The 69,893-nt window shown below is 34.5% G+C and overlaps 1 protein-coding gene across 1 annotated transcript; it reads left to right on the top strand.

Annotated features, from left to right (window-relative positions):
* The first annotated feature begins 18,995 nt into the window (after window positions 1-18,995).
* Window positions 18,996-69,348, top strand: LOC138323363 (prolactin-releasing peptide receptor-like). The gene is made up of 3 exons (XM_069267943.1): window positions 18,996-20,314; window positions 65,102-65,317; window positions 66,069-69,348. Exons 1-3 carry the CDS (start codon window positions 19,439-19,441, stop codon window positions 66,408-66,410), a joined length of 1,434 nt encoding a protein of 477 aa, XP_069124044.1. The 5' UTR covers window positions 18,996-19,438; the 3' UTR covers window positions 66,411-69,348.
* Window positions 69,349-69,893: the final 545 nt, after the last annotated feature.

Here is a 69,893-nt window from a genome sequence, read left to right as displayed (position 1 = left end):
CCAAGTCCCTAGTGAAGAACTACAGACCAACGGTTAATGGCTGGCGATTATATCCCTATAGCAGACCTTGAACGTTTAACCTAAAACAAAGTCTAACTGCAAAATGTCGGAAACCTTTAGCACTTGATCCTCGCAACCTCTACCTACACAAAGCTGAAATCCCAAGTACAGAGAAATTATGTTGATTCAACAAAAAGAGCGTCCCAATGAGTTTTTAATCTGCAGTATTAATTGCAAACAAGTGTTCGTACATGAGTCTCTGAATGAAACAATAATGACCAGTGGAAACGAAGTCAGTTATGTAATTTATACGGAATTTACAGCAAAACCACATTATAGAACAATAGATTCTACGACCACCCTGCCGGCGTACTTCTATCGGGAGAAAGGCATACCGCTGTGTGTATATCAATTATATCGTTTTACCTTGCTTTTTTACCTTCATTAGTTTTCCTCAGTTGTTTCCGGTAATTAATTATTGAAGTAATTTACCTATGTCAGTGTACCCCTTTCGTCATAACTGGCAATTTTACAAAACATTAACCTTGAATTACTTCAGAGACAAGAACGTCGTATCTTTGACCTTGATATAACAAACCTTTATCAGGATAAAATAAGAAGGAGGTTTCTTCTACGCTTCTAATTCTGTTTTGATGTCTATATCAGCCGCAGTCGAATTACGTGTACAGGGTTTGGGGAGTTGTGTATCTGATTTTAGATAACAGATATAAGTAAGAGAATCTAACTATTATAAAATAAACTACTTTCTTATATTTATTTATCATAGATTGGTTTACAAGTTAAATTATTACATTTTGTGAAATTTATTATTGTATTACTTAGTCTGTGTTATTTCAATTCCCGCTTTGTTAATTGGCGGTTCCGTTATAAAGCACTTTGTTTGAAACGATGAATAATGTTATTTTGCAATTATCTAGATTGTATTATTTTTCCAAGTTGATTTATGTACAATATTTACAATACATAAAACACAATTAATAATATACTCGCCTCACTTGTTTTAAATTTGGTAAATTGAATTACAGAAATTTTTTATATTACTGGCGTTTTAAATAATCCCTACACTAATACAAACTAGTTTAAGATTAAACCATTTGTACGTATTTAAATGTAAATATATTACAATCAGGAACAAAGAGGAGGTTAACAGTGATAAAATACTTATTGACAGATTATTTTATTGTCAATATCTCATATATCATGGGATTATATGATAATTATTTTCTTGATTTGTGGTCCAATTCTTACCACGACCATACTGCAGCCTCCAAAAATATACATACATTCACACATTCCATACAGGGAAGGCCGTCAAAAAATGGCTATAGCTATTATTAGGACGTAAATAAACCAACTAATCAATACTTAGGGTACCATAGTGACTTGAATTGATTATGTTTCTACACATACATGTATGTGTACAATCATATGGTTATGACATATGCAGCTGACATCACAGATCAACTGTCTTATCAGGTTGTTTAAAATACCGGGCGTTCACCGTGAACACCTGACACCATTTTACAGTGTAAAAGGTCTCCGTCATAAAACTTTCTTCTGACAAATGCTAATTGTGGTTTTATTGATCTCGATTTGGAACTAAAGTTTACATTTTGTGCATTCGACAGTTTTAGTATTTCCATGTTACTAAATAAAGTTGTCATTTCAAAGTTGCAACGTGTACCTGTTAAATATGTATATAGTGTACTTCTGTATCGTTGACAACAAGCCAATGCAATTACTTCTTAACCATGGAAAGGTAACTTGAATATCATAAGGTTTTACAAAGTTGCATGTTTCTCACAAATCAATTAAAAAACTGTCAAAACACCCTACCGAATCCCTGATCTCACAACTATTTCGGTATTCTTTAATGTCCCATTCAATTTGAAGAAAAAAAGTTGAACTGATATCGATATGACAGTAACGTACCAGGGACACCGCACATTTGTAACGCACAATGCAAACGCACGCGTGACCCGATATGGTGATTAACCTGGAGTATTTTGTACGTACTTTACGTTAGACGTGTACTGATCGTTAAAACAACTAGAGCAAACAGTCAGTACAAGATAGTTTGTCAAATCATTGACGCTCCAAGACTTCACTTACATTCCTACAGATCACACGAGATGCGTGTAATGATGTCTGACACATTTGTTACGTATCCAAGCCTCTCAATAAGTCACTCTTACTGTGAATGAAGTTTTTCAAACGTTTTTCCTGTAGATCTCGTAACTTTCTTTCTGTGAAACATTTGAAATAGAGCAAGAACTAAGCGGCGTTTCTTCAAAAAAAGTAATAAGCAATTTGTATTTGGTTTAAGTGTGGTTAAAGTACAAAATAACGACTGCATCTGTTTGATAATAAATTCTCTTTACTTTCTTTTCACTAAAATGAATACTTCACATCTGAAAAGTTTGTTCTGCAATATGTTATGAGGACTTTTTAGAGTTCCGTTACAGAGATAATTGAAACATATTTTACTTTTGCAGAAATGAATAGCGTAATGCTAAACAGATAATTCAAATAATTAGACCAGTTGTTGTGATTCCGTATAGAAAATAAAGTTTCAAAGTTTTACCTATTGTAGAACTAGAAAGTTTTGAAAAGTAAATAGGAACGTTCTTATAATCCATGATCTGATTGTGAAATTGACTTCAAGAAGGAGGAAAATTTCAGGCAATCTATATGAATATAAAAGAAGATATCTCAGTCTTCACGTAGTTTTAATAGCAGTGGACGTGGTTCTTGTAAGTGTATGATAATCTCTGTTTAGTTTAATGGTAAAGAAGAGCATGTGAAAAGTTTTATAATTGAAAGTCGTTTTAAAAAAACCATTTCAAGCTATTACTATTATTCATAAGCGTATGTGTAATTAAAGAAGGTTTTACGTTAGTGGAAAGTGATTAAATGTTTTCTTCAGCGATTCAAATTATCACCAGAAAATATGTTAATAATCTTATTAGCTGATTTAGCTCAATGCTAGATAACTCTGCATACTTATTTTCATTACTTTCGGCATTTGTTGATAGTCTTTTCTGTTTACAGGTTTATTTCGCTAAAATCAATGACAACATCGAACAACTTGATCAATTGTTTCAATATATCCCTCTCAAAGTATGTCATTAACGTTAACGCTATAATGTTATTTGTACCCATGGTATGGTGACCCAAAAGCAGATTACAAATCGAGCATATGAATGTTTACTTAGGCCTTATCTATTGTCTACAATAGCGTAACATACAAACATACATTTGGATGGTAATGACATGGGTATTGTGTTGATATCGATAGTAACAAACACAATCCCAATAGTGTACTAAGAGATAAGTTGCGGTGATATGAAATAATGTAGCGTTAGTTATACAAATGGTTCTGCAGTACTGGGTTGGGTATTAATATTTCCAAGTGAACAGGTCGGTGCAGAGGTGTATATTTACATGTTCATTTATTCGTACTTTTAACATGAGAATATGACACTAAACCGACAGAGCAATTATCAGGAACGTTTCCTTGTCAGTAACATGATTCCTATGTATCACAATAAACAGTGTATAGTCAGCTGTCAAAAACTTCACGTTAACCCCTTAGAGTAAAACTTAGTGCATAGTAACATCACAAACAATCAAGCGAAAGTAATGCTTCGACTAAAGACATTGGTATATTCTCATTTTACATTGTGATATTATTTCTGATGCTATTTGCATTATAAAAACGTAATTGAATGGTTATTAGATTGAGGTGGCTGTATACTCTGCCATTAATATTACTAGTAACGCAATTTGAAAGTACTTAAACTATACATATAGCTTAAAAAAGAGGTTGGCGTTAATTCTAGGTTAAAACAAATGGCAAACAGTTTCTGGATTTTTTTGATAAGGTAAAAATGGTATCTGATATTGATAGTTGGTGCAAAGAGTTTAGGAAATTATTACTTCAAAGGCTATCGGAGATCATGTAAGTTCATTACACTAGTAACCACTAAGGTAAAAGAGGTACCACACTTAAAACCTAGTGAAAACAGGACTGTAGATTTTGATAATGTGTACATTTCTAGTATTGGTGATACCTCCTGGAAGTAAATCGCTTCTCTTTGAGAGGTCTAGCTAAAATTACGGAAGCATGCAATTGTCTGAAATTAACGAATTCCTTTACTATTCCTATAGTATAACTAATAGATTTGATAATGTCACTTCAACTGACGCAATTGCGGGTTTGCGACCACCATTTTTCAATATTGCTGTTACATGGACATACAAAAAGAATATATCACAAAAGATATTGTTGGCTAATGATTGAAAATGAAGGAATTTGTACTGGTGTATACATGATATTATTAGATATCATATGATTTGTACTGGAGTATATATGATATTATAAGATATTATACATATGATTTCATACTGGAGTATACATGATATTAGATATAACATGATTATATTTTCCTGTAATTACACAGGATTTATATATATAATGCATGGTCACGTGGAAGTCTAGTCACATTTCCAAAACATTGAGTTCCACCGGATGGTGTATCAAATATATAATAAAGTTATTGGTATTTTAGTCAACTTCAAAAACCAATATACATTGTAAAAATTATGTACATTTAATTCGGTCAATATGGTGTTTTATCACCCTAGTTTGTCGGTCTATTACGTTACTTACGTTATGTGGTTTATACGACGGAGGTCACGATGAGATATTTATTGCCTTAATTTTGAGAATTGTCTGCCATGTTGCGTGTCTCTATATAGGGCTTTTTTATAAAACAATGAACTTTGAATTTTTTCTTTGTAATGTAATGGAAAAAACAATAGAACAGCCTACATTTCGTGAATATAATCAAACATAGTTATCTTTGTCATAGGCCTCACACACCACATCAGCCATTCCTGGATGTAAGTATTTTATCTCAGACATCTGCAAGGTCAAGTCGCGTGACATGAGTTTCTTTGGTTTAAAATTCTTGGTATGATTGATCTTAGCAAGCTACAATTAGATTGGAAAAGAGCCTAGGTAGCACTCATACATATATCTTCTACATAATAATCTCGTATACCGATATATCTTTACTCAATGCAATCTCCATTTACCACAGACGTACACATTAACCTTGATAGATGTAATTTGATAATTTTTCATTCTTCAGATTGAGCAGACGAATTGCTTCTTGAAGGCAGTTTAATACAATTTGCGTGCACAGTCAAAGGATAAACATTTTTATTGATGTACTACGATTTTATTATTTCTACAAATACGCTGGTAACGGAATGTGTGTGGATCCTTTTGTGGATTAGACATCTAATACTCTATGTTATACTGACTTTAAAAAGTACAACCTTTTTTCTTTGGAAAACATATTTCACCATTTACACGGTTTTTAATTCCACACGGTTTATACAATTACGAACCTCCAGTCAAACATATCATAGATGATTCAAATGCTCTCTGTGGAGTTGTGAAAGCAAAATAACAACGACTGGAAATCAGAAATGGACTATGATTAAGAAAATATCCGAGGCAATGAGCTAAATATAAAACTTCAAATTATTGATAAGACTGATAAGGGGATGATATCATAGTTAATGGGGGATACTGATCAGAATGTCTTACATCTGTAATCACCTGAGGGACGGATACAGTGTGTTGGTACAAACGATTTATTTTAATATACACTGTTCATGGGAAGCAAGCGTTTAAATGCATACATTGTATCTGTTAATGCTGTCTAAAATTATGTCAACATGTCTCTAAATATAGGAGACTACAATTACGTAAATCAAAATTCTATAACCACAATTTATTACTTCAAAAACTATACCTAATAGTTGACATAGAACAAAATATGATCTGCCATTAACCTAAATAGTATTTGCAGAACGGGTTGGAAGCGAAACATTATTAAGAAAACTTTTATATACAGGTACAGTTAATCATAATTTATTTATAGTTAGGTACATTAAATCAATATACAAGGGAGAAATTGGAATAATGTGTATTGGAGCATCGAAAGATTGCATAAAACAGACGGACTGATAGGAATGCTTAAGTTCCGTTGCGGTATCCAAGCCGTTGTCTCCCATCAGATACAAGAGAGTTTGCAAGACATCTGCAATGTGAACAATGGCATAACTTGGCTTCATCAGGCAATTTATCATACTAGTTTCGGAGTTGTAATGTTGAAGAACGAAGAGTACTGAAAATGTTGAACTATATCTTACTGGGGAATGTTTTACCATGATTAACTTGGTTTCTGGTTTGATAGATTATGTTAGAAAATTAGGAATGTGTACGCTTACGTTCACTTCGTAACCTAATTCCAGTATGATGTGTGTTTGAGTGTCGATAGAAACAATAAGATATCGTATTGCAAAGAGAAGTTTTCTCTCCATGCGTCTGCTTTACTGTAAATAAAAATTTAAAAAATATAAAAGACTCCATAGAATATCCTGAAATCCAAATATGGGTAGGGTGAACTTTAAGAAATAGTGTTTTAGAAATTGTAAATAACAGTGACAAAACAAAGCTAAATATATGTATATACGTCTGATGTTGTCGGCTAATTAGAAATAACTATAATTTTTTCAGATACAACAAAGCTATAACTCTTTAGTGATTTGTTCTGTTATAGCACGTGCTCAATAATATTATTTACTCAAAATCTACTTATAAAATTTATTATAATGCATGATCATGTCTGTGTTTACATATATGCCTCACAAAGATGCGTATTCGGTTTGATGATTAAACCGAAGGTTAATATCATTAATACAATTGTATGCATTGCTTTCAAATATTGTTATGTTATTAACATCTGACTCCTATTTGAATGGGACATGTAATATGTGTCATTATTAAAAACCGATCGCTTACTAGTGCGGAAGAAATAAAATAAATAATGACCTCGGACAGCGGTCAACACCAAAATATTGTTTACCCCAACAAAGGTTCATAATTGTTGAATAATAGACTGACAATTCCATTTGAATGGGATCATTTTTATTGTGTTATTCTAACGTCTAATAAGTCAATTGAGAGAGTATATATCAAACTAGAAATTATTAAATCGTAGCTCCGTTATTTCCCCGTAAATGTAAACTAAGACCGGAAATACATAGGTATCATTACGCGTTCTTTCATATCAATAAACGGTAATATGACTATATAGTATAATCCTGGTAATCGTTATACAAAGTTGTAGTCCAATCATATCTCCTTGTTCTTCCTTGAATTTGCACCTACAGTGAGTTTATAGACGATGGAGATGGTAGGGCAATGGTATATCACAGCTAGATGACAGCTACATCTAAGTGACGGTCACGAGTTCACTATTTATACAACATGCGCGTGAGATGTATTAATTGTCCTTGTGTCTAGATATGCAATTTATCTTTCACATAAAATCACCATTAGAGGAATCAGGTCACTAAGTTTTGATAAGGAGACGCCGGGATTCTATCTCGGGTTTCAAAGTTATTACTTATTGACAGACGAACCCGTCCCTTCATTTCCTTTTTATAATACTATATCATCATTAATCAGTATTGTTTACTTAGGAAGTTGTAATACAAATATATCAGAAATTCTATTTTCCGTATATTTTCCTTGAGACGTACATTAATTAGATTAAGCACAGGTATTGGATTGACAAATCAGTATGAACAAGAATACACTAGAACAAGTGCAATAGATCTACGGGTCATTCAGGGTCAGCAAAAACGGTTCTGTTTTTCATTCCATTGCTGTACGATATTCAACAGCGGTCAACAAGCGGTGAATTCCAGGCTTTTCTACACAAAGAGAATGTCGCAAGAATATTAATAAGAACGATTTTGTACCCATCAAACGACCACGTAAAGTGATTCAGTGCTTCTGTACCGGTGCCTATCATTGTCCATGATATTTGTATTGTAAATAGGTCTTAAACTACTGGGAGAACATCCGCCTTCAGGCCATGGCATGTCTGTTCTCCGTGGCAGGTGTCTGACTTATGTGGCATGCACAGTCTGTAATTGTTGTGTAATTAGTTAAATTAGCTCTAGTCTCCAGATGTGAACAATATACAATAGATAAAGGCACTGTGCAACGTTTTGCGATTCCATGTACCAAATGTACATAAGCGTGGGTTATAGATAAGGTATACTGAAACTGTACAACTATTACTGCGCTTCAATAATAGAAAACAATATTGCTGTCAATGTCAAGGGAGCTATTGGAATAAATATAATTCAATGATCAACATTTTTGTTGTGTTTGTATGATTTGATTGTTTGTTTGTTTTGGTTTTTGTTTGCTTGATTTGTTATCTTTTTCTTAATATTTTCCAGATGCATGGTTAAAAGCACAGGGACTTGTAACGTAGGTTGTGAGAAAGTATGTTGTGTAAACAAGTGTACCATATACTATATTAAAGGACAAGGGAACCAACGGCTCGCTCGGAAGAGGTACACCTGCCTCTACAAAAGTCGCCCGTATTCCGTCAAACATGGATAAAAATGTACATATTTAATACCAATATATTCTTAAATAAATTTTCGACATGGAAAACACAACTTCAAACACGAAATAATTTATTAACATACCTTTATTCCACTGTGAACGTGGAAAATGCAGTCAGATATCATCGCTGTCGTTTTCCTTGTCCACTGAAATCTAGGTTAAACACGTTTGAGTGGATACTGTGTACCCCATACCCGGACCTGGACTGGAAACCCCATATACCCAGTGCTTGTATACTACATGTAAAAGCTACAATATTAATATGGTAACGGTCAAGTAAAACGTTAGAGTCTCCAATTAAGTTAGATTCTTCAATTAATGACACATGTATCTCAAATAAAGGTACTTCTAAGAACCTCAACCGTGAAACTTAATTTATACAGAGTCTGGGTACAGAATTTCAGTGCAGTATCGGGTAAGGGCCTGTACACCAAAAAGGTACCCATCATCAATTACAATATGGCGGATTATATGAACAACAGTCGAGTGCTGGATAAAAAGTGTGATTCCTCGCTTAGTAGTTGGATTGGATTAATGAAACAGTTATCTGAGATAGCCTATTTGTTTTTGCAATGAGAAAATATCACCAGAAAATGAAATGAATGCATGCAAAATTTGTTACAAGGGAATATCAGTGCTTATGACCTAGATTTCACTGGACAGGCAAAACGATAGCGAGGGAATCTGACTGCATTTTCTACGTTCATAATGATAACAAAAAGCCCAAAGGGCCTTAACGGTCATCTGACTACCTTGGCAATAGTAAAATTAATTTTAAATGGTGTCACTTTGTCAGGACCATGTCAGGATCATTTTCAATTTCCTTCAACAAATTTTATTTCAAACAAGAGGCCCAAGGGCCTTAACATGTAGGAAATTAATTAGATATAGTGTCATGATAGCCTTCTTCGATTTGGGATCAACCAGAGATGTAACAATACTTTGTTGGGACCATGTCAGGATCATTTTATGCAAGTTTCAGCCAAATCACATAGGTAGAACTTGGGAAGAAGTTCAAAATGTGTTTTCAAGATGGCGGCTGTGATGGCCATCTTGGATTTCGGATCGACCCGAAAAATAACAACACTTTGTCGGGACCATGTCAGGATCATTTCATGCAAGTTTCAGCCAAATCGCACCGGTAGAACTTGAGAAGAAGTTCAAAATGTGTTTTCAAGATGGCGGCTGTGATGGCCATCTTGGATTTCGGATCGACCCGAAAAATAACAACACTTTGTCGGGACCATGTCAGGATCATTTCATGCAAGTTTCAGCCAAATCGCACCGGTAGAACTTGAGAAGAAGTTCAAAATGTGTTATCAAGATGGCGGCTGTGGCGGCCATCTTGGATTTCGAATCGCCCCAAAAAATAACAACACTTTGTCGGAACCATGTCAGGATCATTTCATGCAAGTTTCAGCCAAATCGCACCGGTAGAACTTGAGAAGAAGTTCAAAATGTGTTTTCAAGATGGCGGCTGTGGCGGCCATCTTGGATTTCGGATCGACTCGAAAAATAACAATGCTTTGTCGGAACCATGTCAGGATCATTTCATGCAAGTTTAAGCCAAATCGCACCGGTAGAACTTGAGAAGAAGTTCAAAATGTGAAAAGTTAACGCACGGCGGACGGCGGACGACGACGGACGAAACATGACGAATATAGGTCATCCTGACCCTTCGGGTCAGATGACCTAAAAAGGTATGTTAATATATTATTTTGTGTTTGAAGTTGTGTTTTCCATGTCGAAAGTTTATTTGAGAATATATTGATATTAAATATGTACATATTTATCCATGTTTGACGGAATACGGGCGACTTTTGTAGAGGCAGGTATACCTCTCCAAAGCGAGCCGTTGGTTCCCTTGTCCAATTATGTAGGTATATAGTACACATGTATACACAGCAGACTTTCTCACAACTTACGTTACAAGTCCCTGTGGTTAAAAGCGCAGTGACATGGAAATTTGATCCTGAGTTTTGCGATATGAAACACCAAAACATTTATTATAAAACACATGATAATAATAATAGTAAATCTACGAGTTAGATCTCCTTTTTCATGTTTGACCACGCCGTCGAAGTCGATAATTTTCTTGGAATGTAATATGTCCGACACGTTCAAGGCTCACTACGAAAATGAACACGTCTTATATGATGACTAGATATCTTTTTTTTAATATTTCAGTGATAATGCCAGAATTTGGAAATTAAAATGTGAAAATGTCAAATGAAACCCCTAACACTGAAGAATCACAGTAAGTAGCGAAATGTATCAAAATGTATCTGACTAATTTACACTGATGTCGCTTATTTCAAAACGACACGTGCACATCGCGGAGGTTGTGATCGTGTTTCAAATTATCAGAACAGGCTTCAGCACAATTATTCATGTTGTTGCCGTCTGTTCTATGTCGCTATTCATTACAGTGTCCGAGTGATGGTAATGAGCTGTCGTAGGGACGGTTATATAACGGGCCAGCTTACGAATACCAAGTAGTGTATCATATTATCAATATTGGATTAAGTAAAAAGGGTTACTTTTCTTTACTCTTATGTTGTTCGTTTAGGATGTTCTTAGTATTTGTCAACTTTCATGAGGCTCCGTTAATGAAGCACTCTGTGATTTCTCTTATCTATTGCATAAATAACAAAAAAGAGGCTTGTCTTTTGTCAGAATAGAAATTGAAAACAATGATTAATATATGCATGGATCCACCAAGATCAATTCAATATTGTTTCTGAAAAGCAAATGTTTCTTGCTTCACTGTTTAATTTAGGACAAATGCAACACAAATAAGTCAATTTTGAGATTCATTTAACAAACCGTTTTTCAATCTAAAAAAGTGTTCTTTTTGGGACTTTTCGCATAAGTTATTACTACTTTATTACAATCAGTAAGTATGTGATTTTCAAGTATATTACAAACAAATTGTTTAAATAAAAATATTAAGTATCAAAAGCTAAAATAAATCAAAAATTGATACAACATATCAACAATTTGAAACCAAATCATTACAAATGATTTCACCCAAAGTCAACCAACAGGCAACAGGTCACATTTTAAATGTGTCCAATTTATCATGGTAAGAATCAACGAAAGCACAGAGATAGCCTTTAGATGTTGAGCATCACTATCCTTTTATTGTGACTTCCTGTGTAAATTTAAAGCTCGTACAAATCAATTATGGCTATTGTTGCTGAAGAAGGTGAGATGGAAATGGCATTTATGGATCCATGCATCGAACAATATCACGTTGTCAGTGACGTCCGCGTCACCGGAAGACTTTACAGTTAGGTGGAAATAGCAACATCCTACTCAAAGAGATTTTCTTTTAAGACTTCAATGAAATGCTTAAATCATAATAGCTAATAGTGTTTGTTCATAATATGCGTAATAGTGTGTATTGTGTTTTTCTACTCACTAGAACCAATGTGTTCGTCATAAGGTGGCCTTACTTATAAAAATATGGAAAAGGTGAACATTGAGGATGCATTCGTATCGATTCATCATCGACAATCCCTTTCTATAAGCATTCGATTTCATCAGAAAAATAGAAGTACGTAATTATTTGTTTCGTATCTTTGTATTTGCCCGGTCATGCCATATAAGAATATCATCACTTAATGACGTGGAAGGTTCTTTGTGATTACAGACGACCTTCTATACAGTTCCTACAAACAGCTCTGGCCATTTAAGGACAACCTCTTCTGTTTGTAATGTGTTATGTGTGTGGATGTTTTGGGAGGCTGCGTTATAGTCATGTTATATCAACTTTTATCAGCAGAACTCTCTTTTACAGTGCTTTCTCACTGAAGCATGTCATAGTAAACATTCCACCGGTCACAGCATACTGACGACGGGCACACTATTCGTCAAAACTCCATTCATACTGAGCGCTAAGAAGAATTAGTAACTACCAGTTATATAGACTTTGTGAAACAGACATATAAGAAAACACTATGACTGTTTTATTGTAACACCCTCACACGGGTTAAAGACTCGATTCTCAAATGTAAAAGAACACCAGCTAAATATCTTACAATTTCGAATAAATCTATCTGGGTATAGAATTTTTAAGGATAACTTGAGCAAAGTCTTAGTCACATATTTATGTTTGATTTTCATAGTTGAACAGTAACCTTCTCTGTGATTTTTTTATCATGCATGTAGTTTTTTTATATCTACCGACATACTTCAACTGTATGAACACAAATTCGAACATTTTATCGAGTTGATATTTAAATATATATTGCGTAAATTCACAATACGTACGTACTAATACGAAGACCAGCGATTTGAGCAAGAATATACTAATCCAGAGAGAAAAACTCATGTTCATTCAGTAACCAAAAAATTGTCTAAACTTTGCACAACAAGAACGGATATCGGCCTGTAGAATGTCAAACATTATCTTGTGTTTAATGCGGATAACGTTTACTTATGTTTGCTCATTATAACACGTTTATGTGACCATTGAATATACCAACGCGGGATATAATGTAATCTGTGAGGTATTAGAGAATGCAGAATATATAATGTATTATGTTATATCAAACACTTAAGTATTTATTTTCTAACATGTAACTTACATTTCTTTATTTCTTTAAATGAAACCAAAAATATCAAAAGACTCGTTTTAATATTATTTGAAGTAATTATCACATTCAATGAATCAGATGTTTATTTTAATTATAACATAGTTCAACTTCATCAAGATGGTATCAGTTGGGAATTCTACAGATACGTACAAACCGAATCAATCCAGTCACCTGGTATAATACATACGTCAAGGCGAATGATGCTTGTCTCATCTTTAAAAAAATATGTGAATCACTACGGTCATTCTGGTCATGTAGCTATGAAACCTTACATTTTATCGAGTTGACATTTACGTATGTGTTACGTAACTCCAAGTCATGTACGTAATCATACTTAGACAAGAGGTAGAATCAGGGCCACACCAATTCGCAGATGGTTCTGCCGAAAATGAAACCATTTGAAGCCCGCAAAATTGTCACTGATTGATCACAGATATGGACGTCCGCCGAAACTCGAGTTTGAGGATGTGAGACCCTAGCACGGGAACCAGTTATTGCCTTTCCCAGACTAAGATGACAGCTCAGGGACACACATCCATCTTAACGTCCATTAAAACTTCACGGTTAAAATCAAGAACAGCTCATATTTGGGAGGTTACACACAAATTTCTTTGCTAATTTTGCTATCTTGAAGCGATCCGTAGACATTTTTGGTTTTTGTCTGAGACTATATATCATTGTCTGTTATACAAATACATCTAAAGCAAACAGTCACATCTATTACATCACAGATATTACAAACGTCAAAGCCGCCTACTTATTCACGACTTCTACCATTGATTACACACGAGAGGAAGAGTTCCGTTTACCGGAAACCGTCAATGCAAATCACCATCATACACTCGCATTCGACAAAGAGAATAACATATGGTTTTGGCATTAGCACACCATTCAAATAGGCAGCATATCTAAATAAAAATTATAAATGTGAATTAAGTCTGTTTACCAATAACGATTTCTTTGTATTTCAAGCAAAGCTACGTATGTTAGAATATGATTCTTTTGTATCTTCTAAACAAATTCTTCCTGCAAAAGAACAAACGAATAATTTCAATCAAAAAGGCTTATTAATCGAAGCATTTACATATTCACAATGCCTTTAACAAAAAGTAGGTATATTTCGATATTCAGTTTAGTCGGTGTGTTTGAAGTGTACTTACTATCATGATGGAGTATATTCTGTAGATTTTTTTTTCTGAAGAAAAATAACGAAAACAATAGTCGGTAAAACTAGAAAACATATTAGATAAACATACGCCATCATATCGTTCTGTTTAACATCTTAATGAATGTAGAGAGAATTAATGGATATACAAAATCAGGAGTCTTACTATTCGTTTTTATATAAATGATTTTGAAAGACTAAGGTATAACTCACTGTAAATGTAAGTGATGATTCTGTCCCTCTTTGTACAAACAACGATGGAGCATTCAGCACAAACAGTTATCTGTTGATGCTTAGTGTCGACTTTGAGTAAAACTTCTAGTCATACGGTCGGCGTTTGTGAGAAAATTATATTAAGCTACAACGTTTAAAGTCATATTTCGCTATAGTGGTAGTAATGAATTGACAGATTTGCATTATGAAGAAAGACTGATTCAATTATACAAGTGGTTTTAAGATATATCTGTCCTCGGCGATGAGATCAACGTCTCTAGTGTTTATAAGAACAGTGAGAAAGTTGGCACCAATTGCAATATCCTCGCCGTACGAGTTAGGCTATCACCGTCAAAATGTAGTAAAGATTTTAAACAATATTAGTAAACTATTAAAGGAGCGTTCTACAAATGACACTTTGAATAATTGCACGACAGGTTATTTTTGTTTTATATTCATGTAACAGTTTACACCGGGTAAAAATGATATTTTCTGGATCGTACAAATATAAATATCTTTTTAAATGCCTGATAAAAGATTGAAATAATAATTACGTTCTATAGGAAAATCCCGATAGTCGATTTAACATGCAAGTTTCGATCTTTTTTTTCAAAAGCTGTTTAGATGCACTGCATCTTTTAACAGATAAAACACTTAACTCATTTAGCACCCTGGGGTGTATTCACCTTCTTTTTACAGTTTCTGTGTTAGCATCAATACATCTCTAGCGGTAGATAGGCATCACCGTTTACAGCGCTATTGCTCACGACTATTTAAACAAAATCAAAGGAGAGGATCCGTGCATCACGCCAAGAAGACACGTGCTAACCAACAGATACATATATTACGAGGATACCTGTCCCTAACGATCATTATCAATACCGACAACCACGAATAATGGAAAATCTGTCAATACCGAAAACCACGGATTATGGAAAATCTTTCAATACCGACAACCACGAATAATGGGGAGATCTGTCAAAACCGACAACCTCAGATAATGGGAAGATCTGTCAATATCGACAACCTCGGATAATGGGGACACCTGTCAATACCGACAAACATGGATAATGAGGAGACCTGTCAATACCGACAACCACAGATAATGGGGAGATCTGTCAATACCGACAACCACGGATAATGGGAAGACCTGTAAAATACCGACAACCACGGATAATGGGGAGATCTGTCAATACCGACAACCACGGATGATCGGGAGATCTGTCAATACCGACAACCACGAATAATGGGGAGACCTGTCAATACCGACAACCACGAATATTTGGGAGATCTGTCAATACCGACAACCAGGGATAATGGAGTGATCTGTCGATACCGACAACCACGAATAATGGGGAGATCTGTCAATACCGACAACGACGAATAATGGGAAGACCTGTCAATACCGACCACCACGGATAATGGGGAGACCTGTCAATACCGACAACCACGGATAATGGAAAGACCTGTCAATACCGACAACCAAAGATAATTATGGCAGCATGTCGATACTGACAGCTACAAATCAATTTGACAATATAATAAAATATATCTTCCTTAATCAATTTGACACCTCTCGGTATCGATAGTTATAGGGAACGCAATGCAATCTCTTAGTTTGCAGGGGACATGGCTGTAGCATCATGACTTATTAACAGCTATGGTCATTTAAGACCTTTCCCCATGTAGGTATGCTACGTGCTGATGGGTTTTAATTGGGAGACCGCGGAATGTTGGTGTTGTTTCTGATTAGTTACCTGAAACATTCTGCCAAAGACATTGAATTATGGGGCATAGAATTATGGTCTTGATGGCAAAGTAATCTAAACGAAAGCTCACATTTTATTGAGATTTTAGAACACTGACCAGCTTGAAAAATAAACATATGAGATCGCTAAGGCAGAATTAACTGTGAATCGAAATGAACTTCCAATTTCAATATAAAACAGAATATCGAATCCTTTGTTACAACATTTATTAACACTAGTGTTAAAATATCCATCTATATGAAAGGCAGCATTTGGAAAACAAAAACAATATTCTATCGATATCAATAAAATCTATCTCTGAAATAAAAAGACACATATCTTTGCAAAATAAAAACAAGCTAGTATCAAAAGAAATTTTGCATTGCATTAAACATAAAATACTTAATTATATATGTATTAAAACGTGCTAAAGTAAAGCAATTACTATCATTGTAATACAAAAACAAGTTTCAAGCCCTCTCGATGATCCTATATCTCCGACACATACCTGGCAATTCATCAACTATGGACTCGCATAAAAGATAAAAGTAGTTACTTTTAAGCACTACCAATTTTTTGAGATGTCACGTTTCTTCCAAAGCATCGCTCTAACGATATTTTGAAACAAATCAGCTAGTCTTATGGCCCATATGTTTTCACTTCTCCAAGAAGCTGGATCTTCCACCACAATTGTAACATGGTCAACCTAATTTCATAGTAGGCTTTATGTTTGAATTTCGTCAGAACAAATGTCATATGGTTAGTCTAACTATTAAACTTCGGTCTCTGTACATTACAACTTTGGTCATCACCCGATAATGCTTGTTAAGTACCGATAAGGGTCTTATGTTGTATCTAAGTCGCCATTAGTCGTGATCAATATCTCCCAAAACTCATTATTAATTAATAATGTGTTTTGTTTACATTAAGTTAGTAAAGATCGGTAAATGATGCTCCGTGCTATGATAAAAAAAGGACAGACGGATATTTTATTATGGCCTATACTTGTCAACTAACTCATTTGAATATCGAATTCTAAATCCTGAGAGAAAGCGTAGCAAAGGTAATACTTATGAAATGGTAAATGATTTCTATGTCTTTGGGTGCAACTGCAATTCAGAATGTGGCATGTTTTAAAGGCACAATGTTAGACCTTAGCGTAGTCAATGGTATGATCAATGATTTAAAACCATACTATCTGATGCGGCACGACATAAATATCAGAATACTTTGCATCATTGTATAATATACTGTTGTTATGTTGACTAATATCACGGACTCCACTATGTTTCCATCGAATTATCGCCCTGCAGGTAGTGCGTTAGAATAGTACCTGCTGCCCCCATTACATGATCGTAAAAGGTGACTTCATTTAGGATATAATCTTTGCTCTTCGTCCTAATATCTCCCTTGACACCACCTTACTTTGGGCCTTCTGTTGAGCACTAGCCCTTGTGAGGTAAGTTCTGGACTCTGCCCCCCGGCTGAGACTCACCAACGTCTATAAAAGTGGTGGTTTCTGCTCCTGTTTGGCGCTCAGTACACAGGAAATGATTTGGCTGGTATCTTCGGCGGCATGTTTCACTATAAAAGGACACTATACAAGAAGAGGCGACACGAACATACCACAGTCTCCCAAAACATGGACCTCACACGCTACACACCGCATGCATAGGAGGCCCGTTTTACATAACCCTAGTTGTAGATAGGACGTTAATCAATCAAATATCTTTCCATTAACGGACGCGAATGAATTTTATTTGTTTCCTGCAAAAGACTTTTACCTGCATGACCTATCCGCTTAATCAAATTAATTTAGTTTTTATGTGTTGCGATGAAGAACAAACTTAGTTGTGAAATATATAAAAATACCGTAAATTGTAAAAAAAAAGACCGCCTACAATATCTGTCGAATGATGAAAATTAGATAACAAAGACGTGGAATCATCTGTTGTTGTGATTAGGATAGTAAACATTACTTACAATGTTTACAAACGTTCCGTTTGAACTATAACACACTTACACACGTTATAGACCAGCTAGTAGGTTACCAAAGGAATGCGGGGGAATTAAGACCTATTAATGTGTGTATATACGAATGTAATCCATCTGGTTACAACACTTTCACATGTAAAACACAAATTGAACCCATCTCGGCATGAAGTATCTACTTTAAGTGGTGCTATGGGATATCCGATAATGAAAAAACTGTTCATTATTTCCTACACAGGTATATAAAATGTAGGTGGTATGTCTATTTGCTATAATACCTGTAATTCAAAAACCAAAAATTGTCAGAAACCTAATTAGTGTCAGGGTAACGCAATCGAGGTCTCGCTAGGCCGGTAAGCTTATCAAGGGCGGGCAAACATACGGATCACTGTAGCATGTGCCTCCAGAGTCAAACATACGGATCACTGTAGCACGTGGCTCCAGAGTAGAAGAGATATAATGGGACCTATCGACATTAGTATAATGAATATTACAGCTCATTCCTAACGCCAGGTACAAAAACACTTGTATACACTACCGTGATACATGCTGTATGAATGGTTCTCAGCCACTCATCCGAAAGGTAAACCATAGGTAATGGAGAAGATCATTTAGTTGCCACTCAATCATGTACAAATTGACAACATATTGTCTGCGGTTCTGACAGGATCTAAAACCATTAAAATGGCATGACATGGTTTCATGCTTCGTGTCTTCTGCGGATGTTTACGACAAGGATGTTGTTGCTACCTATGAAATAGGTATACGGTTTGGAAACACGTGGTGTGTTTGGTTTTCAACTTGATTGAAACTATTGATATACTCAATGGATGTGTGTGCTGTATGTCCAACGATACCTACCGCTATTGAGATAACAGGTCTTTATTGATAGAGCTAGCATATATAACGCATCTTGCCACAGATGGGTGAGTTTCTCCCCTAATTAACGGAGATGTGTGGTACCTCCTCCTCGCCTTGTTCCGTTCAGCCTGGTACGTCGACACTCGTTAGGTTGATCGATGTATAGAAGGAACGCTCACGTGCAGTGAGACTCCGCCTAGCATCCGGCCGTAGTTACAATTCCATACCTTTACGTCTAGGTTGGCTTTATCCTCGCATTACGACGGCGATGACAAATCGGAATAAGATAGTAAATTATGTAAGATATCAGAAGTATGACAAATAAGAAAATATGGGAAGCTTTGAAATCACAACTAGTACTATCTATGACAGTACTTTATCAGTGAATATTTCATCTGGATTGCATGAAAATATAAGCAATATGCATCAACCTGCGGTGGTACAACGTTACGACGCCAACTCGTCAGTGTCTCCGTCAGGTAGTCCTAATGTGTCCAGTGTCATGGACTATGGAAATATTACAAATGTTACGGGAACAGAGTTTTCCATCGGTTTGTCCGAGGAATCTTTAATTGTTCTGATGGTGTTGTATTCCCTAACAACGATACTGTCCATCGGGGGTAACTCCCTAGTGGTTCTGGTCTTCGTAAAGGGACGGAGGTCAAGGACGGATTTAAGATTATTTCTAATTAACCTAGCTGCTGCAGATCTAGTCATGGCCGTATTTTGTATGCCTTTTACATTTGCTGATACCATTTTAGGACACTGGGTATTTACAAAACCTATGTGTCCAATCGTCCTCTTCATGCAATTGTTTTCAGTAGCTGCTAGCGTTTTCACAAACATGGCGATCGGGGTAGATCGTTTCATGGCTGTTAGTTTTCCATTAAAATCCAGAATAACTTACAGGCGTGCAAAATATGTGATAGTGATAATCTGGTTGTCGTCCATACTTTTATCCACCGTGATGTTGGCGGTGGGGCGGGGAATCGACGACGGCTCAGGTAACGTCAAGTGTATGGAACTTTGGCCCATACCTGAACAAAGGAAAACTTTTACCATCTGTGTTCTAATGTTTACTTACATAATGCCGCTGTCCATTCTTTTAATTACTTATTCAATTGTTGGAATATTACTCTGGAAAAGGACAACGCCCGGGAATAAGCATGCCCATCGTGACATGCACCAACTACGAACAAAAATAAAGGTGAGTTAATTCTAGCTTTACAAACCGTAAAAAATATCTTCATACCTGTAAAAGTAATGTTTTTTCTTTTCGTGTGCGACTCAGCTATTATATCGCAGTACCAACACTGTATGCACATAGTTCCCTCAATCTAAACCACAAAGCATGGAATACATTGTTGAATATTCATAGTCAGGTATTAACATTGCTACAATCAGTCGATGTTTCACGTCAAATAAAGATAATGACGGTATCAATAATCCACTGTTCTAAATTTCAAGCTATCAATTTTCTCTAATAACTGAAATATAGATATAACGTATGACTTCTAGGAAAATACATATTTACCCATGTAATGAGTTTTGTAAACATACCTTACTATTAACTTTCACTCCAAACTTTACAATATATCACTTATAAGTCTATGTAGGCATTCAAAGATTCGTTAATTATTATAATGTATACAATTGTAGCACTGTGTCTAAACTTTTTTAAATACTACTACATGCTGTTATTATAAGCAATTATTTAATATCGCATATAGACATACTTCAAGCAGAAAAAACGTTTGACAAAAAATTATTCGTTCATGATTCGCTCAAATCACATCATTGAAAGTGATGTGTCACTTGTTTGGATGTATTGATAATTCTTTCATTTACTAATTATGACGTACAACACTTAGAAATTGACATATCTCTCTTTAATTCTCTTAATAGCAACAAAATACATATAAAAATTATAAAAAAGTATCTGTATACGAACAGGAACGATATTTTTTGTATGAATGAGGTTAGCACAGTCAGATCCAGGCATTATACATCTGTCTTTTAACCTTTATTACGTTTGTTTTTATCTTGCAAGCCAATATTAAGCCATCATTTCCTGAATTATTTCTGGCAGTAATCCTATCATATAGGCAAAGCAATCGTAGATCCAAGGCCGACACACTTGTGTGAACCTCCCGAAGTTATACATCCATTGAGCCAATGATAGACTATAGCACATGATGGTAAAACCTAGATTAGAACAATGGTACACCGTTATTTGATCATATCCTTCTCGTCATTGATGTTGATTGACAGGAGGAGAAAAACTTCCGAGCGTAGCATAATGTACAAAGCTTTGTATTCATATAAATCTATGAAAGGATATTTTTTGTCTGGTACAAGATTCAATTTGATTCGTTATTTTTATATAATTGTATGTTTTATGAAGTGGTTTCAATTACTCAGAAATGTTTTGCTGACGTCATACGGTCAAATGAAGGTCGTTTTGGACGTTTGATAACAATTAATCGTATGACTTTTCAGGTAATTTATCCCAACACCGATGTATATATTATATTTGAAATGTTATTACAATCATTTTTAAGTGTATTTGACAAAATGGAGATGCACTTGTGCAGTTTGTACTTGTTTGAATACGGATGCATGTCAAATGACAAATGCAAATTAATAGTCTTTAATGACTGTCCTTTAATGAAATATTCAAATAGAAGCTCTTTGAAGACAATGTTGTTGTCATTTATTCATTAGGCGTCGCTGATGCAAGCAAATGTGATCAAAGTAGAATCAATTGAAGTTCGTCTGAGTTCGCCTATCCGAAATGTCATCTTGTAATGTCTTTGGCATGCTTTGTATAGTTCTCATCACGATGAACTGGTGAAGCACCGAGTCCGTAATATGTTTGGTACCTATCACTATTATTGTCCAGTGTGAATTAGGGTAAATATCATTACTATACTATTGTGTTTATTTCGTCATATCAAAAAATAAATTGTCTATATCATTGTAACATATCCTCTATTAAGTGTCGATGGTGGCGCACCGAACATTCATCTAAGAAATAAACATTCGAAAGGTGATCACCCTTGACGAACCAACTGCGACCAACAGGAACGCTCACACAAATTTATGAACATTAGACCTTAATTGTTTTATTGCAGACTTTTTATTCAGACTGTTCAGTGTCCTAAGGAAGGGAGTCATAAATGTGGCTTCTACCCTGTAGGTTGGGCGTTAGAATTGTTCCTGATGACCCTTTTGTATGATCGTAAAAGGAGACTAAATTTAGGATCTTATCTTTTCTCTTCTTCCTAAATGACTTTATTTTTCCTAACGTCTCCCTTGATACCGCCTCACTTTTGGCCTTCTGTTGATCGTTTGCCCTATGTCTATAAAAGTGGTGGTTTCTGCTCCTGCTTAGCGCTCAGCACAAAGGGAGTGGGACGACTAGTTCGCCCGTTGTCAGTATAATGTGACCGAGTGGAATGTGTTGCTTGCTATCTTCGGCGGCATGCTTCAGTGATGTGATATAACACTTTAAAAAGGGCTAGAGTTCCATTATACAAAAATACACAACACGAATATACCGCAGCCTCCCAAAACACGCACCACGCACTTCATTCACGCAACACACCGCATGCATGGGAGGCCGTCCTTACATGACCCTAGCTGTTGATAGGGCGTTAATTTAATCAAAGAAACAAACGAACAAATCTACCTTCATTGAATGATTCTAAACATCTTTTGGAATTTGGTTATTTCTTTATAATGAAGATTCTTCTAATGTTTTCCAATTTTAAATACATTGGCTGTGTGGTTTTTATTTTAGTTTGTTACTTGTATTTTTTTTTTCTATTTATCATAATTGAGATAATCATACTTCACTTTTTCAAACTTGTCACTGTGGCATTTTCAATATTAATATGATATATTTATTATGAAATTATTTAGTTTTAATTAAAATTTTCGATCGGGATATAAAACTCGCTGCTGGCCCTCGTATGACGTCATACATCCACGTCTAATCCATCGGAAGGTGGGACTAACCTCTCTTTGGTATCTCGAATCAAATTCAGTTATATTCAAATATTTTAAATGATTTTATTTAGTTGATTTTTTCACGCTGACTTGTCCATAAAAAGTAGAAGCCTATTATAAGACATTCGTGAGTTAAGTCTAGTCATTTATAGTCGTGAGTTGAACCGAACACCATTTTAAAGTAATATTTCATAATAAGATACATAATTAATAAATTATTATTTTAACAATTGTTGCATATCTAAATTAATTCTACAAACTAAAGTGACCTCACTTTCCTAATTGAATGTTCATAGACATAGAATGATATCGATGCTGAGCGAGTAACGAACTCTCACAGTCGTTTATATTACTTAAACACATGTGATCAGCGTCACGCAGGCTACTTATACAACATGAAATCGTGATACGGAGGCAGGACAATTATAATGAACCGAACAATGGGACAGGGGAGACAGATTGCAAACAAATGGCAAACAAATTACGGAGCCAATTTTAGTAGCCTGATCAGATAGTAGGTCTGCTGAGGCGTACTACATATGGAATCGGCTGTACAGTAGGAGTTAACTATATTTACTGACGTGATATAATGTAATAAAGGAAAACGGAAGACGGTATCTAGTATCCGGCACGTCCTAATGATTTCACAGAGACTTATTTACGGCACTTGTAAATTAGTTGGCTATATTTCATATGAATTATCTGTCTATATATAGATTAGCATGTCAGTCCATGGAGATGAAGGTTGTTTATAGATTAATAAGACGTCTGAGATATTGACTATGTGTGGATTCTACTCATACCGAGGCCCGACCATTACTGACGACATTCGATTGATATTTGAGTTTCCGTTCAATTCTAAACTTACTGATTCTGTCACGTTGGCACTATTTGTGTTGCACGAATCTCTGTTCACAGTCCAGTGGCCTTCTGTTGAGATTTTTTACCTATCATGTGATTTGAATCGTCACGTTGCCATCTTTTCTCACGTCATCTTCGATATTTTTGTTCTCCCCACAGACTTTCTTTCCTAAGCAATAACATTTGTTTTGTTGCCGCATTTTAACAAGACTAAATATAACCACAGAGAACATTTCCCTGGTGTACCTTCTCGCACGCGTCACCTGTCATGAAGAGTCCGCTTATATCTACCATACATGTTAACTCATGGATCGAATTGTAAACACAATGTTTATTTATCAATGGCATTGTCTTCGGCAGCCGATCTTCAACTGACCGATTCCCATCGGATGAATATGCAATTGTATGTGTAGGTGTTAGTTCTGCACGCTTCCGCATACACAATAGAATAGTGTTATTGAATTGTAGACTGAGCAAAATATCAAGCGAGTACAATATTTCACTATGTGGATGTATTTATCAACTATGCGAAATGTAGAAAATGGTAAACGTTTGAAGATTAAAAAGATCTTAGCCCGGATCGGTGATAAGGAGAAAATCTTACGTATATAGTTTACATAGAATGTGAAATCATTTTATTAAGATTGTTTGACCCTTCTAAATAGTTTTTTTTTCTTTTCAGAATATTTTATTGTTATACTACAATTGGGATTGGGCAACAGACTATGCCTATATTAGCCCTCTCCTTCTAAAGAGGTAATATGTATTAAGGTAAATTTAAATGTTATCAAACCTAAATGTTGGATAATGTCTACGAGTAACGTACCAGCAGTAATACACAAGCGTTTTGTAGTAATTCCATCATGCACAAAAATGATAAACTACGTCCTAATTAGAAAATATTGTCGGCGTTCGGAGAACATAATTCCACGTAACAAAACCATTCTAACACGCTTTACTATATCATTCCTTAATAAAGTGACCTTTCCTCATCTAGATGACGTGGGTGTTATGATAAAACATGTGTTTACAGTATGCTCAATAAACAACGTTCTTTCTGGTCTTATAAATAAACATAAAACTTTGTATGGTAAACAATAACAGAATGGGTGTTGGTCAGTTAAATTACTATACAAGTGGCTGGTGAAGGGGATATACATACAACTCGTATATATAGTACGAAATATCGTTATATACCATTGAGGAAAAGCATACTACTCGTATATATAGTACGAGAGATCGTTATATACCATTGAGGAAAGCATTATCGTATATATAGTACGAGAGATCGTTATATACATTGAGGAAAAGCATACTACTCGATATATATAGTACGAGAGATCGTTATATACCATTGAGGAAAAGCATAACTCGTATATATAGTACGAGAGATCGTTATATACCATTGAGGAAAACATATATAGTACGAGAGATCGTTATATACCATTGAGGAAAGCATACTACTCGTATATATAGTACGAGAGATCGTTATATACCATTGAGGAAAAGCATAAATATTAGTACGAGAGATATATACCATTGAGGAGATTTGAGCTGTAAACACACTACTCGTATATATAGTACGAGAGATCGTATATACCATTGAGGAGATTTGAACTGTAAGCATACTCTTCGTATATGTAGAGAGAATCGTTATATATACCATTGAGGAGATTTGAGCTGTAAACATACTACTCGTATATAGTAGGAGGGATCGTTATATACCATTGAGGAGATTTGAACTGTAAACATACTATTCGTATTTATTACATACTTTGTTTACACCAATCTATATATGAAGTAATATAATATTTTCAACTATTACACCGACCGTTCAATAAAACCTTGTTATATTGCACAGGTTCGAAGTTATATTGCACGCTCCCATGGAAACGTTATATTGCACGGTTCGAGATGTTATATTGCACGGCTTTAGGAACACCTCGCTGTTATTGTCTAGTTTTGTAGAAAACTCCGAGGAATCGCGCGTAACAATGAGTTACTTTTTTATGACGTCACAAAGGTTCACGTTCAATTTCGCGCTAGCTTTATAGATATCGAATCAAGCACGTCATGTAGACGTTTATCGAGTAGAGGACGGACACGGCGAATGTATTAGATCAAAAGGCTGCAAGCAGGTCTAATAATGTGAAAACAGACAATAAGACATCCAAACCGGAGTTACGACGTGACGTACGTGGGCTATACGTCAATCTTCAATAGAATATTAAGGGGTTTTTTTCCGTACGGTACGGTGTTGATGATTTTGTTAAGTGATTGTCGTATTCGTTTTATAAAAAAATATTCAACTGAAAAACTGGTGATTATGTAATAAAACAAATATTCCATGGTTACTGTGCTCTAGTTCATAATATTTAACCCGAGGTGATGGTAATCAACAAATGTTATATTGCACGAGGCCGAAAAACTGGTGATTATGTAATAAAAACAAATATTCCATGGTTACTGTGCTCTAGTTCATAATATTTACCCCTCGGTGATGGTAATCAACAAATATTATATTGCACTCGGCCTTTGGCCTCGTGCAATATAACATTTGTTGATTACCATCACCTCGGGTTAAATATTATGAACTAGAGCACAGTAACCCATGAAATATTCGTATATATAGTACGAGAGATCGTTATATACCATTGAGGAGATTTGAACTGTAAACATACTACTCGTATATATAGTACGAGAGATCGTTATATACCATTGAGGAGATTTGAACTGTAAACATACTATTCGTATATATAGTACGAGAGATCGTTATATACCATTGAGGAGATTTGAACTGTAAACATACTATTCGTATATATAGTACGAGAGATCGTTATATACCATTGAGGAGATTTGAACTGTAAACATATACTATTCGTATATATAGTACGAGAGATCGTTATATACCATTGAGGAGATTTGAGCTGTAAACATATATTCATATATATTGTGCGAAGGATCGTGATAAACCTAATAGGTGTTGTATACAAATACTGTATAAGCGTACACGAGTATATGTACCTGAACTATATTTTTGTCTGCGATAATTTGATGTAATTTCTATAATTTTAAAACAATTGTAATGATGCTAAGTTCTATTATTTATCTCAATCAATGATTAAGTCGTTAAAAACCAAATGATTCAAAGGAGGCACAGCAGAATAGCATTATACCATATCCTGTATAACAGGAAATATTCGTATGACTGTTCGTTGTTTTTGTGGATTTTTTTAACAAAGAATATAAACAATCAGTGGAATATTTTCTATACATAATTGATATCATAAACCTAACACAACTATAAACAACCAGTGGAAAATGTTATATACATCATTTGCATCATAAACACCCCACGAATATAAAATACCTAGTGGAATATGTTCTATATATCATTTGCAACATAAACCCACCACGACTATAAAACAACCAGTGGAATATGTTATATACATCATTGGTATCATAAACCTACCACGACTATAAAACTACCAGTGGAATATGTTCTATACATCATTGGTATCATAAACCTACCACGACTATAAAACTACCGGTTGAATATGTTATATACATCATTGGTATCATAAACCTACCACGACTATAAAACAACCAGTGGAATATGTTCTATACATCATTGGTATCATAAACCTACCACGACTATAAAAACTACCAGTGGAATATGTTATATACATCATTGGTATCATAAACCTACCACACTATAAAACAACCAGTGGAATATGTTATATACATCATTGGTATCATAAACCTACCACGACTATAAAACTACCAGTGGAATATGTTATATACATCATTGGTATCATAAACCTACCACGACTATAAAACTACCAGGTGGAATATGTTATATACATCATTGGTATCATAAACCTACCACGACTATAAAACTACCAGTGGAATATGTTCTATACATCATTGGTATCATAAACCTACCACGACTATAAAACTACCAGTGGATATGTTATATACATCATTGGTATCATAAACCTACCACGACTATAAAACTACCAGTGGAATATGTTATATACATCATTGGTATCATAAACCTACCACGACTATAAAACAACCAGTGGAATATGTTCTATACATCATTGGTATCATAAACCTACCGGACTATAAAAACTACCGTGGAATACATATTGTTATAAACTACCAACATCATTGGTATCATAAACCTACCACGACTATAAAACTACCTGAGTTGAATCATCATGGTATCATAAACCTATACAAAACTACAATTGGTATCATAAACCTACCACGACTATAAAACAACCAGTGGAATATGTTCTATACATCATTGGTATCATAAACCTACCACGACTATAAAACTACCAGTGGAATATGTTCTATACATCATTGGTATCATAAACCTACCACGGATCTAAAACAACCAGTGGAATAACTTCTATACATCAATACATCTTTACATTTTGCCGCTGCGACTCCCATTACTCTAATGATAATCGTGATCTGCATTATGAGCCAATAAATGCAGCCTAGACTTGGTGTAATAATATCTACATAAATGGATGTGAGTCTTGTTTACTGATACCATGTTAGTACGCACGGGAAAATTGACATTATAGTTAAATGAATTATTTTGGTTATGAAACGTATGAAAAAAAACTTTTGAATGTCCGTATAATTGAAAGTATTAAACTGAAAAGCTGTTGAAAAACATTGAAATTTTATTATCTTTTCAATTTTTATAATTCAATAATTGGTATCATAAACCTACCACGGATATAAAACAACCAGTGAAATAAGTTCGTTACTTCATTGGTATTATAAACCTTAGTATAACGATACCCCGTGGCCTTGAAATGATATGTTTTCATAAAATGTAATGTGAGTACAGCTGAACTTTAATCTCCAATAAAAACGCCACATCGTTCAAGTGATATTAAAAAAAACGTATTATTATCTTTGTGTTTACCGCATTTTATTAACTAGTATATCACAATACTATTGCACAATATATTCAGTTCAATACATATTGTATACTGATATAGTGTGAACAAAAAGGGGAAGCATAGCCCAAACAAATCCATCAACTGAATATTAAAGAGAAAGAGAGAGCAGCCAAAAGTAAACGGCTCTTGGCCATGACCTGGCACCTGTAGTCATTACCTTGCATCCATGAACCACTGTGGAAAACGTGAGATAAGGTCTTATTAGAAATCCAGATTTGAAATGTTTACCTTCTTCCGCGCATATGAATTGACGCAAACAACTTAACCCAAGCATCCCCAAGTGCACGAGTGCAAAACTGATCTATGTAAATTTGATATTTCTCAACAAAAACAAATATAGAGCAAAGATATGGCTGACGTAGATAAGTCTACACGATTATCCATTCTTAACTTGTTTGCATCATTTTTAATGTGTTGTATCCTCCATTTGTTCACGAGACGTATTGTAAATGAATGGATTATAGCTAAACGTACATCGGATTATAGCTCTTTATCAAGTATTAGTTGGTTAATGTCATCTGGGAAATAAATTACATTTGTTCTTGTCAAAATGCTGAATTAACTATTTCCTTATCTTTTTTTACAATCATGAGTCATCTGTAATACATATTTACTTATTGGATACTTTTGAGATTATATCATATCGGATTATGCATGTATTATGTTCATCTTATTAAATAAGTTATTCATTTATGTAACAAAGCACTTGAAGCCATTTACACCATGTATATTTGATATTGTTATGACTTAAAGATCCCTATCGCATTTTTTTAAACAATGATTCACACAATTAGATAAATCGAATCACAGTTCATTCATATGCAAAGTGATTTGGCATCAGTTGAATATTTTCAGTTACAAATAACTTCCTATATGGACTAGATGAGTTCCTGAATCAACTGCCTGAAGACATATTCAGTGAATTATAATATCAATTTATATATATTAAGCTTACTTTAACTTAAATCTTAAATAAATTTCCATATCAATGCATAATAAGTGAAATCTTATATTTGATGAAAATCAATTTTGATGATTTTGTATTAAGTGACGAACTACAATGTAACTGCCATTATATAACTCATCATTGATATCAAGCAGTATATTGAGCTACATAAAATTATGACATGTTTAACAAATAATCTATATACATCGATATCATTTTATTTACAAATTTAACGCTTCTATTTGCACTTACTTTGGATGGAAATAATAATGATGTCTACGGGAATTAATTTTTGTTTAATAATATTTGATTTTGATTCAGATAAACATTTTACTAAATCATTCAAAAATGGACAGTATTATAATTGTGATGGTACGAACCAACGTCAATATTTGCATAGCATTAGCATAATTGATATGTGTACGAAATAATAAATACAAATGTGTGTGAAACCTGTGGGAACACATTGTAATCAATGGCATGAATACTCAATTATAAAATAACAATATAAGAAGCGTATTTTAACATCGTTCCCATTATGAAAAAAGTATGCATTTAGGTAAATAAAATGATCAGTTCAAAATACTAAGTATTAGGTTATAAATCCGCTTTAAATGCCTTAAAAGGCGACTAAATGTGCGATCTTTATCTATTGTCTACTTCGTAACGTCTGCCTTGACAAAGTCTCATATTTAAGGAATAGATGTGTATTTTGTTGAGGTTAGGAAGGTATAATGATAATGGAGCACGTGTAAATTATGTAACCCCGGCGAACAATATAAGAAGCGTATTTTAACATCGTTCCCATTATGAAAAAAGTATGCATTTAGGTAAATAAAATGATCAGTTCAAGATATAAAGTATTAGGTTATATTTACAATTTGCACTGACATGGACTAAATACCCATGCTTTCTAGTATTATCATTATCAGTGTATAATGTTAGCACAACACACGCGGCGATTCTATTGTTACGTAAATAGTCGATGCTTCGCCGGGGTTACATAATAATTTACACGTGCTCCATTATCATTATACCCTCATAACCTCCACAAAAAAAACATCTATTCCTTAAATAAATGCGCTTTAAATGCCTTAAAAGGCGACTAAATGTGCGATCTTTATATATTGTCTACTTCGTAACGTCTGGCTTGACAAAGTCTCATATTTGATTTTAATCGCTGCTGCGCTGAGGAGGCTCTGGGTTCCTTCCCTTGGTCAAGAAACACCACCAAACTCTTTAAAAACGGTAATTTCTTATTCTGTTGGGGGTTGTGGGTATGATGTGGCCGTATGGAGTGTGCTATTCTGTATATTTTGGTGGTATGCTTCAGTGAGATAGCACTATAAATAGACAAGACTTCCCCTATTACAAGGGGACACACCACAAATATGTCATAGCCTCTCAATTCATTCAGTGAAGTGCGTTCTGAAATGACGTTAGATGTTAGAAGTCCAACCAACCAGCCAACCAATCACAGCCAACCAACGCCAACAACCAGCCAACCAATCAGCCACCAACCAACCAACCAAATAATGACTATTCCCCACAGTATTTGTAATTAGGGCTATGTAACTAAATGCTTAATTTGTGTTTTTACAATGTATCAAAAAAAAAAGAGTGATGAGATAAGATACAGATATTGTAAAAGATCCGATTAACGAAGAAAAAAGTATGTTTTACATGGCGCTGGTAAAACTCACCGAGATACCGTTTACTGTATTGCTTAAACACTGATGAATTCACAAAAATGACATACAGTGATGATAGTTTAACCGAATTTATTATTCCTTATTACGCGTTGTCACTTCCTAAGACGTAATAAAACTGACACAAGGATATAATTCAATACAATTACTGTCATTAGTGACTAATTACAACTAATTCTTCTGACTAAATGTGGATATCAAACTGCCTGCAAACTGCTACATTCCAATTAAATTAGCATTGCATTCAGCCGCACAGCCTCTTATATGTTATTACAATGAAACTTTTAAATCAAATAGATATGACTTAATAATAGTTTGTCTTAACACCTTACCCAGAAGCGCTTCCGCAGCATACATATCCTGAACTTGGTATGTCTAAATGCAAACCGCAATTAACACATGTCTCCTTATCTTACTATTCAATTAGACATCCAATACCTTTTTATGCTAGTTTTATTTGTTTTACATCGTTTTACATTCCTCAAGATGCCCTTACCAATTACCGTAATTGTTGTATTTAAAGCGCCGCGCACTAACAACAAAGATTTTCAAATAGCCAAAGGTATCAAGTTGAATTTGGGACTTTCGTGAACTCGTTCTAATAAAATTTACTTTAAACAAAGAAATGGTACAGGTGTGTAGTTCTTTAAGATTCATTCTTTCCGTTGCACGTATTGCATACAAGGTGAAGGACGTTGACCTTTGTAACTATGTTGATGAGAATGTTATGTTTCACAGCTACGACAGAGTTACTGTATTACCTGTCTTCATCTTGTTCTGGACGAGTAGAGATAACGATCTTGACACTCTTCTCCACAACAAATTATCTGTTTCCAGTCCAGTTACGTAGTAATTCTTGGTTCGGGTCAATGTAAAACGCTAAGCTGTTCCTAATAGGCGTAGCATAGCGCCAGTTGTACATGAACTATTTTGAGGATGAACAACACGGCACTCAATGTCAGAACTACTCAAACCTACGGCTCTCAGACGTACTCAAGTGAGTAAACGTAAAATCATTGAAAACCAGTGTTGCGTGGAACCTACGTGATAAGATACACATAGTATCACTGCCCACTCGTTCACACTTGCTTTATCATTAAGGATGTATCTATCATATTTGAATACTTAACCGCATACGCGCTATAATCCCAGTACTTGAACTAGTATATACTATTTGATACATACCGTTGATCCTAGGGTGGGCTAGGTCATATATCGACGTTGGAAGATACTCATCAGATACATGTATGTGGTGATGATAAACAAGTCTAATTATCTAAGGTGCTAGACCCGACCAAAACATCCCTAATATATATAGACTATAGCAATCACCCGGAGTTCTTTGATATTAGCAGGAGCAAACATCAAACTGTATCCTTTGTAACTGGTCGTTTTCAGAAATAGATATGAACATTCGAAGCTTTAAGTATTACGTTTTATGGTGGTTTTGAAATTACGAAATAAGTATTTAAATACAAGTTAACCCAGGTTAAGGTATCCAGATATTTCATTGCCATAGCGACCCCGAATTAGCCTCACATCAATGATTTTTTCACGTTTTAGTAATACCAGGAATCATAAAAATTATATTACCTGACTGGGTACCCAATACTCAAATACGCATTACCTATCGACAGATGCAAGCAATCCGTAGCGGTATACCCACCACCCTATATTTGAGAAGCATTTGTGTAATATGTTAAGTGTGTATTTTCAAGCGTTTTAAATTCGCAGCTGTTACATTTTACACCTCATTGAGTTATGAAAGTTTTAAAGTAGAAAAGATTAAAACTAATTGCTTATTGCTGTATATTCAGTACTAATAGTAATGAACAACCGTATTATTGATATATATAAATACATCTAGTAACTATGAATATCTAGTATAGTAAATGCTTATATACGTAATTGTGTTCCGTGTAATCTGTAAGATTTAATTGAGTTGGAATATATCGAGAGGAACTTTACCGAAGAAAACTGTTGATAGTAGGTTTATCATTTATACTAGAACTCTTTCAATCGACCAATGGAAATATAGTGACAAGACTGTGTTTCCTTCTTGGTATTGTTTTTCTGTCGTTTGTTTACTTAGAGCTACAGAGTAGTAACCTTGGCAACGTCGTTTTCTGTACCTATCTAAACATTAACGATACTTCGTCTTTTCCGCCTTTTCTCAAGTAATTTCCATTTCTTTATCGGCCATGGACGCGGAGAACAGTTGCATGCTCTTTAACATACGATGGTAGCCACAATAGTTATCTAGGCTAGACAATATTGATAATAAAAATACCTCAATAGTCAATTTTCCATTTCTTGATAGCCATATATGATCATTTTCAATGTACGATGGTAACATTTTTTCTGCTGACATTTCCGTGTTTGTATGATAATTAGTCTGCTTGACAGATGCCGATTACTGAAAAGGAATTCAGCACCATGTTGTCGGGAGTGACAGCATGATAAAACAAGAATTTGGTTTGACAGTGTGACATAGGAAAGAGACACTCCCATTTATTTTGCGATATGATCAATTTGGATAACGATGTTCTTACCGATTCACTCTATTTAGACCATTAGTGCCTGTTAAAGCTTGTAAAATGTCGTGATTATTCCTTGATAGATGCTTAAGGATAGAAGTATCTCATAATAAAGGTGCAAAGTGTCCGTGTAGTACATTTTACCTATCATTTACAGCTTTATTGGTTATAATAAGGAATGCTGTCCACATTCCACGTCGATCATGTACTTACGTAAGAGGCATTTCCGCCAAATAATGACTTTTACTAAATAAAAACATATAGCGAATTTTCCCTAGATACGTGGCTATTTCAATCTCCATGATGTCACTCTTTTCCGACTGTTGCTGACGTGGCACCATGTTGACTGTTGTTAATCCTAATGAAGGATGGTATAACGTATACTTGTTGTGTCAACCATACCCCAACAGATGTCTCCAAAGGATCTAACACACAGGAAAAATACAGTTACAGAAACGACTGCTGTTCCGGGGATAGATACCTTGGAATGATGTCTGTTAGGAGTGAATATGAATCAGTCCGTTACGTCAGTTGACAAACATATCCGAGGTCAACGATTATACTAAGTGGTCCTCATGTGTGGTTCGACTAGAGATTGTCCACACTTTTCTTTGTTAAATACCTCATTAACCACTGATCTACTATCGTGATAATGTTATCATCTTTATCATTTGGATTTAGGACAAATGGTATTTTCTATGATTACAAATTAAGGTATACAAACAATATTGCTACTCCAATTATTTTACCTAACTTATTTATGTCATAAAGTTATATGATGCGGGTGAAAGCGATAAAATACAATAATAATTACAATAATAAAATATTTTATTCAAGTGTCACACACATTTTACAACATATATTTATATAATCATTAACAACACATATAAGTAATTAATGTCCAGCCATATTTGGCGTATTAGACTCTACACTGACACATAACAGGTGAATAACAAGTACAATGGTAGGCGAAGTTAAAGAATGATTGGACGATCCCCTACCGAAAGGTTGCACAACTCCAATCGTTCTACTCATGACAAATTAAATATAATTACATATAAAATTATGTATGTACATGTTTGCATCATATGCAACGCAGTTTACTCAATAAAACAGTACAGATGAAACTGAAATAAAATACTAAAAGTTATCAAATTCACGGGTTTGATATTAACAACTGGATAAAAATCCAACCAGTGGCGGAGAAAGTACAAACGTGGTTGTGGCGCCCCCTATCTACAGTTCGGTTCATTCCACCATTGAATATGAAAATTATTTATAAAAACAATGTATACATTTGTAATTGACAGTACTCTAAGTATCATAGTTTGCAGAGTCTTCTTTCCAATACAAATTAATCCTCAGTCATATTAAAACAAACTACTCCTTATGCTGCATAGTTGAAAAGAGTCATTTAAAATACTCGCTTAATTAAAAAGCGGAGCTCTAAGGTCCATATAACTTGCATTCCCATAAAAATGAACTTACCTCAACTTTCAAATCATAAAAATGACATAGACTCTCGTTTAGTGGAGTTACAGGACGTGGATATCTGCCTGTTTCTATATGACATAGACTCTCGTTTAGTTGAGTTACAGGACGTGGATATCTGCCTGTTTCTATATGACATAGACTCTCGTTTAGTGGAGTTACAGGACGTGGATATCTGCCTGTTTCTATATGACATAGACTCTCGTTTAGTGAAGTTACAGGACGTGGATATCTGCCTGTTTCTATATGAAGCTTTAAACTGACACATCTAAGCTTGGCTAAAGAAAAAAAAAAAAAACGAAAGAACGATTTGAGGAACCAACTTAAGTTAAGGACTTAATTCGATTCTGTCTTAAGCTTTATGACTTAAGTCCATGACTTCTTTTAAATTTAAAAAATGGGCCAGGTAACAAGAGTGATATTCGTTTTAAACGTAATTTCAATGCTTTACAATACCAAACGCTTTCTATTGCTTTTCACATATTGATAATATCACTTGGGTACTTAGCGATAGTGAAATTCAACTACAAGGTCGTTTGCTTGTTGATTGCTTGCGTTTAATGCCTTATGGGGAAACACTACCCAACGTAAACATTTACGAAATAACCCGAATCGAAAGTATAAGACACGTTACTCTTTACTAAAGAACATTGACCTACGTCCGATTAGTCTCGAATGTTATATAACGTTTAAATTTCGCTAGTAGTTTATTTCGATATTCTCGTTTTAACTGAAACCCGTGAATTATTAAAAACAGCAACACACATTTCGAAATTCATTGAAGCATCCAAGAATAATCTTATAGTATCGTAAAACGTAACGATTTATAGCATTCGATGAACCCCGACTTTTTATCTTCGTAAATATAGAAATCCCTTATTGGGAAGTGCTATACTGTAGTAGTCATTCATAAGCACCATTCTATGTTAATCAACAGCGGATACGTTTTTTTATATAGTTTATGTTTGTTTTGTACAATTCGTTATTGTATATAACTCTTCGTATATAGATATATTGATGATGATACTTCATAACATTTAAAAAAAAAAGGAAATGGAAAACGAGCAAAGAATATTATTGCTGAAGAACTATTCACAGCCATGGGTTTACTACCATCAAAGAAATAAAAGGTTATCCGATAGTTCATTAAGAGTTTCCACATGGTTCGCTAATGTAATAGATTATATGTTATCAGGACGCTTGAAATGTTGATCGCCTTGACTGCCAAACATTACAGAAGGTTATAACATGTTGCTGAAGGCTACCTATCAATCGCAGCGCTTGCTGCTTTGTAAAACACTCTGAAGTTGTATTACGGACGTTGTACATTGTGATGTAAACGTTCTTGTAATTGTACTCTGCATTTGCCTATTTATCAGTCTTGGTTGGCAAGCATCACTTGTTACTTCATAATTCTGTGAGCAAAACTAAAGTCATTTAGTCTTATAATGTGACGTTATTCGTTCGCACACACGTGCATGACGTCACATTCAATACCTTCCAGGGCAGATATCCCGTATATTCAGTGTGTTCCTTGTGTGGGTATGTGGGTTTTGAGACTGCACTACATTCATGTTGTGAATCTTTGTAATAGTGGAACTTTTGTCCTTTGTAAAGTGCTATCTGACTGTAGCTTTGCTGCTAGAGACACAGAAAAAGAGCATCCCAGATCAGTCTGCGATGTATAAATGCAGGATACAAGCATGACAATACTTTCATAGGGTACGATATTTTTGCATATTTAGTGCAGCGTTAACAAATGTTGGTTTTTAAAACTGGATTAATTTATGTACGGTAGCATGTTAAATGTGATTAATATATCATATATTGCAGTATCGATAGAGTGATAATGATTGGAGATTTTCAATATATAAAAAACGAGTATTCAATAGCTATCGCGGACTTTAAAAAAAACTCCTTTTGCAACTGTGTATGTCTTGTTGTTTGCACTGTAAATAAACAGTGAGGAAGCGGTGATTGGTTGGGAAATGTTGGATTTAAAATATGAGATGTAAATGAAATTTTGTTTGGTATGTATGATATTCATTCCTGTGAGATAATGAAACTTTACGTCATAAAGTGTATTGTGATGGTTTTGTATGGGAGCGTTGTCTGTAAATGTCTTGATTATTTAGATTATTTCAATGTATAGCAAAAGCTGCGACGACCATCACTGAACTAGAGTATCTGGTGTACTTTCCACAAATCATTAGGTCCGTAACTCGTGTACTTTTACCTTACACGAACAACACGTATTTCTATCTCTTAAGGATAAACAGGCATCGAAAGGTTAAATAACAGGATTAACGAGTCAGAGATAGTAACGGAAATTCTAAAGAGGCACATAGTGTTAAAAGATGCACGAACAAAGCATGGATATTGTCGGAAAACAGTAGAATAAGTGTTTCGTCAACAAATTCATTTTCTGAGGACTGTGTAAAATAGTAATCCTCATATTAATATCATTCAAGCATTAAATTTTTCATAGTAATCCATTTTGCTTATCATATGCCATATTTCACAAAGTACTTTTAGCTCGAATTCATATAATCAGTAGACAAATTATTTCATGTATCTGTATACATATACGTTGTCCAACAAGCTTCCTTGTAATGCAATAATGCAAAACAGAGAGGCGTGCTAATGGAGTTTCAATAAGAGGGGAAAATACAAAGCTTGCATTATTTCTGTTTGGCGGTCAGAATCTACAACCAGGACTCAAAATGGACTATATCCAATACTTGCAAATACACCCATTCTAGTGCCAACTTTCTTTCTGCCATAATGATAGCTTAGTGTTTATATATATTGCATCATTAGCATTCGAGTACACAATAAGACCAACTTCATTATACTGTGTATTAATCATTTGCTTCTTCCAAGGAACTTTCACGTTTTATTAGCATATATACTCGACATACACACAATATATTCAACACTCATTCAGACATTAAAATGATATAAATGACAAATGTTAAATTAAAAGAATAAGCGACACAATCCTCTAGAGACAGCAACAGTATGGCTGTTTCAGTAGCTTTCTACATACAAAAAGTGAATTCCGCAATTATGATATCTGGCAACAATATTTAACATAAACTTCCATGCCAAACTTACCTAGGAAAATGTCATGGTCACTGAATATACGGAATTATTTTGATATCTACATCTACCAGCTTTGGTTTCAACAACATTGGTGTAAATCAAGTCACAAAAAGCAATAGGTGTCTGTTATAGAAAGCAAAATTTAACAAAACGATATTAATGAAATTAGTCATACTCTCCGACCGCATATTGTGCATAGCGATATACAAAGACATTGATTAAAATTATTAACTCATGAGTTTAAAGTTTAGACCTGATTTTTATGTTTTGGTATCTAAAAATAGCATATATATAATATGATAATGATTACAATGTTTGATTGTGTTTCGATATAAGTCCTTCATTAACTTTTGCTTGCTATAATTAAGTTGAAATACTGTATAACTAATGCACATTATTTCTATGTATACTAATGTCCGTAGTAAACCAATAAAACAATGATAATAATAATGTATAAAACAATATTCCTTGTATTTTTTTATTCGTGTTTTTTTACACAAAGACAATTACGTGTTATACGGTATAAAGGATTCTGCTTTTGAAATGATTTGGTTTGGTTTGTTTATTTTTACGTCCTATTAACAGCCAGGGTCATGTAAGGACGTGCCAGGTTTGTTGGTGGAGGAAAGCCGGAGTACCCGGAGAAAAACCACCGACCAGCGGTCAGTACCTGGCAACTGCCCCACATGGGATTCCCAGAGGTGGAGGGCGAATATGTCGAGACATCTAACCACTCGTTTTTGAAATGAATCATGCAACGACTACTAAGAATAATGCGATTTTGTGAAAGGATATGCTGCACTACAAATATGCTTTTAAAGATATTCTCTTAACAATAGGTTTTATAGACAATCCATGCATGTATTCATGTCTAGAGGGCATATATAGGCTTTGCCTGCTGCCCGATCCAAAATTGAATCTTTTCGATATAATAAATATTCTGAAATGAACCTCCACTTCATATCACAAAGGCATATTGGCATACACCCACACAAAACATATGGCAATGCTCTTCACGTTGAATTTTAACGGTTATTGGTAATTTCATTATCAGAAGTCAATGTTTAAGCAGTTATTTCACAATCACCTAGTGTGCAAAAAAGATAACAAAAACAACCTATGAATTGTTCGAAATAAATATGTGTTGTATGTTGGCGCAAACAGCTGTTATCACCTTGACAAAGCAACATGCAGTTGCAGTAAAATGTACGTAGAATGTTGATAGTATTTGCCATTTATGAGGTTAAAATTGCTTTTGTTTCTGTGTGACCTTAATGTTTTGTGATTTTTACGACGACATCAAAGGCGAATGCACTGTTTGGCATTTAAGTCAAGTTTTCAAAGTGATGTTTAACAATAGCTTTCTGTTCTATTTCTGAGCGCGTTGATAACTTACAAGTTGGTAGTAAGGTCAAATCTAGTACAACAATGAATGCTGATACATACGAGAGAAAAAAAAACAATTCTTAAAATGTCAACATGCATATCATCGATTGGCTTAGCACCATGTGCTGTTCTTTAGTAGTATATTGCTGATGTACGCAGTTTAACCTATAATATAATTACGATATGTTTAAAATAAGGAGTCGTTTGTGTAACATTTGTAATAGGTATTAAGAACATTTTGCTTGGTATTTCCTTTTTTATATATATGGGATATTTGCTTTTAGATTTCTGTTGGAGATTTTTTTTCTGGCTTTTATTATTTGCTTAACGTTGGGATTGTTGTGAATTTATCTACTTATTTCAACCAATTTACAGCAATTTACGTATTAACCTAACTGTCAATATCTAGCGGTATGAAATCAGTATGTTCTTGAAATACTAAACTGTCTGTGGCTCAGCAGTCTGGAGATTATATTATTCTTAAAGTATCTGTGGTCAATAATTTATCAAAGGAGCAAACAATATTTTAGAATTACAAGAAGTATCCACTTAGCAAATTGATTTTTTCAATTTTTTTTTTGAAGTTTTCAATGTGAAAAAACTATAATTAAATGAAGTGGCAAGAGAGGCATTTCTGAAGTTTAGAAACCCTCCAACTGTATAGAATTACAGAATGATTGACTTATACAGCGGTATATCGACATGGTTCCTAGCAAAGTGCATATATTGTTCGCAGTCAAAAGGGACCAATCCACTTCACAAAGTTCAAAAATGAGCCAAACATTTAATTGGTACATGCTTGGTTGTTTGTCACTTTCTACACAAATCAAGTGGCTTTGGCTTGAATCGAAATGCAAAAAGACAGATACATGGTTGCTAAGCAATAGTAATTGAACAAACGTGTTGTATTCAAGTGATCCTTTTAGACTGAATAAACACTAGAATTGAAGAACACAATTCGTACAAACCAACGTAGCTTTTGACACGAGGAGGAGACGTCGGTCAATAAACATGCATCCATGCACTTCAAGGTAGTGTAAGCTAAGAAATGCAATTTTCTAACTCAGTGTCTGACATGGTATCACTAGACTAAACTCTATTTGAGTAGCCGATTTCTGTGGTCTTTACTTTGTACTGGTAATGAATCGTTGTTGTTTTCTCAAGAAAACTGTTTTTTCCTTCAAGATCAGTGTGCAATGCTTCCTCTCTCCAATGAACATTCAAAATCTGTAGATTTCAGTCTAAAATTATACACGGAAGCAATGAAATTTTGCTTAATATATCAGCAATATCAAATCAGAAATGATGAGAGGATAAGTCAGAATGTCATCAAATCATATAAATCTTTCTCTGAATCTCAGCGATGACAAGGGAACCTATCAATAATATGATAATTGAGTTATTCTGATGATCATTTCATTACAGCATAGAAACAATAGCCATGAAGCGCTCCAAATAGCAACAATGATCGTTTGGTATTAGGATAGTAACGGTCATTCCGACCCGAAGAAATTTGAAATGATGTTTCCCGTATCCCAGATGTGCCACTTGAAAAGGCCACGAATGCTGAGATTTACTGTTACTGTACTATATGGTACATCTCTAATGTCCTAACTGGGACATCCTTTACCCTGATAAGTCGTTAACCCAGAAATAAAAATGAATCAATGAAATATAATTAGCGGATCCTAGGTTTTTACAGTACGAGCTAACCAATTGAAGGAAAGCCTCTATAGTCTCCATTGTCGTCTTTATGTTTTATATCAAAAACACAAGAAAGCGACGTATTAAATATGCTTATGAAGGCTGGAACTAAGCCTCTCAAGTGACTGTTCCTATTGAAATTCGGATCATATGATCTCCAAAGCATGAGTCTCCAATAAATATTCATGCATTGCTTCCAGCCAGTATTTGATGTCTTGTCGATATTTTGAAGGGTAACAAAGAAAATGAACACCACAACATTCACAATGAAGCAACCAAACATAACATGAAGTTTTCTTATAACTGAAAAATATATTTATCAAAAAAACTAGCAGACGCATTTTTTTGAATTTTCAAAGCATATTATCAGAATTAAAGGTTCATGTGCGCCAGAGAGTGGCACTTTAAGCTAACAAACCAGCTATCTCTGTGACCAGATCAAAATAGTAAATGTCAATTATATAAGGGATTTCCAATAACGTGTCGTGATTTACGATGTCATTTCAAATAGAATATTAACAAATGAATATGCTTCATTTACGACACATACGTAAATCAAATTGACACGGCAGCGCAGTAGGACCTATCGAATTATGAAGTCTTTGATATATTGATTTGAATTATCAATAGCTTCCAAATACTGGTGATGTAATCATAACTAATTTGTCTATCCTGTACCGTAAATCAGATTTATTACAGCACCGATCAAGCATCCAACGGAAGGTCATACCGAGAAGTCGACCGCCATCCTTGTAGAATTATTGAGAGTAAGATGTATATCGGATGCGGTATTGATGATCCGTAATATTGATACACTACAGAAACTAGCCCTAATCAATACTGTGGTTGAGAACTCGAGCAGTCTGGTCTGGGTTTCAAGGATGATTTTTTATCTGTGATTTTTTTTTCATTCCATTTCATTGTGACATCTATCCATGCTAACTATTTATCAATATCTTCTTATGAAATAAAATCAAAACTTTTTACAAAATTGCATCTTACGTGGCGACCTTTGATCTGTTTTACTGTTTTAAAATTTACATCAACAATGATGAACGTACATCAACACACATATTATATTATGGAGAACCTATTATTTCCACTTTTAACGTTCATTTTATCGTCAATTTTCAGTCGCTACATAACAAGAGAATAGAACAGTAAACAATTTTTAAGAAGTCATTTGGACATTGTGATATTTGACAGACAGTAAAACATTTGCATTCGCTTTGCGATTTAGCAGTTCTGTACAATCGATGGGAGATAAAGCTCCCCTTCTATTGCTTAACATCGGCTCTAATAAGTCGACGGCGAATTCTAGGAATTTTCATAATTGGATAATAATACGATAACGATTAGGTCATTCATGTGTTTTTCATTTATGATCCGCTATAAAAAGTGGTTTTATGTAACAGATAAAGTGTTATGAAAGGATCAAAGGTTGTTTGATCTCGTACCAAACCCGAGTTCTATAGCCCTATATATCTCCTGTTGTTATTGTGAGCTAAGCGTTACGTTCCATGGTATTTACAAAACAGGCTTCTTCGGCGAAAACAAAAATTATCGTTGTTCGATAAACAAAAATACGGGTCAAACGATTGTGACGTGCTTAGCAGCATTAAATAAACATGACATATGAATGATGAGTGAAAACTAATAGGTAGAATATATTATTGATGGTGTAAAAGCTGCCATTCCCTTCAATGAATCTTCAAGAAAGATTCAAAACATTTGATATATCATGAAAACATTCCTTGAAAGGAGAGTCTTGTCAAATACATAATGGATAAATATGATCTTTTTGTTTTGCCCTTGAAAGTATTCATTTCTGATACATTTCTTTCGCTTTTTAGCTAAAGTTGTCATGCGGATATTTCACATTTAATCTAAATCTTTCACAGAAATATCGGTTAGTTCGTATTTACCTCAAGTTTAAATTTAGCCGAACGTACGTGGTGGGTTTTGGCATCGATATCGATGTACATATACGTCTCTATTGCTATTTTTGCGTGGCTTTGTTCCAGTGAGGAGTCTAGTCTACTATTATAACTGGTGATTGTTTAGGTATATAAGTTGGTATGCCCACTACAGAAACAGAGATGGTATAAGAACAGTAATTCATTCAACATTTTAATTTTGAAATATCAATTAATCTGTTTGGCAATGAAAGAAACTGTGGAACTACAAAACTAATATGTTCTATTTCACACTCAGATCCTTCAATATTTTTCTTATTTTATTTTCATTCCATCATTGATTTGTTTGATTAATCTAACTTCAAATTAACAGCCAGGGTCATGTAAGGACGGCCTTCCATCAATGCGGCGTATTGCGTGAATAAAGTGCGTAGTGCGTGTTTTGGAAGACTGCGGTATATTCGTATTGTATCTTCTTAATGGACATCTTGGCCTTTTTATGGTAATATATTACTAAAGAATGCAGCCGAAGTTACCAAGAAATACACTCCACTCCGTCACATTATACTTACAACGGGCGAACCAGTCGTCCCATCTTTGAAAAAAAGTTGACCTCGCTTGACTCAAGTTGTGTGAGGCCATTTAGTAAAATAAACCATGTTTTGTAATTTAACATTTTTAAAAGGATTTCCAACCTGAATCATTTCAAACACAATGTGTTACCTCTTGCGAATACATAAAGAAGAGATGAAATGATCCCTAGTATACAAGACTATACCCATCATATATGTACTAATAGCAATTACTTCTGCTTACATGTAACAAGCTTGTTTACGGGTTGATAATGATCGCTACCTCACTAACGCGCCATTATACACATACCGTTACTTTAGACTCATCATCAGTTTCTAGTGTTAATTACACGTGACTTTCATGCGACCATTTACATGGTAGATGTGTACAAACTGGGCGAGCAGTATTCACCTTGCCTCTATTGTTGTAATCGTTATACATTGTAGTTCTTTACGTAATGTTCTTTGCCAGAAAAACTGACTCTGTAAACTCGCTGTGCAGTTACTTCAAGTCAAAGCAATTAGCAACTTGCATTGTGATGTAATGTTAGTGATGCTGATGTAGGGTATATTATGTATACATGGTGCACATTTCACGTGTTGGTCGTCTCATGTTAGGTATATAAGAGTCCTGATTAATTTGACTATCTTTCGCGTAACAATGTAATACTGCCGATAATGTTATGTTGTCATCGACAACAATCGGTTGTTACTGAGAATAATGCCATATAATCAATGACAACATTCCATTGTTTAACTGGTAATTACTATTATCGTCAAGATAACATGATAATACTGTAATTCCAGATTCTATATTTTTTCTTTAACAAAGGTTAAAATAAAAAATATACTGTAGGTAAATTTTGATTTCAAGATATTGTACTGCGGCCATAGGTGCATAGATTGGGCACTAGTTGTACAACTTTTATATACTTTTTGGACGTGCTATTAAAAGTTTTATGTCATTATATTCCTCGACAATATATGCTACCAAAACATTTCAACTACAAAATGTCAATGGTAGCATTAAGTGGCCGTGAAAGTGGGTTCGTTTGCCGTGTCTCTTTATTTCGAACCAGAAGAGACATTTTCCACCGATGAATCAAATTAATTCTATCGTAAAGATTTTCGGCAACTGCCACTGCGGGTTTGCAGCTTCAATCTAAGAAACAGCAAATCTTTTACCAACACAATTAATACAAGTATGTCATATCGGGTTTCTCTACCGGTCCTCATGTAGTTTTATGCATCGACAATTAGTTTGGAGATTTCGGGAAATTTTAAATGTTACATAATCTCTGATTACCATAATTGTTTCGACAGCTGCATTGGTTTTTGATAGAATTCCATAAATAACGTTTTACTCATTTGCATAAATGCGTCATAGGGATTATCGTGTCAATGACCTGATGCTCATTTTTTGAATCTCATTAGTAACTGCTAAAGGCTGTTTAATGTCACTATTATTTCCAAGGTATTCCTTAAAAACATCGCGAAAAACGTCTCTATTCAACATTCATATAGACGAAGCATGGCTGTTTTATGGTAGGACAGGGTCCATAACGGGGAGATGTCTCAGTTCTAACCACTACATTGGTTCTGTTTCCTCTTCAAGAGCAAAATACTTCATTACTTGAAATGTTTTGCTTCTATGGCGATACAATAGTTTAGTAACATCACTAAATATTTAGTAAATCGTTCGATTTTGACCAATAGATGGTTGGTCTGATTTCCTTTGTCAACTGAAGCAGTCCTAATGCATTAATCTCGTTATATTATGATTTGTTATTTTTAAATATTTTAAACATAAATGTTACCATCAATTATAAAATTCCTATACTGTACTTAATGAAGAAATCATCGAAAGTTATTATTTGGTTGATATATGCAGTAGATAGGAATTCTTAGAAAAACTATTCATTGACATGTGGACAGTATATAAGCATTGATTACCTTTTACATCACTCTTACCGTACGTTATTTTAGTGATTTTGCATTATTCAGAGAAATTCGACTATCGATGTTCGACTATCGACTTCTGTTGTTGAAAATATATTCAATACTTAGAGGTAGTTGTGTCTAGTGGTGGAAATCTGTGTTATCCCCCTCTCCTTATCCAAAGCTTTTTTTGAGTTATGTAAGTTTTCCAACTTGGTTTGGTCGTTGATGGATGTCCTATACACACCTTATTCATCTCATTTAAAGATTACCTATCATGTATGTAATGTGTTGTTTATGTAAATGTTTTGGGAGGCTGTGGTATGTTAGTGTTGTGTCTCCTTGTGATATTGTGTTTTAGGACGCTGTGGTATGTTAGTGTTGTGTCTCCTTGTGATATTGTGTTTTAGGAGGCTGTGGTATGTTAGTGTTGTGTTTCCTTGTGATATTGTGTTTTAGGAGGCTGTGGTATGTTAGTGTCTTGTCTCCTTGTGATAGTGTGTTTTAGGAGGCTGTGGTATGTTAGTGTTGTGTCTCCTAGTGATAGTGTGTTTTAGGAGGCTGAGGTATGTTAGTGTTCTGTCTTCTTGTGATATTGTGTTTTAGGAGGCTGTGGTATGTTAGTGTTGTGTCTCTTTGTGATAGTGTGTTTTAGGAGGCTGAGGTATGTTGGCGTTGTGTATCCTTGTAATAGTGGAACGGTTTTTTTTATAATGCTTTTTCATTCAGGCATGCAGTCAAAGACACAATACAAAATCGCTTTTGAGTGTGTGTTTCATTTTTTCATGTCGGTTTTGTTGCTGTAAAGAACAATCTAGAAATGAAAATTCAAAACTATAAAATATGCATGTCAATTTCCTTTTTTTTTGCGTAAGCTCCATTTTGTCTTCAACAGTGTTGTAAAAAGTTCTTTCATATGTCAAATTTTCATTGCCGAAGTAAATAAAAGTAAATATCATTTGAATTATGTTGTCAATCCAAAGGAAACAGGAAAATTGTGAAGCAAAAATTGAGTGTCCCGTGATGTTGTGGAAAGTCTGCATGTCTAGTTGTGACATAATCAATGTTTTGTGAAGCCAAACTTGACAGACTTTTAAATTAACAGCCATAGAATTTTATTTTTTTATTTCATCTCGATTTTTTTATTAAAAATTGTTATTTTAGATTTTAAGTCCGATGTATTTTTGTTATTTTGCAACCTATTCTAATCCTTCCTCTCCCGCCCGGATGTAGCGTCTCCTTAATATGGTTTTGTTATTGAAGGAAATGGATTTTTGTCATTAGATATAGGCTATTGGTCAGCCGTTCAGAAACATAATACTGTGTTTTCATCATGCTATGGTGCGTATTTGCCGTTGATTTATTTGTTTACCGCTAACAAAACAGCAGAAAGGAAAACAGCATGTATATATAGGTGGATCGTTTTCTCGATCTGCTTTGAACAAGTTGTATCTATTAATCAAATCCCCGAGTAGAATAAGCTTGATAGCTTTAAGATGGGGAGAGCGGAATACGACACAATGAGATAAATAACGTGATCTGTGGATATATTTCTTATACGACTTTATACACTCACATAATATATATTATACAAGAATTGAACGTGATTTTTTGTGTAAAATCATGTTTCTTTTTCCGCTCTACGTCTGTAGCATGCTTGATATAGTATAACTAAATGCGTGAATATGTGCAATAAAAGAAACTGCATCCATCCTGTATTCATTGCAATCGCATGCTCGTAACAACACGTACGCAATCGTGAACTACCAAAACGTTATATGCCCAAGAGCCGCGCTGTCGTTAAACCAGTCAATATCAATGTGCAGAAAACAGTTTCAAGGTGAGAGGAAACAATAAAGCAATGGCATACTTTTGTATAGTACTTTATAGTAGCTATAAATGACAGAACTTTGAGAGTAAATACAAGTTATTGCCCTAAGACGCAAAGCGTTTACGACTAGTTGTCTTTTCTGAAGCACTTTCTTGCCAGACACAATAACAGCGAGTATGACATATTAAAACGAAAAAGAACATGCAATAGTTATAATCGTTTGGTTTGGCCAATTAAGAATAATGCCGTGAGATACAATGCACTGTGAAACTGCTATAAACTACATTGGTTTACTCGATTACAAAACAAGATGATAAATTGGAAAACTGCAATTGTTTCATCCCCATTATATTATATAAAAACGTAAATCAAAATCAATGATATGCCTGCTTCCTTTTATATTGTGTCGTAACAAATACCGACTGCTGAAAATTATCATCACAGGGGTTCAAGACATATAGACTAAGGTCATCCGTCAGACCAGAAACACACACACACATATATATATGGTCAAGTGCCCTAAATTCGACAGGGACCCGTTTTCGTCATGTTTACAATTTTGCTTTTATCTCATGAACTATCGCGTAATTTCATAAAGTGAGTCGTCTGCCAAAGCAGATTTGATCAAGGAAGATTTGTCTTGCTTAAAAGGGTGCGTGTGCTATAACCAAGTAATTTTATGAAAACGATGTAGCATTATACCCCAAAACGAAGGTATTTTCTTAAGTCCATTTTAAATAAAACTTTAAAACCCTACCGTCAGCGTTTGATCGTCCATGTGCACAGGTCAGCAGTATGTCAACAAAGTACCAGAAGTCACGTGTCTGATCATGTGATTCATTGCCGAAATTTTGGGTTATTACAAATTATTTTGGCGATTCAAGTTACCCGAAATTTTTGGTGTTGACTGTTGAAAACATAACTTTATTCTATGTAAACAGAGGTATTCGCCAATTTCAATGACCAATAGGTTTAAAGATTTAAAATCGATGTAACTACAAGAAATTTTCAGCTAAAACACGATCTCACAAGCGCCTACTGCTCATCATTTATTTGGAACGATCTCAATTTTCGTAATAAGCGAAACAGCCCCCCCTGACGAAAATAGGTCCCTTTTGGGTCGGCCATCACCCAGCGACCGGCTGTTAGAAATTTAACGTGTTGCGATAGATACATAACGAATTGATAGACAACTTGTTGTACAAGTAAGATAAAATATTATATACTTGTGTTGATAAAATTTGTAGATTTTATTTCTTGCTGGTTTGTTCATATCCGAGAGGATTTAATTACCCTGACGAATATTGGTCCTTCAAGGGTATATGTTTCTGGTCAGACAATGGTGCTGTAGCAATTCAGTTTTTCTTAGCATACCATGCTATATTGCCGCAGCAACCCGATATTTATATAACTTGTTGTAGATATCAAACTCATTCATATGAAAAACCTATTATTGTGCGAAGTTATGCAACTCATACAAATTACTTGCGATTGTTCGGATATAAGCTCGCGAGGCGTCGTACCGTGAGAAAAAACCGGAGTGCTCGACAAAAATCTACATGATCAGATCTTTTCACCTTAAATCCCGTACGGCTCGGTGAAAGTCGAATGGCTAGGTCACTACAGAACCCGATATATGTCAAGAAATTTATCGCAGTTCTTGATCAGTGAGCGATTACTCTTCCAAAATGACATCTAGTTTTATATTGTACCAACCTGCAAGCTTTTAGGAGTCTATGGTTTCAAATTATATCGTCTTTTTACGTGTGTGTGTAGAGCGGTTGTAGGTATTACCGATTTCTTTATTGTTTGTATCTTTATCGAAAAAAACCCCAATATTTTCATATTTGGTGAATCAATGATAGCCAGGTAAAATCAATATTTGACTCAATTTATAAAGTAATATATGTTTATATAGATTTATCTTCCTCTTAGTACATCAATGATTTGACGACCTGTACGGTGTTGTTTCGGCTTGAATAAACACGATATTACGAACCAATCGACCGTGAGATGTTTGCCCTTATATCATCAACACCCGCCAGTCTTATGCTAAATAAAGCTGACAAATGATGGCGAGTGTTATATCAACCTTGAATGCAAAATAACATAAACCTTGACCCGAACTGACCGCTGTCCTTAAAGCCTCCCTACAGGTGAAAGAACACGAGTAAACATGTGCCTAATTTAGTGAGGACACGATAAGACGGAGGTTAAACCAGGCGTGTTTATTGAGGAACATTTCCGACTCATGTCCAATAAATCGTGCATCTATCACCAATTGTGTGCGGAAGTTGCATGCATAGAATTTATAAGTAAACGGCGACCAGGAAATGACCTATCAAGCTATTGATAATATCACACATTGACTGGGATTTAATCGGAGTTCACTGTTCGGTCGAATAGCAATGTCAAGGCTACGGAAAAGCGTTAAAAATGTTCTTTTTTCTAAATTACATCCGTATTTTAATCAGAACTCTTACATTTCTAAACAACGAATGACCTTGAAAAGTTTTATTAAACTCTTCGTGCAGTGCCATTGTTCTTTAATATGATAGAGAAGAGCTTCTCAATGAAGCCAGCAAAATCACCTATATGTACCACGCATACTGTATTGAGCACAGCTTCAACCAATGCATATCAATCATTGGCGCATTGTTAGACCTTAGGCATATGTCTGATAGCTATTCATATAAACGTGTCTCGTATGAACGTGATGGGCAGTTTTAAGATTCCTTTACTGACCGATCTGTACGTGAATCTTTGCTCCACGTCCACCACATGAATCAATAGTGGTACTTTTTGTTCTATAGATATATATAAACAGTTAGCTCCAGGTGCTGATTGACGACCTGAGTAATACCATCACCACTTGTTATCGAATGACCAATGAAAAGGAATCTGGTTCCAGTTTGACCCGGGCGATGTGTACGTACGTGGTAAATACACATGGTCCATATCCGTATACTTTGAACTCATCACTGTTTACTTCTGTCATGGCGAGGTAATTAACAATTGTCATTTACCTGACTGATATATCTGGGAAGCATTTCTTTAACGACTCTACTGCAGCTTAGGTATCTGAGGAGAATCACAGCTATCTGACCTTGAACATTCCGCATAGTGCACAAGGGTATGTAAACCTAATGACCTAGGGCTGATTTCTGATTTGGAAACAATCTCTATCTGCTCACACATTGCAATCAAATCTTGTTCGTCAGCAATGCAACAGGTCCATAAAGTGATCTTAACTATCCCTAAGACGTTCTGTACCTGATTCACTTACAAGTTTTTCCTTAATTGCCCAATTCTTAATGATTACTGATTACTGATTTAAGCGCCATTATATGAGGGCATCACTACATCCCCAACCTATTAATGTACTGATTTAATAAAACATTGTACTTCTCTGTTATGTTAAACAATTCATGTCTTATTCCTTAATAATGCGTCTAAAAGTATCAATTAATATGATTTATCCGAGCCTATAAAATACTATTACACGATTTAATCACGTCATATCTATTAATCAATGTCGAAATCAGTCTCGTTCTGGTTTTATTCACATCTGCTAGCCACACCATAATAAGTAGATAATACGTATATATACAATTGCATGCTGTATAGATTAGGGAAGAAAGTAAACACTAGCATTAAATATTTTCAAATCTATATGTTTAACGTTTCCTATTTGCGGACGGCCTCCTATGAGCGCAGTGTGGTGTGGTGTTTGATTGTATGTATAGTTCGAGAGGCTGTGGCATATTGATTATTTGAAAGTTTCAATAACAGCAATGTCTTTGCGATTTTGCGGGACAATGACGTTGTCTCGAAAAGATTCGTGAAAGAATTTCAGAAATGTGTGTTAAATATATATTCTTGAAGCCAGATCGTATTGTTTTGCCTGGCGAGACGGTAAATCCATAACGACTGAAAACAATACAATCTCAACTGTAGATAAGGTGCTATTATAATGGTAAAGACTAGAGGGTATAATTATATAAGTATTTCTAATATCATGGTAGGGAATTCGACAAAACGTATCTGTATTTGTAGTATTATAAAAAGTATGAAAGAGAAGTTATTTAACATTGAAAACTGCTTCGGTTGTATATGTAGAAACCATTTTGCTGGCGGTGTATGCTCATTCACTTTATACTTTTAAAGTCCTTATGATTTTCAGGATGAAACAAAACTACAAACATTGTCCTGATGTTTCTTCTCTTCTATAGATTCGGAGCAGCTCCTTTGTGAATTGCTCCAACATCTGCAGTAAATATTTATTTTTGTATTGTTTATAACTATAAGATGGCAAAATGTGATCCATCAATCGAAGTATAAAACGTACAACAGCAGTATTTAATGGAAACCCACACACAGACTTACTCGCCTTGGTTCCAGAACTGAAGTTTGCAATGGTGATATATGTTATCCATAGAGATTCACAGAAGTTCAAATAATAACTAAAGCAAATATGTATATATATATATACATCGCATATACTAACAGAAGAGCAAATTTATATGGGTAACTTGAAAGTACGTTAAAGTAGTTTGCCCTATGTGAATTAGCCGATGAATTGCAAACTTAGACTTTGCATTTCAAAGGTTTCTCAACACGTTCGTTTCTGAAAATGTCATTAATCTTGGCATTTTTAAGATATCAAATTTTGACGAACTTAGTATCCTCACAAGCGCAAACTAACAAGGAAACATATCAAAATATGTAAAACTTATTTTCTGTGATTCTTTGTAAACCCACGACGGAAGTTATGATATTAAACTACATGTTCTATTTGTGATTCCAACCATTTGTTCCGGGACGAATCTACGGTATCTGTAATAGGACGCCGAATAAGTTAAGATCATTTATTCATTTCAACATATTTTGAAGTTTTGAGGTACGGATTTTATATCTATAATGCTCTTCGGGAAAAATAATTAGTTCTTGAATTCGGCTCGTATCTTTTATATGGGTGCCGCCATGTTGGAAAATTCTAAACGTGTTCCATAAGGCTATGCCGTACCAATAATCCACAATAGAAACACACGGGTAGTTTCATGCCTTATTTATATTATCGGTCTAAGACATTTAAATACTGCAGTTCATCTAACTAACAGTATAACTGAAATTTGCTTTTGGAATTATAGTAGAAGAAAATTCGGTCAACAGTAATGTGTGGAGTATTAAATTGAAGCCAAATGACGTCAGTGTATGTCTGCTTTGTCCATATATATCCCGGAGACTACATTGTCTGCTTGCATTCGCTGCATAAGGAAAGATAGATTGGGATGTTCTTTTTAGTTATCCTTAGTCGTGCCCAGGGCCCTAGTTGATCTCACTTATGTATATTAACGTGTCTGCCGCATATTCATGCATTCATAACCGTTTTTCATGTCCGATGAATGACTCGATAGCTATTGTTGAGGTGAAAGAGTTCATAGATGCAGACACGCACTCCTCAATTATTGTCTTTATAACGACTCGACAGCATATTAGTGCTACATTCCTGTAAATGTGCGGGTCACGTGACCACCATTGACGCCATCAGGTGGCTCTTTCGGTGTACATCAATACAGACGGAACATAATAATCACATTTTAATGCGAAACAAACCACCTAGCATACTACTACATCCTGTGCATTGTGTAAAGTCATTCCAAAGTAGCCCATCTACCATTCTCTTTCAATAATAAAGGCAAAGCTTTTATCTTGTTTGTGAATATTTTTATCGCTTTGAGATATAACACGTTAGGAGGAAGGGGGTTATAAAATGTGGAGACAAAAAGACACACAGTGCCAACCACGGAGTTGTCGATATAATGGATCTAAAGAATGAATGCATACAAAGAAGTGAATTCTTCAGGAAGGTTTTATCACAAAGAAAATACGGAAGTTCGCGACCAAGGACTCTTACTGACAGTCGTGCACTCATATCTACGTTTATACGCCCAATATTTAAATTCGAGTTTAAGCCCTAACACGACTGCTCACAAAAGTGTACCTTACAAAGGAAAAGTGGTTAACAGTATCTGTTTCGTTAGAGTATCAATTTTGTATTTGTCAGAAATTATAGTATTCATTTTTTAAATTATTGGCTTTTGGTTTCCATTGTTTATTCACTCTCAAATAAAACACTTACAGTTGAGAATCATTGATTGGATATTTCCGAAGCAGTAACCTGTGAAATGTTGGTTGGTTACTTAAAACTCCAGGAGAGCTAATTCCATGTACTCTTTTGAAAACGAGAGTCCCTATGTAGCTAATATAAAACATTAAATATCACAGAAACACAAATTAACAAAGAATGCCAATTTATTGACTCGTGCCCTGTCCGGGCCTCGAACTCACGATCTACGGCACCCAGTCGCCTAGCCAAACATACCTGCGCCTTCTACTACTGCGCCACATCCACATCCCCTGTGGGTGCAATTGAGTGCCGTAGATCGTGAGTTCGAGGCCCGGATAGGGCACGGGTCAATAAATTGTCATGCTGTGTTTAATTGTGTTTCTTTGATTTTTAATAAAAAAAATAAAGCATTACGTAATTTTGTAGAACAAAAAGGAACCCCGTGAAACATATATATATATAAACATATATATATATAAACCGGCGTCACAATTTAATCTGAAATAACTGAAGTAATTGTTCAAAACCGTTCGTGATCATAGTCTACCATCTTTAAAATAGCCTAGACTGTATTCAATTACCTTATCTTAAATACATTATTTAAACATGCATTAAGATTGATCTCAATAAGTAACATTATTACAGTAAAGAGGCGTTAGGAAAGCAAAGAACATTTATCATAATAGGTAAACACCTGGATCTTTATAGCGATAATCACATGTTCCACTTGTCCTGCAGGTGCTTTATCATACGATACCTCCACAATCTAAAAACAATTAAGAAATATCCAAATATAACATATGTACACAGTATATTTGTCATATGTAGAAATCTAAAATTTCAGTTTGTTAAAGATTTGAAGACCACACATGGATGTAACATGTTTGACCTAGTGACTACACATATTTGTGTCGGCTGTACTTTCAGACAGATCCACCTGGCATCAAGTCGTTAAACGAAGGAGCTAATAAAGACTGTGAAATACCAGTCACAAAATACCAACTTTGTGGAATCAACTATACACATTAATGAATACGAAGTGGATATGAATGGCATGGAAAGCATATGTACGAAAAACAATTAAGAAAAGACACATAAGTCAGTTGGTTTAATACATAAAATGCAGATTTTTTGTACAGTTATAGGTTAGAAATCAGTTTTATTATCATTTAAAATATGGAGAAAGAGGCATATGATTACCTGCGTCCATTATTACTAATTATTATTATCATTCTATGACAATGATACCAGGAACAGGTTACATGAAAAATCTTTAAAATCAGTTACGATTATACTTGAAAGGAAATACTAAAAATGAATTAAAAAGAAGTTTGTTATTATTGCAAATAATTTTGATCTTTGAAAAAGTCAAACTTTCTCATGATTTGGCACACTCCAACAACAAGAGGTAGTTGGTTGTATTGAGTGGCAATTGCAGATATCAATCAAAACAGAGTAAAACTAACTAATCCCCCAATTCGTTTGAAGGACTTACAATCTTAATACTCAAATATTTCAAAATTCAAGACCATATTGTTGTTACTGCCGGACTTATTAACCTCGATAAGAATATCGAGCTCAATATATAATAAAGAAACCAAGTAATGTTTGAGACCACGCTATTGGCAACGAAAATCTCAACGAGAAAAAATCAGTAGCGAAACTAAAATTCCATTTTCATTGGTATTACCAATGACACTTAAGTTAGTTTAGGATTGTAATTACCCCAGAACACGTGACAGTGTTACAACAGGGTTTGGTGTGGTGCTCGTGTCGTTTGAACCAAACCAAATCTATTTGGAATGCACAAGTAGCATGCAGGCTTTCGTGCACTATAAAGGATGTAATGCATCGCAATCAAAATTGGATTCTATTTCCGGAGAAGCTCTATTGTACAGCCGTCTCTGATACAAAAGTATTCACGAGCAGCTCGTGCGGCGTGTCCACTGGCCTAATGTCATCACAATAAACATACGGCCGTGTCATTTCCCTAATGAATTCTTTATAAACATACATTGACAACCGAATAGGAACTGACCTCCTCCGTCCAAGTCAGTTAGTCGTTACGGCTCAGATCACTAGGGTAATGGTTAGAACATAGACCGACATATACATGACCTTGCGTGTATGTTATACGTACAACAAAAGTACATGTCTATGACCATTTTGATAAATACCCACACAATCATCAACATTCGATAATGAGTTGATCTGTGGAACATGGGTAACTAATTACATATCAATTATATATGTTTTATTTCAAATATTGGTCAATTCAATGTCAACAATCTCATAGCATGATCCCTGATCAGCAACATCAGTACTAATTTACACTGTAACATTTAATAATGAATAAGACCATCCTCACAATGGTGGAAAGGTATTTATTAATTCAACAAAAAATAATACTCCAACAAAGACTCCTAAAACATTTTTTTCAATAAGTATGAAACTAAAACCCCAATATGGGTTTAACAAAGTAAAAACCGCCAAAAAAACATTGGATAAATTTAAGGAGGAATTATTGCAATAAGTCATTTATTAAACCCTGATTTATTCGTCTAAGATATGACGGTAAGCTTACCACAGATGTTAGGCAAGCATTATCTCACAAAGCTACCGACTTCACAACTATCTATACCTTTTATTAATTTGCTGCCGACACTTCGAATAGCCTTAATTGGAATTTTAATCAACCCATTACAACATGTAAATCGTAAATCAACCATATGAATAGCATTGATAATATCTCATAAGTACGATAGTTGGAAAGGAATGCTTAATTTAACGCGTAGAAATCAACCTATATTTGTAATCTGAATACCTAAACGTAGAGTATCATTTTGTATACATGTTGGGGCATATCGCTTTGTAATGATCATCAATTTTGTTTCATTTCGTAAAAGTCGTAACGATTGTTAGGTCTTTTGATGTTTCCATTGTGCATGCATTGTATTTCTGTAGCTATCCCCGGGGAGCACAACTTGGCAATTGATATAGGACGCAAAACTCGTTCAGTAAACTTGGCACAGAGAAAAGTGTAAATCGAAATATCATTTATCTTAATAAAAAATGACAGTTCCTGGTGAAAATGACCTACATTTTGTGTAATTATTCGCATCGTACTACTTGGCCCGGAGTTAGCACAGTACGTATGTATTACGATATGCACTCTACTATACACTAATTTGTTTAATTTTCGTTTTGTTTTTATACTTAGATCATGAACCCTTCAAATTGCGAAGGTTTTCTAATCACTGGTCGTTTAAACATACCAGGGTCTGTCTTGAAGAAATAAACTTAATGTTTTCTTGTGAAGGAATACTTGTTTTTATAGCCGCAATTAGGCGGGGCTCTATTACAGTTTCATATGAAATGTAGTACTAGGTACATAAAGCGGTAAAAAAAACTCACCCATTTTACAGTTACCACAGGTGGAGATGGGCATAACACTGAAATTTATACTCTTATCCTAATCACTGAGTTAGGGTACTGTTTGGTCTGATTCAACACACACAACTGATGTATGGTGGACATTACACTTGGTTATGTACCAGCAGTACTGAGAATCCGAGACAGGTTCATTTAGTTTTTATCGAAAATACGACTGTATAAACATTTGCTGGTAAAACAGTGAGTTGTATCCATATATTTGGCTTTACTACATTGTTTACCAACATGACGTAACAAGCTGTCCTCCGTTCATTCCATGACTTTGCAGGTTGTAATATAAACTTCCTTTTCGATGATGATATTGTGAATGGCACGACTGAAATAGCATTTACAAAGTCATAAATTTGCGTGTTTTCTATTTTGTCCCAATATCTATAGCTCAGAATCATTTGTGATTACTTGTTTTACATATTTACTTGTTAAGAAGTAAACTGGTTAAATTCAGGTGAAAAGAAAACAAACATAGTGTTTTACATGTACAATGTTGAGTATTTCGAGAAACGTGTAAAATAATGGAATTTCTATTAAAATGTTGAATTGTTTAACGAAAGGAATTGATATTGTGAATGTGTAGGGTGACAGATCACGTCCATTGTTTAACGTTTTATGTTTAAACAGCTTCAGAGAAAATAAGACCTTTTGAAAATTAAAATTAATTGTTGAGTGACGTTGATTTCAACAAGTTATGTTCGTTGTACCATTTAACGCACTAAGAGAATCTGGCTCTGTCAAATCTGATATCACACAAAAGCGTTCATTCGTAATCACGTGTCCTACCAACAAAATCAGCTGATAAAACCTCAATTATGGAATGAAAACAAACCAAAACCGAATAAAATAATGCAATTATTGTTGAGAAGACCGAAATAATAGCAGACTTACAATGTTTTGATTTTATTAATTTAAATGTGATTTACTAATGATAGTCGGCATTCCACGGTAATGGAGTTTGGTGTTACGAAGATAACCGCCTTTAGTCATGCAATCCGGATGAACGAACTCCAAGTATCACTGTAAGCGACTTATTAACGATTCGTGTCCCGCTGTCTTGTCTATAAGATAATAAGAACAAGAGATCATTGTCATTTGTTCTGTACCCATTATCGCCTTGTTGCTATGTTACACGATCATATGTTCAAAAGAACGACGTCATGCCTGCCGGCAGAAACTCAAAATGTCTTTCACTAGAATTCGGAAGTATATTTCGTTCGGTTTTATTACCAATTCAGCTATAGTGAAAATCAGGACTTTTGTTGTCTTTTATTGAGTTCAATCGCATAGCAAGAATTAGCGCATAACCATGAATCTAAAATCATTGTTGAAGCGGTTCTTCACGATCTATTCCACTATTAAACAATTAAGTTACGTCCGACATTGATAATTTCCATTCCCCAACATTTTCCGCCAGCCTTCCATGATAATTCAAACGATACTCAAAAGACAGTATAGCGACGAACTAGCACGATAGTTGCTTTTATATGCCCTGCAGACGCAAGGGCCATCTACCTTACTACTATGATATATGCTGATGAACTATGATCAATTTAATTTTGAATTTATTCATCAGAATGTTAACTATGTCGACTCACAGGCCTTATCTTATATACAATATCTCGCTCCAAGCTGCCACATATCGAAAAACGACGAAACATTATGGGTGCAAAATTGACTTTATCAACACACACCACTAGTTTTTAACTTTAATTTTATCAATTTTGCAAATGCTGTGTAACGGCACATTAACCAAATTATTCGAAGAATGATGTAGACAACCGATCACAAACGACTAAATATCTAGGAACCATCTCTGTGTTATTTGCATCGGTACAGAATTGATATTTTCTTTATCTTCCTAGGAAATACCTACATAACCAGTATTAGATATAATACTGAATACCGTTATGTACTTTATTGACGTCTCTCTATAAGCAAAGATTTTGAGTGAATTAGAATTATCCTTTCATAGAGGATTTTGTGTAGCAAGTATTTTGGATTTTTTTCTCTTATAGAATAAGTTAATTACCTAAATGTATATGAAAACCATGACTTTTGACGAGTAACAAGTCATATTGTGTTACATATCTACTCGCAGCTAGATACCCTTTTGCGCTTTTTACATCATTTCACAATAATCTTTTTTTTTTCTTGTATTCATACAAAATCTGGTTTTCTGATTGATCGACTCTTTTTGTTTTTGTTTTTTCATACCACTTTGAAAAAAAGAAATATCCTAGAATGGCGCGAAAACCCGACGTTATCGTGACACCACAATATAAACATTGATTTGGAAAACTATTTCCCTGGAAAATCAATATAATCGTACGTGTTAACCTATTTTATTTTAACAAATAGTCTGGAAAATCAGTTATAAATTTTGTTTGCAAACTTACGCGGATTCACACAGTTTGCAAAAAAATATCTATTATATCCCGATGAAATTACAAAAAAGTGACATCAATGTTGAAAAAAACCGCACAGGTCATACTACCATACCCAGTAATGTCTTTCGTAGCATACTCACCCTGGTCAACAACTGATTCAGATTTCTAATGCTAAACGCAGTAGATTTAAACAGAACATGGCTGTTCCAGATTGATGTTAATGGACACTGAATAGGTGTACGCCCTGACATGCAAAATGTGCAAAACATGTTTTGTTTTAAGTTTTAATTCAGTAATGTGTATAAAATACATGTAAAAAAACATGATTTTACAAAGAAGAAAGGATAAATATTATTATTTTTCTCAGTGTTATCACGGTTATTCAACATGTTTTTCTTACTTTTACGGCGTTCTGTTTATTTCGAATGCTACAACACATTGAAGTGCACAAGAGCAACCTGTGATAAATGAACTAGTTTTACATTTTCAAGTGGTTTTGCGCTGTGTATTATCATATAAACTTGTTCTGATGGTAGTATTCGTTGTCATTTAAAAGCATCAAACACGGGCGTGAAAGGCGTAGGCACTGAAGTAGGATATCTTAGCTTGATGTGTTTACGTTGTGGGCGGTAATGGGAACAATCAAACTGACATCGAAGGTATTAAAAGTTCAGTCGTCTTGATGGAATATCCTGTAAAATACATTTTTTCTAGTATCTCAAACAGTTCAAAACGTGATTCAAAGATTATTGGGGATATATAGGGGATGCATATTGCACTCTGCGTAAGACAAATATATTTCTGTTTGATTTTCAAAAAAGATGTGCCAATTTAGATACTGCTAAAGCAACTTCTAAGGATCCTGAAGCTTTTAATGCAAACAGGTGTATCCCAGCGTCCTCCCTGATCCATCTGGATCGTGGTGTACTCGGCGCTGACTTCATGCTGTGTATTTACACGGGTCTGGCTAAAGGTGTGACATTGGAGAAAGCAAATACAGTACAGAAAGCTTCCATCTCGTGAGGCGAGATATCCACGCCGATTGGAAACAATGTGCAAAGAGATCGGCGATAGGTTTTTCTCTTATTGCATTTTACATGACTATATCGTTGTTTGTAGAGTTTGGACGCAATGTCAATAGTAGATGAAATTGGTTATTTGACTTTATTGTCTGTATGTAGTTCATAATGCATTAGATGTTAAATGCAATAAAGCAAAAAGTAGCGTCATGAGCGTAGGACTTGGATACTTTTGACCTTAATTATTTGTCGACTGGACTAAAGTTGATAGTGTATAAAACAAGGTAATTGGCATAGGGGAAACCAGTGAACGTCAGTGACCATTTGTATTTGCTGCAAAACATTACACTTCTTCTAACTTAAACTAACTAACAAGCATCATGGTGCGATGCTGTAATTACCATTACTAAGTATTAGCTTGAAATTCTGACAGAGCCCTACAACTAACACCATTACGCTTTATATACACGCCCTATACATGTTTATGTGGTGGCGATCCTCACCGTGTGGCGAAAGCCTTGTATGCTTATTGACAACTTCCTATCTAAATGTGATTGATGGTACGTTAGTTCTATTGAGAAATGACATGGTAGATGCAGAGAGAATAACTATCACTCTATACCCTCTATGATTTTCTTCACGTGTTTAATTTCCTTCCCAATTAGCCACGTGATGAATCTCTAATTAATGAAGTATTTCTGGTAACGCTGGTATTGGATGATCGCAGTAGCATCCGGTCTGATGTTCCGTTAACGCCGCGGTCCTGTGGAGAAGACACAGAGGTCATCTCTGAGAACACTTAGTCTGATAAACCCCTGAAAATAATGGACAGTGCTAGGAAGGGTCTAAGTGGTCATCATTACTGAACTACACGCAAGACACATTATATACATCATACTCTATAATCTGGCATAAATGGAAGTAAATATGCTTTCTCGTTGTTTTAGGGACCAGATGGTAGATACTGGGGCGCCCGATCAACGACATTTGACATGGATACCAAATCATTACCTGCAAAACGTTATACAGCAATGCTAAAAGCACCATTTGTATTACTGACGTCTTGTTTGCAAAATACTCTAATTTACTTTATAGACTAGCTATAATTATGTTTGTCTGGAAACATGAACGGAGAGCATCTTTAACCAATGCATGGGGCATAAAAGTTCGAATTTACAACATAACAAAGTTCTAAAAGTACAATATTAATAGGCTAGTTCATTAATTTCCTTGTTTTAACGTCTAAGCTACTATCATAACATCATGTATTATGTAGCATAATTCCACCGTAAACTTAACTCAAGACATGTGTTAAACACCGTGCTTGATTAGGGAATAAGTTTTAAAATGTTAAATTACATTTTATTATATCACATGAGAAAATGGTTTCGGATATTGAAGTACATGTTTAAAATTTATCAGTGCTGCTGCACTGGTTAATACAGATATTGAAACAATTGTTTTGTGAAAGTTTGTTTCCCATCGTCTAATGGTTGTCTTCCCCCTATTGAAAGTTTAACCATGTAGCGTTTATTTCTGTATTTTAAGAAAAGAGGGGCGGGCCGTTTGTGCGTTTCGCCTCAAAAGAATAATTAGCAAGACAGACTATCTGTATTATCAAATTTACTAAACAGTCATACATAAATGTCTCTTATTCACATTCTAACCTATTGTTGCTATATATGGTGAGCAATGTATAATTACGTAGTGCACAGAAAAAAAACTGGCACATGAACAATGTTGGATATACTAATGATGAATTAGCATTATGGTGCGAAACAAAGATAATTGAGCGAAAATCCAGACGTTAGCAACTTTTATTATATAAAAATCAAGGTTAATAAAAAAAGAATAAACCATAACATGCTTTTCTTCTAGAAACCAAAACAAGACAACAACAAACTTTTATTCTAGAAGCCAAAGCTAGACTACAACACACTTTTCTTCTAGAAACCAATGCTAGACTACAACATACTTTTCTTTTAAAGCCAATAGTAGACTACAACATAATTTTCTTCTAGAAACCAACGCTAGAATACAACATACTTTTCTTCTAGAAACCAATACGAAGACAACAACACTTTTCTTCTAGAAACCAATGCTAGACTACAACATACTTTTCTTTTAAAGCCAATAGTAGACTACAACATAATTTTCTTCTAGAAACCAACGCTAGAATACAACATACTTTTCTTCTAGAAACCAATACGAAGACAACAACACTTTTCTTCTAGAAACCAATGCTAGAATACAACATACTTTTCTTTCTATGCTTTCTTTTATTCTATGGAGCATTTACATTTATATCAGAGCCAACAGTAAGAATGTGTTTCTAAGATTAAAAAATGCGTTTATTTGAATATATAATGCTACAGCTACCAAAACAGAGCCTTAAACCCTTCTATTACATTGGTTTGTCTAAAGATAATCTGGTTCATGAATATTACATTTATTAATTATATTGCTTTTAAAAACATCGCATGTTAGTCTATGACAGTCATTTTCTTTGATGTGCGTATGTACACGATTGACACTGTCTATGAGACAGTTAAATGACTATGTTCATGGGCTAAATTATGTATTCATTAGTGAGACCGATTTAATATATTACCAATCAAAATTGTACGAATATAAGACATATTGCATAAGAAATGCTTCAATCAAAATTCCCTAGAGACATAATTGTGCCATAATAACACTTAGAATGATTCAAATTCAGGATGTGTTCGCTTTAAGTAAGAAATAAAATAGTATTATCGAAATACTGATATCATTGTGGCTCCGACTTGGTGCAACTTGACACAACAAATGATTGAATTTGCATGCTACAAGTGTTTATATCAGTCAGCTGAAAGAGCACATCGTTTATAACTTGAATTTAAATAGTTTTATCATTTTCATATAAATTTGATATTCCCATCTATTCAAAATCATATCCGCAATACTTCTTCATTTTGTTTGCAGCATTCCGTGTAAAGTGTTTGCTTTCATTTTATTAAAGTGGATGCAACGATAGAGAGTGAAAAGACATACAAACTGTATATTAATTTCAGATAATTGAATCACGAAGTCGGTGAATTGCATATTAACGTGTACGGTTTTATGTAGAATGATGAATATTGAAACTCTGTTTCTGTCGATATCCATAAACGTGCTTGTGAATGTGGGTGGCAGCCTCTTTGTTATGTTGTAATAGTTCTTTTATAATAGCTCGCTATTGTAAAATTAAATGTTCAGTAATAATTTAAAAATAATGCAATATGAAAGAAACATTGCCATAAACTTAATATTTCAAAACTCGATATGGGGTAATGGGTTCCACATGCTTAGTGAAATGAATTAGAAGCCACAATATAATTCATGGCTATTTAAATATAAGAAATATTTCAATTTCCCCCTGTCTAGATTATCTATTGGTACTGTTGTACAAAACTAGACACTGCACTTTAGTTCCGAGGGCGTGCCATTTAATGTTAACAGTTAACAGGCTAATCGTTATGAAGAGCTCAGCATTGTTGATAGCGATCGTGCTAAATAAATATTTATGATTAGGGATAGACATTCCCATATGTAAAGTGTCACATCTATAAATGGCGGGAAAAGGTTATTTTGAAATTGTTATTAAAAACCCAGTTATAATGTTTTCTGTGTAACCCATGACACCCCTATTCGATGTATGGGTAGCAATGATAAAACAGTGAATTTTAGCATGTATTTTATCTGTAAAATTGACATAAGGATTGAGGATACATACGATACACTGCAATAGGCTTTCTTTCCACGTATCAGAATAAGGCATACGTTTTAATATTTACTACCTACATATATAGCATTTGTTATGGGCAGCGATTGATATCTTGAACTCGAGTCGGCATACCCATGTATTTATATCCATGTGAATGAAATATTTGCATTTATAAAAGTTATTCTTTATTTCTATTTTATCTTTCCATGTTGTGGAACTATTGGTGATTTTGGTGGTTACTTCATCCTGATTTTCTGTTTTGTATTCCCAGGTTGTGAAGATGTTGGTGATAGTAGTGGTCATGTTTGGTATCTGTTGGTTGCCTATCCACGCCTTTACACTATTTATAGACTCTCATCCTGAGCTGTTAGCCACAAACGAGGATATCCAGTTCTTCATGGGCATTTATCTCACCGCTCATTGGTTGGCCATGTCTAATAGCTTCGCTAATCCAATCATTTATGGTTTTACAAACGCAAGCTTCAGGGTATGTATATTGAATTGTTTAAACATAATTAATATTTACGTTTTGCAATACAAAATATATTTGTCATACATTGTATATGACATATATATTAATTGTAAAGCCACCAAATTGACGTCAAAATCGAAGTTACTTATCATAGAACCTATGTCCTAATCCAAATAAAACTACGAAAAATTGCTTTCAAGATTTCCTTTATTATAAGTTCAGAATCAGTTCGCGTTGATAGTACAATCTTCGAACTGTTTTGTTGAGGAATAAAATCTTCTCTGTTACATCATGCAACAATTAAAGGGTATATATAGTTACGAAGGCCATCGGAGGAAAAATAACCTATTTATTCTGCTGATTTTAAAGCAAATAAAAAATTGAATTCAGCTGTTAGATTAGATTAGGGTCTGGACATTTTTTAATATGTCAAATAAAACGCACATGGATAATGGTTGCAATAAGAAAATGAATCCTTTACGGGGGTGGGGGGTGGCTAAAATGTTTACATAAAATGTGTCGGATGTTAGGAAACAACAAACCCAAAAGTGTAACGATTTGTTTATGAAGGTTAGAGACATGTTTATCAAACTACATATAACGAACTGTTACCTTATTGTCTAATGTGAGTTGGCAAACATTTCAGTGTAATGGAACATGATTTTCTGACATAATATCACATTGTTCTGTCAGAACATTTAAATATACACATAGAAATGACAACAGGATGTAATGTACGTAAATATCATGGTTATTTCTGTTACAGGCAGACATGGCAGTCCTTCTCAACAAGTGGTTTCCGTGTTGTTGCTGTTTCAAACACATGATGACAAGAACATATAGTCTTTCAAACTACGACAGCATTATATATAGAAAACATACAGTTATCAGAGGTGGAAGTATGAAAAACAGCACTGGGTCATCGGACTCATTTAAACGCTCAAGACCCATGCACTATCTTAGTGAAAATAGACAAGAGTTCCAAGGATTCAGACGAACTAGGTCAGAAATGCACATGACAAGAGTAACGGTGAACGGTGCACAGAACGGCTATGCTTATTCATTCAAAAAGACACCAAACAAATCAAACGGAAGTTTACCAGAGTGATGTTTGAAATACAATACGATATTCCGTTACAGCGAACAGTGTATAATCATAAAGAATTTCTTCCGTACACTCTGTTAAAGGATTCCATTCCGCGGGAAATTCGTATTAAATGTGATAATATTTTAGTAATGATACTATGATAATGAAGTTTTGTGAAAGTTTTGCACTTTTATTCTTTTTAAGCAGACCAAGCCAGACTCTTTTAAATTAGTTTCATAGTGTGAAACAAGCCATAAACTGTTGAGCAATGAAATCCAATTGATGTTATTTTCCACTCTAATTGGGTTTTTTCCGCTAAATAACGTGCGATGTACCTGAAATATTGTTCTACGCTAAGCGCAGCAACGTCTTACTACAATACTTCACAATATTATTTTAAACACGGAGAAGAATTATCTGATTGTGTTGCTTTCCTCTGAAGAAGGTTTTTATCAAAATATAAACAGATTGGACAACAGACAGGGATGTTTTATCTTACATGTTGATTATAATTCTGAAGATGTTTGGCATGCTTTGTAAAAATAAATCAAAAAATTGATTTGCTTGACAGACAAATCTTACATCAGTTGAAAAAGGTGTTCACCCTGAACCTATGTTCTGTAAAGGTCAACACCCGTAATTCTGCAGGGATTGAAATCAATCTTTTTAATCTCCAAGGAATGATTTATCCGTAAACTGTGACAGGTTATAATTGAAATGCAGCTTCCACGCTGTAGGGTTTTTGTAGGCAGCTGTCTATAATGTTTGCATCGACGGGACATGTATACTAAAAAAAATCGTCTATCATGGGGAAAAGTTAAATAATTATGGATATTGGCTGTTCGCATGTTAGCGTCTCAATTTTAGCTTAATAAGTAAGATATCTGAAGATGTCTAGGGAAACAACTTACGACATTGTAGATAATAAGAAGATTTGTGTACTTATACAGATTTTCCCGATTAGGCGAATATCTTAATTTGTTTAGTATCCATACATCATTACAGCTTATCCACAAAAACAATTCAATAGTTAAATTAATGTGAAATTTTCATTTTGTATCATCGGCTTTCAATTTAACCATCTCAAAAAGTAGAAAAAAATCTATAATGAAAACCTTTTGTGATGTTAATAAGGCGTTAATCTAACTAAGAAGTTAATACAGATACATTTTCAAAACAATTGATGTATTTTCGAAGTCCGGCTTTGTATACGATTAAAAAGCAAAGTATAACTCTCCTTCCTTTATGTATAATGTGTCAGGCCCAATTTGTATCAGTGTTCATGGACTTCACCTTGCTTAAGTAACATTGGTATAACATATAAGTTGAGTCATCATGGAAATGTTTTCATTTAGACAATGCCAGTTTTAGGAATTCTGCTCGAGATTGAGGTAATGTTTTATAACGTTTGATTAAACATCTTTGGTACCGAATTGGTCCCGTTTTATGTACTATCTAACTAATCATGGTGATGTGGACATGCTGTTGGAAAAGTAACAGCACAGTGTGTTATTCTCTTTAAACCAATGAGTTATAACTTGTCAGATACAAAAAAACACAGCCGATAAGGTCATGCACTCACCGTTCAACAAGACTACGGGAGTTTGATCCCCATTCTGCTATATATAACATATAGGAATACTACCCGCATACCATGCTCTGTTTGTGCCCACATTTAACCTTCTATACTCACCCTATGATTGATAGGAGACATTAAACATTATCAAGGATTCAGTAAACGTTTTTTCATGATTGAAAACCAAACTAAACGCTTCAGACAACATGCCAAACTATCCTAAAGGTCATCTGAGTGTAAGGATGCAATCCCCACAGAAATGAAACATAGAAGCTTATTGGTAGATCAAAACTACATTTTCAGAATTATCTTAAACATGTTTTTGCAATTCTACTCATATCTTTGACATGTTAATTGAGCTTTGGTGATATCTTCTCGCATTAAAGTTTTTGTTCAATTTTACAAAATGTCCCTCTTCTGCAATATTTATATCATATACACTAATGTTCATCTAATTTCGTGAAATAACTAAAATGTGATTATTTTAAGGTGATTCGTTAATTAGCACCACCCGAAAATCATATATTGGTTAATACAAAAAATCTAACCCGAAATTATATACACATGGTATACTCAGCGCTGCCAACATCGACATAGAACATCAATCTTATTCAAGACAGTTATTACACTTTAACGCCTTTTGTGTATCTACAAACGTACCCGCTCATTTGTCTGATGAAGACAGTAGGGTATACATAGTACTAGTCACCGAAACGTCACAGATACACATTTACTACTTGTGTAACAATATAATTACACAAACCATATATACTTTCCAGCCTAATACCAATGTTTAGAGAAATCAGGAATTGATAGCACACATGGAAAGTGTGCGACAGTTGGGTAGGCCTACATACGTAGATGAGGACGAAATTAACGTCAGTTTAACATTGAAAACCAGAAACTTGTCGGTATTAGATTAATAAATAAATTCAATATTACATATATAATCTTGTGTCCCTTGTTTAATTAACTGATGACAAACAAACTCAAGACCGATATTTTAGGGTCATATTGGAGAATCTCTCTCAATCAATCGCTGGAAAATCTCAAATTCCGTTAATTAACATAGCATTTTTAGCATTCACTTTTTAATGAGCTGTAGTAGATGGTATCATATTGATGACATTATTAGGGCATCGTTATTAACTACAATTCCGGTAAGGGCATCGTAATGAATGTATGTTAACATGGCTTTAAACAGTGCAAATATTGTTGTTTATATATTGTGATATGTAGCATTATACATTTTAATTGTGCATGATTGATTGCAAGCAGTAGAGGAAGAATGTGTTCAAACGTGAGACTAGTGTGATTTGTCATTTTCATTGTTCAGAATATACGTATATTGTATGAATTGCTATTAAATTATTCAATTCTATATATTCGAGTTTTTATTTTGTTTTCTGTTTCAATTCATGCATGCGTAACGCCTGTTTTATGCGTATATAACATGTTTGTGTGAGTGATACGGCTTAAGGTATACGTATAATGTAATTTTGCAGTGTGTCGTCTTCACCGAAGAACAATAGGTCGAGCTAAACGCAATTTGAATATATGAAACATGAAACATAACAAGACGAAAATGCTGAATTAATAGTAAACAAAGGACACAAAAACAATATACTGATGGCAAATAAATTCACTGTTAACCATCTGATTGTCGTGGCGACTTAAAAGTCTGTTATAGTATTGCAAGTCTGTTTATAGTATCGTATGACAGAAAACGAAAACTAAGTCTGTTTATAGTATTGTATGACCTGAAAACGAAAACTAAGTTTGTTTATAGTATTGTGTGACAAGAAAACGAAAACTAAGTCTGTTTATAGTATTGTATGACCTGAAAACGAAAACTAAGTCTGTTTATAGTATTGTTTGACCTGAAAACGAAAACTAAGTCTGTTTATAGTATTGTATGACCTGAAAAC

The sequence above is a fragment of the Argopecten irradians genome, chromosome 5 (genome assembly GCF_041381155.1).
Source record: "Argopecten irradians isolate NY chromosome 5, Ai_NY, whole genome shotgun sequence".
Taxonomy (NCBI): domain Eukaryota; kingdom Metazoa; phylum Mollusca; class Bivalvia; order Pectinida; family Pectinidae; genus Argopecten; species Argopecten irradians.
Note: the sequence above shows the minus strand (reverse complement) of the source record. Positions and strands in the feature narration are given on the sequence as shown.

Excerpts from the sequence above, each read along its gene's own strand:
- LOC138323363 (XM_069267943.1), top strand. The coding sequence starts at position 19,439 with ATGGGAAGCTTTGAAATCACAACTAGTACTATCTATGACAGTACTTTA. Across the intron at positions 20,315-65,101 it reads AACTACGAACAAAAATAAAG|GTTGTGAAGATGTTGGTGAT; the intron begins GTGAGTTAATTC and ends TTGTATTCCCAG. Across the intron at positions 65,318-66,068 it reads TTACAAACGCAAGCTTCAGG|GCAGACATGGCAGTCCTTCT; the intron begins GTATGTATATTG and ends TTTCTGTTACAG.